The sequence below is a fragment of the Aotus nancymaae genome, unplaced genomic scaffold, assembly GCF_030222135.1.
Source record: "Aotus nancymaae isolate 86718 unplaced genomic scaffold, 86718_ANA_hifiasm-v0.15.2.pri h1tg000007l, whole genome shotgun sequence".
Classification (NCBI taxonomy): Eukaryota; Metazoa; Chordata; class Mammalia; order Primates; family Aotidae; genus Aotus; species Aotus nancymaae.
The window spans coordinates 31,455,757-31,527,845 of NW_026988418.1; the positions used below are offsets into that span (position 1 = coordinate 31,455,757).

The following is a 72,089-nucleotide window of genomic DNA, read 5'->3' on the forward strand; positions in this document are numbered from 1 at the left end:
ATGGAGTTTCGCTCTTGTTACTCAGCCTGGAGGGCAATGGCGCGATGTCGGCTCCCCGCAACCTCTGCCTCCTGGGTTGAAGCAATTCTCCTGCCTCAGCCTCCCGAGTAGTTGGGACTACAGGCACACGCCACCATGCCCAGCTAATTTTTATATTTTTAGTAGAGACGGGGTTTCACCATGTTGACCAGGATGGTCTCGATCTCTTGATCTCGTGATCCACCTGCCTTGGCCTCCCAAAGTGCTGGGATTATAGGCGTGAGCCACCGTGCCCAACCTGCTATATCACACTCTTTGTGAACCATCTATCTGGGCAAGTGCAGTCCAAGATTGTTTTGATTTTCTCTGTTCCATCTTGTTTTCCTCTTTTACCTATAACTGTATTTAATGTCTGCTTTTGCCAAGATAGTTTTTGTGTGTGATTTCTTTTTTCTTTCTTTCAGGGTACCAGTCTTCCTTTCCTTTGGGTCAAATGAGATTACAAAACAATAATATCTGAGCACAGCTCTGTTCTCAGTAAAGGAATCCAGTTTAGACAAATTGTGTTCGTCAAAAACAGTATGAGTTTGATTCCTATCCACTTAGTAATTGGGTGGTGTTAATCTGAACTCCGGTTCTTTTCTTTCCTCTGAATTAGAGATCATAATGATACCTGCCTGTGAAGATTAGATGCGATAATACGTGGAAGACATGTAGCACAGGCCACAGTGCTTAGTCAGTATAATTTCCTTATCTTAATGGCTCTCTCCTTTTCTGGATATCACTGTGTATCTGCTGGCGCTGCTGCTGACGGCCTTGGGTTAGGCCTAAAGAATGGATGAGTTGGAATTGACAGCCAACCAGCAAGCAAGAGTTATGGGCTAACTTTCTGAAGTGGCGGAAAGATGCATGTTAACTCTCTTCTTCATAAGATGTTTAAACATATCTTTCTTCTCATACACCTGTATTTCAGGAATATCTCAGTAACTCCATTTTATCATGACATGAGTTTTCCTAACCCTGTACAGCACAATTGAAGAATCGAGCTGGTCATGCTTGGAATCAGGTGAGACTGTTACTTGATCTCATGGGAGTTTCTTCTGAGACCATAAAGGCAACTGCTTCTCAAGTCAGTTCTTTCAGGGGAGGAAGGGACGAGAATTTATCCACTAGCTCCAATTTCTCATTGGTCAAATGTTTGCTTTCTAGTACATTAGTTCTTCTACATGTCTGGGTTGTGCCTACGTGGGACCTAGCAAGCCTCATGTCATTTCATCTCTCAGCATTGACTGGACAAAAAGCAAAAGTGCCTAGTGTGGGCATGTGAAAATATTGTTAGGTTGTGCCTACATGAAATTAGTCAGAGTCTGACCAACGTTTGTCAGTGCAGTGACTACTGGTACTGGAACAAGTGCAGCAATGACAGAAATAGATGCAGCCAAAATATTGACATAAGCCATAGGCTGCACATGATACAATCCACCCCTTGCACTATTCACATCAATTCATGTGCTCTCATTATATCCAGCTGCCATAATAAACCGTGTGTGTGTGTGTGTGTGTGTGTCTGTATACAGCATGCTGTCACTTTTTTTTCCCAAAGGAAGAAGTTCACTCAACCAAAGAGTCCTCTTCGAGGTGGTGACTAGCTATAATCTTGAAAAGACTTCAATCAAGAGCTGAGTGAAGCTATAATTCCTGTTGCTGCAACTGATCCCAAGGCTGTAATAGGTATCTATCACCTCCTTTCTTCACCATCTATTCTGAATTCCCTCATATTCAGTTGGCTGCCTGCTGGGATGACATGCATTCTCATCTCTGAGGGTTTGTATTCATAGTTGCCTTGCCCTTGTCAGGCTCTGGTTTTTACAACTGAGCATTTTCTATGCATAATACTACCAAAAGAAGGCCAGGCTCGGTGGCTCACCCCTGTAATCCCAGCACTTTGGGAGGCCAAGCCTGGTGGATCACCTGAGATCAGGAGTTCGGGACCAGACTGATCAACATGGTGAAACCCCATCTCCACTAAAAATACAAAATTAACTGGGCGTGATGGCACAGGTTTGTAATCCCAGCTACTTGGGAGGCTGAGGCAGGAGAATTGCTTGAACCTGAGAGGTGGAGGTTGCAGTGAGCCAAAGATTGTGCCATTGCACTCCAGCCTGGGTGACAAGAGCAAAACTCTGTGACAAAAAACCAACCAACCAACCAACAAATGAACTACTACCCAGAGATACCTCAGTGCATTCCTGGGTTCCTGACATGTTCCTTTTTATCCCTGTTGTATACTAACAGTTCTGGGTTATTTCTCATGATAATCAGGATCAATGATTCCTGAGAAGACATTCATACCTTTTTTGTGTGTTAGTTCCTGGTATAAGGAACTTTAAGCAAAAAGGTAGGTAGGTTATAGCTTTAAGTTCAGTAGGAACCTTTCTGTGTCATCTGACAGAGCATTCGGCCATCCATCTGATCCCCCCAGAACTGGAATCTCTAACCTTGTAGAACCTATGATTAGACAGTACAAGTTCTGTGAGTTTCAGAAATAATGATAAGAGAACTCAATTCTGTTTTGACCTTGTGGTTCCCAGATCCATGAATTCTTGCTATTTAGGATACAGCACCACCATATTATTTGCCTTTTGTCAGCATGTAGTCTACAACCTAGGGGAAAGCAGAACTCTTTTTTATTTTTTTGAGAAAAAAATTGATGTATTTTTTTTTCTGTTTTGAGTTCCAACCCCAAAAATATTCCAAAAAAAGATAGTGGGAGGCTGGGCTTGTTCTTCTTCAATAGGCTTTTGCTGCCAAGGAAGACAGTGCACTTGCCCCACATCCAGGCTACCCCTATCCTGCTTCTTCCCTGCTTAGCCCAGGGGGGAGTCTGTAGGGGTGGCAGGGGCAGCTGGAACGGAGGGGCTAGGGCAGTGATGCTTTCGGGTGAGAAGTTGGGCTGAGGCTGGGGGACGGGGAAGGAACTGCCCATGTGCAGTTACCATTGCTCAGTGACAGAGCCTCAAAGCTTGGCCAGGGCTGAAGGTACCACATGGGTATGGGAGAGGCAGGTGAAGCGGGATGGCTGCAGCCAAGGAGTTGGGGGATGGCAGGGCTCAGGGCTGGCTCTCTCCCCTCTAACTGATGATCTGCTGAGGTCATCTGCAGCCTGTCATGCTGGCCTGGGAGGCCCCTCTGTTGCTGCCCATCTGAAGGCCAATGACATGCTTTCCCTCCTGCAACTGGCTCTCTGTGAATTCCTTCTTATGCTCCTGCACTTTCCTCATAAACCAGTTGGGATCTCCATGGTAGTGCCTGTCATTCTTGATCACTGCCAAGCTGCCCAAAGCCACAGGGTCCTCTGCACTGCTGCCATGTCTTTGCCTTCGAAGAGGTCAACAGTCTGGAACATGTCAGTCTTGGCGACCCCACAGTCCTCAGCTCCCTTCAGGAACTGAGCCATCTGCTCTATCTGCTTGAAGACCATGAAGGGTGGGTTCATGGGCACCTTCACAGGCTTGGAGCCATCAAGGTACAGGCTATTCACCAGCTTGCTCAGAATCACGCCATTCTTCAGCCAGACCTGGAAGTCCAGGCACCCATGGTCTGGGTGGCCCACATCAGGGCCACACTGCACTATGGTCCACTCCACCGGCCACTCCTCCAGCTCCTCATTGTACTTCTTGATTTTGGACTGCACGTCACAGGTCATGCCATAGGAAGGATCCTAGTTGGTCCTGTATGGGGAGAGAGGGCTTCCTTGGGGCTCGCAGGAGGGAGTGAAGACTTGTGTCTGGGCTTGGACAGAGAGGACCGGGAAAGCAGAACTCTTGAGCTGTTGCCTTTGCTGAAGTTTTAACAGGGCTTTCCACTGTTCTACTAGACAGAGTTTCTTGATGAAGGTGTGCACAGAAGACCAGTGGGTCCTTTAGTCTTGCATCCATGTAGCCATTCCTTTGGCACAAATTGAGATTTTGTTCTGAAGTGCTTAATGAAATACAATACACACAGATCAGATAGTCTGTAAGCCAGTAGATAGTGGTGCTGAGGGAGGTACAAGGGAAGGCAAACTAACAGCATAAGTAGATTTCTATTTCAGTGACACCAAATCACAGTCCCTTTCATGGTGGAAGTGGTCCATTGTAGTAAACCTACTGCTAAACTTGAGGTTGCCTCCAGGGATGGTGCCAGTTTGATGGCTCAGAATTAGTCTCTTCTACTAGGATACTGGACATTCACCATGAGAGTAGCTGTATCAGTCTTTGTGAGAGGAAGTCCATGCTATCAGGCCAACTCAATGTCTTCACTTCTGCCACATGGCTCATTTCATCGACAGTGGTTGCTAAAGGGGGCAATCCATAGAAAGATTCCTTCTGTCCCTTTAATTGTTGATCACTTTTCTGCATAGAATATTCTTTGAGTATTTATGTGAGACACAAAGACACAGATACTTTGTGCTCAGTCCTATCCATTCATTTATATACCTCTTCCTTAGAATTCCTTGTTCTTGACCTTCTAGCATCATTCCTTCCAGGCCCTTCAACAATTAGCCAAGTCATTGACCACTTACTGGGAATCTACGTAGGTCTGTACCTGAAGCCACATCTCATTCCATTACAATTAAATGACCAAGTGTACTGCTAGCAGCTCTGGCCACTGAGAGAATTTCCCTTCACCACTGTCCTCTAAAGGTACCCCTTAGTGGGATTATAATAACAATTGTCCATTTTTAGTCAGCACTAACATATTATGACACCGTCTGTGAACCAAGCCCAGGTTCTTTCCTCTGCTGACAACTGGTTATAGAGAACCTTCTGTAAATTAGAAGTTGAATTTTAGAAGAGGCATTAGTGTGATAAGGGTAAGTGATGTGGGATCTGAGCTACTTGTTTATGAAATACACTTGTGCCTTCTTGAACTACTTGGACCTGATCCCTAAGGTAGCATTTCCATGGAATAATGGGTTGTCTTGCACCTGCTCCAACTATGACACAGTGGATCAAATAAGATTCAGCATATGATGGGCAGCTTTGGATACATAGTTACTGATGCCAGTACCCAGTCATTGCTTTTTTTTTTTTTTTTTTGAGATGGAGTCTCACCCTGTCTCCCAGGCTGGAGTGTAATGGTGTGATTTTGGCTCACTGCAACTTCCACCTCCTGGGTTCTAGTGATAATCCTGCATCAGCCTCTTGAGTAGCTGGGATTGTGGCACCTGCCACTATGTCTGGCTAATGTTGGTCAGGCTGGTCTTGAACTCCTGACCTCGTGATCCACCTGCCTCGGCCTCCTGAAGTGCTGGGATTACAGGCATGAGCCACCACACCCAGCCAGGCATTGCTTTTCAAACAGAAAAATGCTCTCTGCTACAAAAGCCATGACCTTACTCTCAAACTCCAGGGGACACTGTAACAACTCTTCTATTGGGGCTTGCCTGGTCCTCCACCCAGCATTCTCATCTACTACTGTCACTTTTAGTATATAGCCTGAGTAGGAGGACAGGTGGGTCCGCAGTCTCAACTTGTTGCAACCCCTGTTCTTACTCTGGATTTCATGTAAAACCTTCTGAGTCACCTGATAAATGGATTGGAGCAGTGATCCTAAGTGCAGTCTGTACTACCTCCAAAACCCAAAGAAGCCAACTTAGTGATTGGAGGTGCAACTTTTTCTTAGTGGTAGGAGGTGCAACAACTCATTCTTGTCTTAGAGATATGCTGTTCAATAAAGTAGCCACTAGCTCCATGTGGCTATATACATGAATTTATAAATATATATATATTCAGCCCAGTATGGTGGCTCATGCCTCTAATCCTAGCACTTTGGGAGGCTGAGGTGGGCGTATCACCTGAGGTCAGGAGTCTGAGATTAGTTGGCCAACATGGTGAAAGCCCATCTCTACTAAAAATACAAAAATTAGCTGGGTTTAGTAATTTATGCCTGCAATCCCAGCTGCCTGAGAGGCTGAGGCAGGAGAATTACTGGAACCTGGGAGACAGAGGTTGCAGTTAGCCGAGACTGTACCACTGCACTCCAGCCTGGGTGACAGAGTGAGACTCTGTCTCAAAAAAAAAAAAAAAAAAGAAAAAAATGTATATATATATACTATATATATATATATAGTATATATATATTCAACTCCACAGTTTCTGTAGTCAAATTTCGAATGTTCAATAGCTACATGTAGCTAGTGGCTCCTTGCTACACTGCATAGGCATAGAACATTTCTATCATGGCAGAAAGTTCTATGGGATAGCACTACCTTAGAGGCTCTATCCTCACATGATAGTTTAAGATTCAAACCCAGGTCTGTCTGACGCTAAAGCCCATGCTTTTTTCTACTTTAGCAAGTCGCAGACGGACTGGGTCGAAACAAACGCTTTTCTGTTGTTGTGTCCAAGGGCAAAATGAGCTCTCCAATCAGATTTTTGTGCAATTCAGTTTTGGTTCATGCAGTGTGGCTACAAATTCTCTTTGCATTTCAACAACAAAAAAAGGCATTTTATTTAAAGGCCAAGTCTGTAACAGTGACTCTCCATATCTGACTTCTCTTTCTTGGCATCAGTGGACTCAGAAAGCAGTTTTCTTTTTAAAGAAAGTTTTTATATAGCTCAGAAATATTATGCATTTCCAAAGAAACAGAGCAGACTAGCATTCTGTGGCAGACAGCAGAATCTCTCTGAATGCTGTGGTTCTGTATTTCCATCTGTACTCCATAAAAGGCAAGGATCATTGTCCCCACAGAATGCAGCTGAATGGCAGCTGGAGCATGAATGGACAGGAAAAAACCCTCTCCTCCCTCTAATAACACCACTTATGGCAGACAGGCGAGGTTCTCTTCTGAATGTGGTAAAGAGATGCTGTTATGATAAGAGTAATTATTATACATTAGTTAAAATCCCATTTAGGGAGAGTTATATTGCAGCTATTTTAAAAGAGGTTTGCTAACCCTCCAAGTTTGAGGGAGAGATTAATTAGTGTCAATGAAGGATCTCCAAGATAAAAACAAATTAAGCCTCCTCATCTAGCTTTGCCTGGGTGTCCTTGAGTTGCTCCTTCCTTTGTGACAGGGACGTGTTTGGTCTGATCTATTCTGCTTGGAAAGAAGGAAAGGGAACTCAAATTTGCTAGGGTTTCTGATGTGCCAGACACCATGATATGTACTTTAGAAGAAGGAGGCACCTTTGAACTAAGATTTCCCATTGTTTCCACTCAGCCCACTGCAGAACATTTGCTAAACTGAGGCATTTATGCCCTAAGACTATCTTTGTGACACAGATTGAATCATTTTTTGGGTGGCCTCTCCCAAGCCACTCGGGATTATTTACTTCCATTTCATTCAAACGGGCAAAAGAAAATAGAAGGTTAAAAAAACATAGTTCTGTTGTTTGTTTCTTTTAAACCCTCCCATGAATACTAAAAATATTTGCTTCAGGATTGCTGGCTTTAAGGATATTTTAAAACTATGGCAATAGGTCGAATTCCTACCAGAAATAAATATTGTTAGCTTTTATCCTTTGTTCAGTCTCCCTGGCTATAAGATTTCATCATTTCTCCCATCAAGTACTTTGAATTTTTAGCCTAGATTTTCTGAGACAGACTTCATTTTATGTACTGCACTATTATCCGTTAAAGCAAATCATTACATACAAACTTAAATGCATTTTGGTCTTTTTATCATTGTGAAATTTATTACATTAAGTAAATTTACAAATTATTAAAAGATCTTACACCATGAGTCTTATTTTAGTTTCAGGAAATCGTTGTGTCTATCACACAAATCATTATCTGATCCATTTATTTCAACTGATTTTGCTAGTTGTGTAAATGTAGACCAATTATTCACACTGAGACTTCACTTTTTTCTTCACTAAAAAGAATAATACTTACCTTATAGGATTCCAGTGAGGATCAAATGAGACGATGCACTTAGTGACTTCACCTTCATGTCAAGCTGACATAATAGGTGCCAGATTTATTCTCCTGACTGAAACAACCAAAAACTGCCAAAAGTATATGAAATAATATTTTAAAGACACTTAGGCAACAAACAACAGAAGACAATTATTCCTGAGAGATAAGGGACAAATGAGGTAAGCCCTGTAATTTTCCTAGCTTATTGTCTTTAAAGAGTTTCTAAGTAGTGGAGCATCCAGGCAAATAAATTTCAGAACAAAGAATATTACCAGGAATAACAAATGTCATTTCGTAAAATAAAGGGTTCATTTCATCAAGAGGGCATAACAATCTTAAACACATATGCACCTAGTAAACAGAGCTTGAAAATACCTGAAGCTGGCCGGGTGCAGTGGCTCATACCTGCAATCCCAGTACTTTGAGAGGCCCAGGTGTGTGGATCACTTGAGGTCAGGAGTTTGAGACCAACCTGGCCAACACAGTGACCCCATCTCTACTAAAAAATACAAAAATTAGCTGAGCATGGTGGAATGTGCCTGTACTCCCAGGTACTCGGGAAGCTGAGGTGGGAGAATTGCTTGAACTCAGGAAGTGGAGGTTACAGTGAGCTAAGATTGCATGACTGCCCTCCAGCCTGGGCAACAGAGTGAGACTTGCCTAAGCGCGCGCGCGCGCGCACACACACACACACACACACACACACACACACAGTGAAGCTGCCAGGTGTGATGGTTCATGCCTATAATTCCAGCACTTTGGGAGGCCAAGGTGAGAGGATAGATTGAGGTCAGCTGGGCAACATAGTGAGATCTCATTTCAACAAAAACTTAAAAAAAAATAGCTGGGCATGATGGTGTGCACCTGTGGTCCCAAGTACTTGGGAAACTAAGGGGGAAGAATTGCTTGAGCCCAGGAGGTCAAGCCTGCAGTGAGCCATGAATCTGCTACTACACTCCAGCCTGAGTGACAGAGTGAGACCATGTCTCTTAAAAAAAGAAAAAAAAAAAAGGGAAGAAATCATTCAAAATGATTTAAAAGTAATGTTGTAAAGGATAGCAAATAAAAAAAAATGAATGAAGAACAGCTAAGCTGCATTTACTGGAGAGGAAATTTGGATAATAAAGTATTAGGGAAACTGAGAAAGAACTTAGGTAGGAAGAGGAGAAAGTGAAGTGCTATAGAGAGGTGCTGGAAGTGCAGCAAGTGCATTGCAAAACTAGGCTGATCTGGCCAGGCACAGTGGCTCATTCTTGTAATCTCAGCACTTTGGGAGGCTGAGGTGGGTGGATTAGTTGAGGTCAAGGGTTTGAGAACAGCTTTGCCAACATGGTGAAACCCCTTCTCTATTAACAAAAATTAGCCTGTCATGGTGGTGGGTGCCTGTAATCTCAGCTACTCGGGAGGCTGAGGCAGGAGAATTGCTTGAACCCAGGAGGCAGAGGTTGCAGTGAGCTGAGATTGCACCACTGTACTCCAGCCTGGGTGGCAGAGTGAGACTCCATCTCAAAAACAACAACAACAACAAAAAAAAACAAAAAAACTAGGGTGATCTATGCATAATGACAGACAGAATAGGGTATTAGACCATAGTGTCACAGGATTAACAGGGCTGAGAGCTCCAAGATGCCCACCACAAATGTGGCACTTCTCAGACTAGCCATTTTGTGAGATTGCCTTCCTTCAAGATTGAACCAAATGCTCATTGTAACCCAGTTTCACCTGGACAAAAATCTAAAAGGTCAGAATAGGCTAGTGACTCAAATTCAGTACTTTAACACAATAAACATAGGCAGGTGCCTCAAATTCAAACATTCAACACAATCTCATCCTTTTCTCTCACATGGCAATCCAGTAAAGGCCTGCAGAAGGATTCTGCTCCATGGGGTCATTCAGAAGCCCAGGCTCCTTTTGTCTTGTGCTTCTGTTCTTCTCTCCATTTTTGATTCTGTCCACTCAGCTAGTGGGTAGGAAAGGAGAACAAGGACTGCATGAAGGACATTTTTGACATTTCAGGCATAAATGTGGCACATGCCATGTAGGTTCATATTCCATTGGCTGAAATTCAGACACATGGTCTCAACTAATTGCAAGATGTGGTCCAACCGTGTGCCCAGAAGTAAAGCAGAACACTGGTATTTGCAAACATCAGCAATTTCTACAGCAGATGTCCCCATCCTGTGTGTTGATGCTCTGGGAACCAGACTCCTTTGTTGAACACTGAGCCTAACTCCAAATTTATTTTCTAAGTGAATTCAATGGTTTTTATTACAGTAAATGCCCATGGAAAGAATTTAAATTGGAGTCAAACATGAATATTTTTAACATTATTGAATGGAAATAAAGCATCATACAAAGATATAAACAGACAAAATTTTCAAATTTCAAAATGGTAGGGGAGGAAAAGAGTCTTACAAATCATTTAATTCAGTCTTCCAATTTTGCAGTTAACTAAACTGGACCAACAGTCCACATCTATGTAGATAATTAGTAAGAGAGCCAGGGTTGAAACCTAATTGGTGTGATGTCGTGCTTTAAACTACAAACAAGAATTTAACACATCAAGACAAAAAGTCTTCATGTTATGCTTTTAAAAGGCACAGAACAATTAAACAGCTTAGACATCTAATATGTCTTTAAACTACACAGATGCATAAAGAAGCCTCATTTTAAAAATATTATTATTATTATTATTGGAGCCAGAGTCTTGCTCTGTTGCCCAGGCTGGAGTGCAGTGGCACAATCTCAGATCACTGCAACCTCTGCCTCACAGGTTCAAGTGATTCTCTTGCTTCAGCCTCTCGAGTAACTGGGATTACAGGTGCCCACCACCACGCCCGGCTAATTTATGTGTATTTAGTAGAGACAGCATTTCACCATGTTGGCCAGGTTGGTCTCAAACTCCCGACCTCAAGTGATTCACCTGCCTCGGCTTCCCAAAGTGCTGGGATTACAGGCATGAACCATCACGTCCAGCCAATCTCATTTTTATTTTTCATAGACATTTTGTTTTATTTAATTGATGAGATAACAGGAGTCTACCAGAGAAGTGCCTGCTGCTCACTGGTTAATGAATTGGATGGTTATAGCAGTGGAGGTGGGTCTCTTTCTTTAGGAAATAGTTGATTAATTTTTTTGGCTTTCATAATTATAAATTTAGATCAAGTCAGAGAAATGACAATATATAGCCCTTTGCTTTTAAGATAACAATATTTTATAGTACACATAGGCTGATTTGCAGCAAATGTTCTTTTTCTTTTCTGATCTAAGTGCCACCATTTATCTCCTGTTCTTTTTCATATTTTGTATACACAAAGCCTAACTTGGATTTGATAGTAAGGATTAAGGAATTCTATATGAATGATTTTCCAGACAAAGGAAACTTACCTATATTATTGAAATTTAATAATTTTAGAAGGAAATATTTCTAGACTGTATCACCTACTTATCCATCACCTTTAAAAGAGTCTTGTTATCTTCCCTTTAATACAGAATTTAGCAAATGAGAGTAGAGATTTGAAGCCAGACTGCTCAGGGTTAAGTCCTGGTGGACACCTACCAGGTGTGTGACCTCAGGCACGTTATTGTCTCAGTCTCCTCATTTGTAAAATAAGAATATTAGTATATTCTTCTTAAAGTAGTTGTGAAGATTGAAAGTTAATATATGTAAGGCACTTAAGACAGTGTCTGGTATATAATAATTACTAAGTATATATTAGCTCAAGGAGTCACAGTCTACACTGTGAGGGGGGGTTGGCAGAAGGAAGACATTAATTAATGGAATATACAAGTGCATTTACCAACTTGGGTTAAGTGATAGAAAAGGAAAGTACTAAGTGCTATTAGAGTGTTAACAGGGGAACCAGATTTAGCCTGGCATTGTGTTATAGAATTCTTTACATTTTAGTTTCTCCTACTGATGTGTGAATTTTTTGAAAGCAAGAAGCATGTCTTAATCTTCCTTATGTAACTGTCAGTAAGCACAGTCTCTGGCGCATAGCAGGGGCTTGAGACTACTTTGGAAGGAGAGATTAAAGGAAAGAAAGAAAAAATTCTACAGGCATCACCCAGAGAATATAATGATATACCAGGCAAGTGTTCTGCAGGGGGTAGAGAATTATGCTCCTTGGTGACCCTGCCACCTGCAGAGGTGCGGTACCTCCCACACAGGGGTCAGCATCCCAGTGATTCCTGGCATCTGCGGCTTAATGAGGATGTATCCATTTATGCATTAAGGTTCATTTCCCTTGTTCAAAGCAGTCCCTCAGGTCTTCCCCGAGGACTGGTTTGCTTATTTTATACAGGATTCTTAGAATACTGCTGACATGTTTGATAATCAGAGAGTCTTGGGAAGGGGGTTGATTATCTTGGGGAAAGACAGCGAGCTATGTTTGAAGGCAGGTTTTCTTCCTCTCTCTCGAGAGCTGAGCAGTTTGAAAACAGGCTGCCTTCAGCCTTGCTTGGAATCAGGAGTGGAAGAGAGACACAGGGCTGCAGCACGGAAGGAGCCTTGCTGTTCTCCTGGCCTGAGGGCTGAATCGATTCCACAGGTAACCTGGCTTGAGCCTTCCACTTCATATGGGAGAAAAGGGAGGAGCAGATGGCCAGGTGCCTTGCCCCAGGTCACACAGTGGCAGAGCCTGAAGCCCTCAGACCTGCATGCTCCCAGCTGCCACCCTATACCACAACACATGGGGAATGGAACCTTGGGAATCGACTTTTAAAAAATCTATGAATCAATAGCCTGGTTTGGTGGTGCATACCTATAGTCCTAGCTATTCAGATGGAGGATTGCTTGAGCCCAGGAGTTCAAGGCTAGCCTGGGCAACATAATGAGACCCTGTCTCAATAATAATTAATAATAGTATCTGTGAATAAATTAGGAAAGACAAGGAAGAGACTGAATTGTGTCAACCTCCAATTTTTAATTGTGTTAACTTAGATGAAAGCCTATTTTAAAAAAATGTAATCAAAATAGCTGATGATAACAACAGTGATACCAGCAAACACTTATATGTTATTTGTTATTTGCTTGGCATCGTTCTGAGAGTTTTATATGTATAAATTCATGTAACTCCCATAACAACTTCCTGGCCTAGATTTTATTAATTTTACACGTGAGGAAAACTGAGACATGGGAGCTTAAGCAACTTGCCCAAGGTCACACATTTAGTTGGTTGGAGAGTTAGAACGAATATTTAGTTAAATATTTGCTGGAGCTGCGGAGAGCGCTGGCTGTCTGTCTTACTGCTGCCACAGCTCTGCACTCTGGCCGCTCACCCTGGCCCATGGATGGGGGTGTCTGGCTGAGCCCCGGGATTAATGGCCCTCTCCCGCTTTACAAAAGAAACGTGGAGTTGGGGCTCCTTGACATAAAACTAGTTTGTGTCCATAGGTTTATGACATTACTTTTTTATGTAGTCAATGGGGCAGTGTCCTGGTAATTGCTGTTTTTTTTTTTAAGACAAAGTCTCACTCTGTCACCCAGGCTGGAGTGCAGTGGTGCGATCTCAGTTGACTGCAGCCTCCCTGTCCTGAGTTTGAGGATTCTTCTGCCTCAGCCTCCTGAGTAACTGGGACTATAGGCGCACACCACCATGCCCGGCTAATTTTTGTATTTTCAGTAGAGATGGGGTTTTGCCATATTGGCCAGGCTGGTCTCAAACTTCTGACCTCATGATCTGCCTACCTCAGCCTCCCAAAGTGCCGGGATTACTTGAGCCACCACGCTCAGCCATTGTTCTATATTTGTCCCTGTATAGTCACTGGCTGGGAGCTTTCTTAAACTGAAACTCTAGAGCACTGAAAGATTTTAGTTTTTCCTAGATACAAAATAGAATTTCAGGGGCATGTTAATTTTAGGATCTGTCTTCAGCTTTCTCTTTATCAGTGAAAATCCACCCCAGATATTAGAAATAAGGACCAGAAAAAAAATTAATTAACTGTGATGGAGGAATCTGGTCATTGGACTAATTTGCTTCAAGAAACACCAGAATTATGAAAATACTAGAATTGATTTTCTTTCTTTCTTTCTTTTGAGACAGGGTTTTACTTTATCACCTGGGCTGGAATGCATTGGTGTAATCATAGCTCACTGAAGCCTCAACCTCCCCAGCTCAGATAATCCTCCCACCTCAGCCTCCCGAGTATCTGGGACCCAGGCACGCACCACCACACCCGCCTAATTTTTTAAAAATATTTTTTTTTATGGGCACGATGGCTCATACCTATAATCCCAGCACTTTGGGAGGCCAAGGTGGGTGGACCACCTGAGGTTAGGAGTTCGAGACCAGCCTGACCAACATGGAGAAACCCCGTCTCTACTAAAAATATAAAATTAGCAGGGAGTGGTGGTGCATGCTTGTAATCTCAGCTACTCGGGAGGCTGAGGCAGGAGAATCACTTGAACCTGGGAGGCAGAGGTTGTAGTGAGCTGGCACCATTGCACTCCAGCCTGGGCAACAAGAGTGAAACTCTGTCTCAACAAAAGACATTTTTTTTTTGTAGAGATTATAGGTGTGAGCCACCACAACTGACTCAGAATTGTTTACAAGCCCTCGAGTTTGGAAAACCATCTACAGATGTTAAGATATGCCCAAATAAGAAAACATCCAAATTGAACTGAGAGCACAAGAAACTACCCTGGACAGAATAAAAGTGAAAACTATATGAAAAAATATTAAAGAAAGGCAAGGATGTGGGAAGTAAAAAGAGTTCCTCTTCAAACTTTCCTTTCTTAAGAAAAATTCATAAGTGTTGGAAATAACAGTTTGTTTTAAACACTTTCTTCAAAAGCCTTCTTGCCTTTTTGCTAAAAGCCCTATCCTATGTAGCTGTTAGACATGCTCACCGGCACATAGTACATTCTATGTCCTTGTACTTTAACCAAGATATCTGCGCTGGACGTGCTCACAGGCATGTCAGCTTGCAGCCTATGTACCTTCCTTATTTGGACTTCCTTTTTTTGCTCTCCATTGCTTTTACCTGTTTAGAAAAGTTTCAAGTTATTAGCCAATCAGGTTTTAGTTTAGATTGTGAGGTCTGGCTGCAGCCAATGGAGGTAAGACACAGCAGTAAGGACAACCCCAAATGCGTAAGAAATAAATATGTCTGCTTTCCTTTGTTCATTGTATTCTTTTGGCAAGATTGCCTATGGGAGTACCCTTTCTGCAGGAATTAAAAAAAACTGCTTTGCTGAGAGATCCTTTGTCCCAGTACTAATTTTTCTTTTTGACACCAAAGAGAAAAACTTTATACATAACAAAGGGCATTATTGAATACTTACTATGTGCTAGTCTTTGCCAGGGTATACTTCTCTGTCCCTTTAATGTGGTCCCATTCTCACTCGTGATTTTTTAACATTATTCACCTCAAAGCTATGCTAAGAGAAGCAGTTAGGATCAACAAGAGAGTCTTGTTTCTTTTCAGAAGCTCCACTCAGAAGGCTCCTGGAATCAAACTTGTCTGGGGCTCAGAGGAAAAGGACAGACCCTATCCTTAACTGGGACCCAAGGGAGATGAAAGAAAAGAAAAAGAAAGTATGGAGGAAACAGAGAAGGCAAATTTTGTGTGGACTCAAAGGCAGCCTGTTGGGAACAGTGGCTGAAGAACTTTTAGTGTTCTTTGGATTCCAAGTGTGTCTGTGACCCAGCTACAAGAAAACTGAGCTCTTTCTGGTAATGGTCAATATCTGTATGCTCTTCCAGATGCTCAGCTGTATAAAGGCAAAACTTCATCTAGTCCAACTGTCACAGTAGCCCTCTGAGCTAAATACTATATTTACACAAATAAGCAGGCTGACATCGATAGCTTACCAAAACTCAGGCAGCTAGTAAATGGCAGAATGAGGTCTAAAACCCAGGTCTGGAGTTTTGAAACTGATACACCTTTCATTACTCCAGATGCTGGTTAAATATCCAGCCCAGCTCACAAATGCCCTCCTAAGTTAGCAAACTTGTGTGTGTGTCCGAATCTTCCATCCCTTTTCTGCCCCTCGATTCCTCCTCCCAGGGGCTCAGGGCCCTGATGTTGCCCTAGGGGAGGACTTTGCAACATCAAGAAGTCTAAGGAGAGTGAGGTGACTGCTGTGCCAGGTTGAGTCAGTGGAGGAATGCAGGTGTGTCAGTGGGTTCCCAGGGGCCCTTTCCATCATCGGGGCACTCAGTAACAGGCTATCAGTACTATTCTGAAATAGAAAGCATCAAACAGCCCAGGCTGTGACTTTGAGTCACCACCGAGGTGGCCAGCACAGGAAGTATTAGCACATCTTGCTTTTCTAGGAATAAAAGAACCGCAACTGCGTCCTTGAGTGTGTTAAACAATGTTAACTAGAGGGAGGGGTCAGGAGAGAGGTATGTGTGGTGGTTTATGGGCAGGAGATGAGAGAAACCACATGGCTCATTTGCCCGGCACTAATGGATCTGAAGTGAGGAGCCTGAGGCCAAGGGCACTGTGGTCTTGACATGAGAAGAACTGAGAACAAGGGAAGTCCATTAGTGTCATGTTTGTGTTCTCCTCCTCTGAAGCTGGATTCCAAGCTCACAGGGGGAAACGACCAACAGTCTCCATCCTCAAGAGCTTTTTCCCGTTAGTGTCAAATTATCCCAGTAGGGAAAAGGCAAAAGAATAAAAAATAAATAAATAAATAAACCAAGCAGTATAAGTGGAGGCATTCAGAAGCATACTGCTAAACCTCTCTCCTCTGCCCAGGCCATAGCTCTGATGCCTTAGGAAGATGATTAACTTGATAACTGGGGCAGGGGCTTGCTCCTTCACCCCCAATCCATGCAGATTTTCAGCAAGAGATCACCTTAACTACACAGGGTCTGAATCAAGTCCTGCTAACTAAAAAGTCATCCAAAGGCATCCAATTTACAATGTGACCTATTAATCAGGATCATCATGTACCTTAGCTCTGAGCCATCACTAATTTCACCAAAGCAGAATTGTTTTGATCTACAGAAATCAAAACTAACATCATTAAAATAATAATATCTAATATGTACAAGCACTTACTTGGGGCTGGGCATTGTTTTAAGTGCTTTACAAGTTCCAACCTGTTTAACTCTTACAGTGGTGCCAAGAGGTAAAAAAATTATCATATCTCCACTTTTAAACAAGAATACAGAGACACAGTGGAGTGTTTCATCATCTGTTGCCACTTAACAAACTACTACAATACTTCGTGGCCTAAAACAACAATTTATTGTCATTATCTCATGTTTCTGGGAAAGCAGGAATTTGAAGGGCACAGAGGAAGCAGTGCTACTCTTCCCCATGGGGTCTAGGACTACAGCTGGGATGATTTGAATGGTGGCGGGGAGGCTGGCCAGGTATCTCTCTCTGCATGGGCAGAGCTTGAGTTTTCTCACAGAGCCTGGCCAGGTATCTCTCTCACAGGGCTAGCTTGAGTTTTCTCATAGCATAGTGGCCTCACCTTAGCTGGACTTCTTCCATGGAGCCCCAAGGCAAGTGGCCCAAGAGATCTGAGTGGAAGCTACAAGGCTTCTTATCAAATAGCCTAAGAACCCACAGGAGGTGACTTCTGCCACAGGCAAGTCATTAAGACTAGCCAACATTCAAGGGAAAGGGAATTAGATTCTACCTCTAAATATGAAGAAAATCAACAAATCTAGACGCACTTTCAGTTTGCCACAGTTAGTAATCAAGTCATGTAACTAGTAAGCTGAAAAATAGCATTTAACCTAGACACTCTTTTGTAATTTTTAGAATTTAATTTTTAATTTTGTAAGAATATAGTACTGTATATACTTATGAGGTACATGAGATGTTTTGATACAGGCATGAAATGCATCATCATGGAGAATGAATAGAGTTGTCCATTCTCTCAAGTATTTATCCTTTGTATTACGAACAATCAAATTTTACCCTTTTAGTTATTTTTACTGTGCACTGGGTACTGCCATGCTGGGGCACAGGCAAAACAGCCGTGCTGGCGACCCGTGGGGCTCCTCCGCCTGGGAATCTCCTGGTCTGTGGGCAATAAAAATCCGTCTGGAAATGCAGCGTCCACTCACTCTCTGTGCTTTCACTGGGAGCTGCAATCCTGAGCTGCTCCTAACCGGCCATCTTGGATCCTCCAGCCCCTTTAGTTATTTTTAAATGTACAATTAAGTTATTATTGACTACAGTCACTCTGTTGTGCTATCAAATAGTAGGTCTTATTTATTCTTTGAATTTCACTGCTGTCTAATACCCTATTATACACAGATCACCCTAGTTTTTCTTTTTCTTTCTTTTTTTTTTTTTTGACCTAGTCTCACTTTGTTGCCTAGGCTGGGGTGCAGTGGCATGATCTTGGCTCACTGCAACCTCTGCCTCCCAGGTTCAAGCAATTCTCTGCCTCAGCCTCCCAAGTAGATGGGATTACAGGCACCTGCCACCACGCCTGGCTAATTTTTGTATTTTTAGTAGAGATGAGGTTTCACCATCTTTGCCTGTTCTTGAACTCCTGACTTCATGATACACCCACCTTGGCCTCCCAAAGTGCTGGGATTACAGGCATGAGCCACCGTGCCCGGCCCCCATTCTTTATTTTATTTTTCTGTATCCATTAACCATCCCCATCTCTCCTCTCCCTCTTCCCCCCGGTTTATTTTAGATTCAGGAGGTACATGTGCAGGTTTATTATAAGGGTATGTTGCATGATGCTGAAGTTTGGGTTTCTATTGATCTCATCACCCAAATAATGAACATACTACCCAATAGGTAGTTTTTCAAACTTTGCCCCCCTCCCTCCCCTTTTTTTGGAGTCCCTAGTGTCTGTTATTCTCGTCTTTATGTTCATGTGTACCCAATGTTTAGCCCCCACTTATCAGTGAGAACACGTGGTATTTGGTTTTCTGTATATGTGTTAATACGCATAGGATAACAGCCTCTAACTGCATTCATGTTGCTTCATAGAGCATGGGTTCATTCTTTTTATGGCTGCATTGTGTTCCATTAATCCAGATACTCTTAACCATTACATCTGAAGTTGAATTTATATATTGTCGAAGCAAATTCAGTGGGTGATGGATATTCTGGCATTCATTTGTAGTTCATTTGTTTGGAAAATTTACACTTTCTTCTAGAGGTATAATGTTTCTTTTCTTCTTACCTTAAGCATTTGTTAAACACCAACTTTGTGCCAGGCACTGTCCTAGTCATTGGGGATATCAAGCAAACAAACTATTGTCCTTGCTTTTCAATGTTAATATGGTTTGGCTGTGTCCTCACCCAAATCTCATCTTGAATTATAGCTTCCATAATTCCCACGTGTTGTGAGAGGGACCTGGTGGGAGATAATTGAATCATGGGGTGGTTTCCTCCATACTGTTCTCATAGTAGTAAGTCTCATGAGATCTGATGGTTTTACAAGGGGAAGGTTCTCATTCTCACTTGTGCCTGCTGCCATGTAAAAACATGCCTTTCATCTTCCAGTAACGTGAAACAGAGTTCACTATACCTCTTTTTTCTTTATAAATTATCCAGTCTCAGGTATTGCTCTATTAGCAGCATGAAAACAGACTAATGCAAATGTCTTGTAATCTGATGAGGGGAACAAACATGTACTTAATTATTGTTCAATATAATCAATGTAATTAATACTGCATGATAGGAACTACTGTGAAAATAGAGGAGAAAACACCTAATTCTAGTTTAGGGGCTAGGGAGGCTTTCCAAAGGAAACAAGGTTTGAGTTACATCTTAGAGGGTTAAGAGGCGTTTGCCAGGTGTTATGGACTGAGTGTTTATGTCCCACCAAAACTCTTATGTTGAAGCCCCTATCACCAGTGTGGCAGAATTTATTGATAGGGCATTTAAGGAAGTAATTAAGGCTAAATGAGGTCTTAAGGGTGGGTCCTTGATCTGATAAAATTAGTGTCTTTATAAGAAGAGACATTAGACAGCTTACACTTTCTCTGCCACGTAAGGACACAGAGGGAAGGCAGCCTTCTGAAAGCCAGGAAGAGAGCCCTCCCAGAAACCGAATTGGCCAGAACCTTGATCCTGGACTTTTAGACTCCAGATCTATGAAAAATAAATTTGTGTTTAAGCCACTCACTTTATGGTATTTCGTTATGGCAGCCCCAGCTGACTAAGACAGCAAATAAAAAAGGAAGGAAGAGTATTCCAAAGAGAATCAATAGCATACGTAATTGAAATGAGACTTAACAGAGCAAGATATGTGTAGGGACCAGCAGTAGTTCATCAGGGCTGAAGCACACGGTATTTCTGGGGAAGCAATGGGAAATAGATCAGAAAGATGCCAAAAGCTAGGTGCTTTGATCTCCTGGAACTGCTGAGTTAACAAGTCCTGGGGCTGCCTGACCTCTGCACTTCTCCTTATGTGAGATAAGTTTTCATATTGTTTGAACCATCTTGGCATAGTTTTCTGGCCTTTGTATTCTGAGGTACTTGAATAATTTTGATAAATTTTAGCTGCATGTTACAAAAGTGCCAGAATAATTATGATTTAAATAATATAGACTTTTAATTGTTTCTTAATAAAAAATTACCTGACGTTGGCAGGCCAGGCATACATTTCATGATGGCAAAGCCTAATATCCCTTTATCAAATTGTTATGCCCTTCTCAAGAGATAGCTTCAGGATCGTGTTACAGGGTCCAGCTATCACGTTTTCATTCTTATCAGGCAGATGGAAGGGGACAAGGGATGCCTCACACATCTTCCTTTCTTTTACAGACATAAAACCCCCGCCCCCCACACACACACACACTCAACACTTCCACTTTATGCCATTGGGGCATGTCTGTCGCAGCTTCAACAGTTGTTTCTTTGAATAGCTATGCTTCCAGGTAAAAATTCTGCAGGTTTTTACTAAAGAAGAAGAGGTGTAGGAATATTGAGGGATACTTGCTATTCTCTACCATCTAGAAAATCTCCCTACATCCATCTAGGTGATGGTGCAGTGCATGGGCAACTGAGGAGAGTGGAAATTCCCAGAGAAGATTTTGTAAAGTACTGTGAGAATAATTCTAGTGTGACTGGAATTTTGCCATAGTTTCTGACTTGGAGTCAGTTTCCTGCTGGAACAATGTGTGTTCTTTCTTAGTGCTCCTCAAACCACTTTCCTGAAGTGTTATAAAACCTTTCATCCTTGTTGAGAAGAGAGAGAAACATAAAATAGAATATTTTGTCCACGGCACATATATTCTTGTTATTGCATAGTATTTTATGGTCTATAATGTGCTTTCATATCATATAGCCCACGTGGATAGCAAAAGGAAGCCGTATTAAAGAATCATTCTGGTTTTGACTGTTGCAGCCACTAGAATCTTGATGGCAATATTCAGGTGCAGTATGCCATGTTCAAATATTTACAATAGGTCTGAAAGGGCTTCCTAACTCATGGCTAAAGGAGATGGTTCAATAACTGAATCTATACTGGAGATCGATAAACTATACACTTTAGCAAAGCAGTAAAAGATCATTTATAAGCAGAAACAATGTGTGCTTATCAATGGGGTGTAGACCATCACTTTCTCCTCTCCTTCTCACCAAAGAACTGGTGAGCATCCTTAGTTGGTGAATAGTTTTCCGGGGCTTCCATAACAAAGTACTGTAAGCTGTGTGGCGTAATCACGGAATTTAGGCTACATGTTCAAAACCAAAGTGTCAGTGGAGTGGGTTCCTTCTGAGGGAAAACATTGTGAAGGGAATGTTTTCATCTATCTCCTAGCTACTGGTGGTTTGCTTCTGATCTTTGACTTATAAATAGCTTTCTCATCAAGCCTTCGCATCATTTTTCTTCTAGGAGTGTCTGCTTCTGTGTCCAAATCTCCCCTTTTTGTAAGGACACCAGTCATATTGGATTAGGGCCCTCCCATGTGACATTTTAAGAAAATGGATTACCTCTGTAAATACCTTTTTGCAAATAAGGTCACATTCTGGGGTACTGGGGACTAGCCATCCAGTATATCTATTTTTGGGGTGATACAAGTCAACTCATAGTAGATGGGTATTACAATTTAGATTTGTCTTCTTCTGAGTTCTGGGGAATTTCCTCTGATGTCCTACATTCCTCCCAAGTGATATGGTGCATATTTGTTATGGCACTGCTATCGTCAGAATGTTTATGTCCTCCCCAGATTCATATGTTGAAATCCTAACCCCCACGGTGATGGTATTAGGAAGTGGGGCCTTAGGGATGCAATTAGGTCATGAGGGCAGAGCTCTCATGAGTCAGATTAGTGCCCTGATAAAAGAAGACCCCAAAGACCTAGCTCACTCCTTCTACCACATGAGAACAGAAAATGTTACCTATGAGGAAGCAGACAATCACCAGATACAGAATCCGCTGGCACCTTGATATGTTTGGCTGTGTCCCTACCAAAATCTCACCTTGAATTGTAATCCCCATAATCCCTATGTGTCAACAATGGGACCATATGTAAGTAACTGGATCATGGGGTATTTCTGCCACACTGTTCTCGTGATAGTGAGTGAGTCTCACAAGGTGTAATGGTTTTATAAGCATCTGACAGTCTTGCACTCTTTCCATTCTGCTGCTCTATGAAGAAGGTGCCTGCTTCTTCTTTGCACTCTGCTATGATTGTAAGTTTCCTGAGGCCTCCCCAGCCATGTGGAACTGAGTCAATTAAACCTCTTTCCTTTATAAATTACCCAGTCTCGGGTATTTTTTCATAGCAGCGTGAGAACAGACTAATACGTATCTTGATCTTGAACTTTCCAGTCTCATGTCTGTTTTTTAAAAGCCACACAGATTATGGTATTTTGTTATAGTATCTCAAACAGATTAAGAGAGACACTTATTAGTAATTTCTCCTTATTATTTTTCAGAATTCACATTAAATATTCACATTGTATCAATATCGCTGAGGAGACTGGATTCCCCCCCTCCAAACTCCTTGCAAAATGCTAGCCACTTGCTTTGCTTTTTACTATGGGAACAGTTTTAGGGTGTTTCATCTGTGTTTGATGCCCTCATTTCCTCTTAACACTCTGGATGCTGAAGTTATATACCGTATTTGGTCTCCTCTACTCTCCTTTATCCCCCTCAATACTTGTTAACTTTCTTTCTTTCTCTGCTTGCTGCATTGAAAAAAAACCTTTTAGTAACAATAGTTATCTGAGTGGATTCTAATCTCTTCTTCCCACTAAGCTGTGGCATCTTGTGCGTAACACCATTAAACGTGCCCTCTGAGAGCTCAGGGGCAGTTTCCCTTTACCAATATAGTGTTCTTATGTGCTCTTATCTTATTTTGGACTAGTCAGTAATGTTTCCTGATATTTACAGCATCTCTCTAACACCTATAGCCCCCTAATCAGAAGAATTGTGCTGATGGGGCCAGGGTGGGCTGAGGGTAGCCCATTCTTGGCTTGTCTGGAGGTATCTTGTGTGGAAGATGGTTTAACAGAGAACATGATGTCTTTCTCTATCATTCAGAGTGATCCATTTCAGGATTCTGTCTAAATTATTCAGTGAGCACTAACCAGGCAGGTGGAGAGAAACAGAGATTCAATGAGAAAGAGTTCAACAGACCTGTCTGGACTTCATGGGGGACTTGGGCTCTGATGGCTTCTTTTGCTTCAGGTAAATCCTGAGAATCAGTTTTCCTCTCCCCACACTTTTTAAGTGGTTCTCACAACCACAAACACCCTAACTTATTTCTAATCATTTTTTTCTTTTTTCTTTTTCTTTAAACATAATTTGCTCATCATAACAATCTCTTGGGGCTCAGAAGCCTTTGAAATATATTCCAAACTTGAGATTCCACATTAAATGGTGGAACTGAGACTGAAACGTGATTCTTCTGATAACAAATGTCACATGCTTGACTTTAAAGTGTTGCATAGCTATTAGTGAAAATATGCTCAGAAACAAAGCCAAGGGTGGTATTATCTGCTAAAGAGCTGTGATGGTACTGGGCAAGGAATATTTCAGAGGTTTCCTTCCTTTATCTTTCTAATTTCATTGGATGCTCAAAGCAAACTTGTGGGACAGAGACACAAGAAACATCTTTATATCAGTTTTTTTTTGTTATTTGTTTATTTAGGAGACAGGGGCTCACTTCACTTGCCTGGGTCTGGAGTGCACTGGTGTGATCTCATCTCACTGCAGCCTCAACATCCCAGGCTCAGGTGATCCTCCCACCTCAGCCTCCTGACTAGCTAGGAGTGTATCTTCAATTTTAAATGTAGAAACTGAACTTCTAGGCTTGGCCAAGGCCATAGAACCAGGAAATGCCTATGACAGTGATTAGATTATTTCTTTTTGAAGACCCTGCCCCATTGGCAACACATATTTCACTTCGATAAATGTTTTTAGGCAGGAAGACAGAAGACAGTGAAGGAAACATGGAAGGAAGAGAAAGGAAGAATGTCTTTTCACAGTCTCAAGCCATGGCCAACACTCGGTGAGCAATGACTCAGTGCTGGTCACTACCCCTTCAACCGAGGGCTCTACCCACTCCATGCTCAGCAGTCCCCATGCTTATTTCTTAGAAGTTTTATGTTGGGGATACCTAGGGCTTGATTATTCTGGTACTCGGTGAATCATCCTCTCCTCCATCTGTTTATATAACAAGTCTAACCACAGCCATTGTTGCTGATTACATGCTGGAAATGACCTAACAATGTTTTACTTAATGATCTCCAATCATTTCCATCTGGTCTGTGGGTGGCTGCACAGTCATTATTCATCAATGGAACTTTGCAAACACAAACACATATGTATGTATGTAATGAAACCTCAATAATTTACACTAATTGGAGGGAAGGCCTATTTGAGTTAACAAAAAGTAAGAAATGCTGTTTTATTACTTTCAAGCTCATGATGTAATTAACCACCTAATAAGCATGTGGCTTGGTGGAAAGCGTTGGAATAGGAGTCTTCTGAGCTGGACCTTGATGAAGAGAGAAATGAGATAAACATGAATATGCAGCCTGGGTCACACAGGATGCAATACTGGAGCATGGTGGCCACATCTGAGGGTCTGACTTATAGGTCCAGAAATGTAAAATTGTTGGTATTGCAGGAAGTAATCTACTCTGTGAGGTTAAAAGTCATGTCCAAGTGCATATAACAAATATATGAATCATGCAAAACAAAATTATATGTGACTGAAACAAAATTTAATGCTAATTTGTTAGTTTTATCTGAAGTCATTTTTCATGTGGACGAATATATATGTTGGCTAATTAGTACATTATCATCTTTCTTTTAGGAAAGTTCTCAGCATAAATCAATATTGATCAATTAAGTTGCATTCTGTTGCAAGTTACAACAACTACAATTCAAAATAGGTGACACAAATGGGGGTTTCTAGAACTGGAAATCCAGAGACCTGGAGTTGTATTGATTAGGCATTTAACAACATTATCAAAGTCTGATTTTGTTCGTTAGTGTGTTTTTTGTGTGTTGTATGTGCATATGTGCACACACACATGCCTTGTCTCTGCCTTCTGCAAGGTCATGTTTACTCTAAGGCTGGTTTCTCTTATGGTGGCAAAACAGCTGCATTGCTTTACATCTGTGTACCATGTGGCCCAGAATGGAGTGAGACTCAGAGGGAGGGAGGGAGAAAGAGCAAGATGGGAAGGAAAGGAAAGGAGAGTGGGGGAAAAAGGAACTGGGGTCCTAACATACATTACTCTTAGAAAAGTGCATGGGAAGCATAGAATCAGAGAGAAAAGAATTTCCTGGATGAAACCAGCCACTGTTATCGAGCTCATGGCTTCCCCTCTCTTAGACAGGGATGAAGGCAACATAGCCAATTCATGTTCTTTCATTGCCCTTTCCCAGTCCCAGCGCAAGCTACACCTCCTTTTCCATTGCCATTTTTGGAAGATTGCAGTGAAATTCATTAGGCCACAGCTCTTCCCTCCACCATAAATTGTATTCTAGTTACACATTCCTGAAAATGTATCTCAATTACTTGTACTAGACTTGGAAATATCCATGTTTATTGGTGCTTAGGGTGATAGATCTTTTCCCATTTTGTATAGATTCCTACTGGTTATCTTCTCAGAGAGACAGTCCTAGTCAACAGGTTCTGAGGAACATTAAATTAACTTAGTAAGACTTTTCTGTATGGAAGCCACTGAAATAAACTTAAGGTAATATTCATACATTATTTTGTCTATTCTACAGAAGGTGTTATTCTTATTTAGAAAGGTTAAGGATTCAACCCGAATTCGCATAGCCTCTGAAAGGTAGATCCATGGCTTCCCACATGTGTTACAGTCTTCTGAGAAGTAAAGTACAGACGTTAGTTCCAGCCCTGCCATTTTCCATGTGTGTGGTCCTGCTTTCTTCATCTGTAAAATGACAGGGGTGGATTAGATAATTTTTGAGATTGTGTCTGATTCTAAGATGCTACGCATTTATGTATGCATGAGTGGATGCTTTGCATTTATGTAACATTTTACTTAGTCTGTTTTTCCTAAGTAGATAAACTCAGGTATAATTAGTAACGTGTAATAGGCAAAAAAAATTGGCAGAAACTTGAAAACTCTTTATTTCTTTTTTAGCTGTTTAAATATTGCTCTTGAAAATGTCTTGAAAAGCCCAAAGAGAGACTTCAGCTCTACTGTGGTGAAATGTGGGTGCCAAAATCAGGGACTGACTTACTTTGGGGATATCCAGGATCTTTTCCCATTAAAAATAGTGTCCTCATCTTCTCTGATGCCTCTTATGGCTTTGATGGATCAAAGAAGAGCTTCTTCATGGGATCTGAATAGTGACTGAGCTGAACTTTTATCACATGGATTTATCTTTTAAAAAATGAGCTCTGAATATTCTCAACAGGGAAGAAAACTAAATCAATCCCCCCAGGCATGGTTAAAGTTACACTTGTGTAGTAATCTTTTTTTTTCCCTAGTACCCTCTACTTTGTCAGAGACAATGCAGGGCAGTGGCTACTGAGCCTCAATACCTACTGTGCGGTGTAAGGAGGAAGTTTGAACTATCCAGGGAATTTAAAAAAATAATATGGATTTTTTTATTTTTATTTTTTGAGACAGGGCCTCACTCTGTTGTCCAGGCTGGAGTGCAGTGGCATAATCTCAGCTCACTGCAGCCTTGACCTCCTGGGCTCAAGTGATCCTCCTATCTCAGCCTCCAGAGTAACTGGGACCACAAGGGTGCACCACCAAGCCTGGTCAATTTCTTTTCTTTTTTGTATTTTTTATAGAGATGGCGTTTTACCATGTTGCCCAGGCTGGTCTTGAACTCCTGGACTCAAGCAATCCATCCTCTTTGGCCTCTCAAATGCTAGGATTATAGGCCTGAGCCACTGTACCCAGCCTAGGACTTTATGTTTTTAGAGCAGTTTTAGGTTCATAGCAAAATATAGAGAAAGGAAGATTCCTCATATATGCCCACGACCATACGTGCATATCTTTCCCCATCATCAACATTCCCCAGTAAAGGAGTACATTGGTTACAGTTGGTGAGCCTACATTAGCACATCATTGTTACCCAGAGTCCATGTCACCCAGGTAGTAAGCATAGTACCCAATAGGTAGTTTTTCAACCCCTGCCTCTCGACTTCATGACTTTTTCTTTCCCATGTAGTAGTCCCCAGTGTCTCTTGTTCCCATCCTTATGTCCATGTGTACCCAATGTTTGTCCCCCACTTACAAATGAGAACATGTGGTGTTTGCTTTTCTATTCCTGTGTTAATTTGCTTAGGATAATGGCTTCCAACTGTCTATATTGCTGCAAAGGACATGATTTTTTAAAGGGCTGTGGAGTATTCCATGGTGCTTATGTATCATATTTTCTTTCTTTTTCCTTTCTTATTTTTTTAGACAGGGTCTCACTCTGTCACTCAGGTTGGAGTTCAGTGGCATGATCAGAGATCACTGCAAACTCAAACTCCTGGGCAGTCTTCCTGCTTGAACCTCCCAAATAGCTGGGACTACAGGCATGTACCACCACACACAGCTAATTTTTTAATTTATTGTTGCTCAGTTTGAGCCCAGGTCTCAAATCCTAGGCTCAAGCAATCCTCCCACCTCAGCCTTTCAAAGTGCTAGGATTACAGGTGTGAGCCACTGTGTCAGGCTAACCACATTTTCTTTATCCAGTCCACTGTTGATGGGCATCTAGGTTGATTCCATGTCTTTGCTGTTGTGAATAGTGCTGCAATAAACATACAAACACATGTGTCTTTTTTTCTAGAATGATCTATTTTCCTTTGGGTATATACCCAGTAATGGGATTGCTGGGTCAAATGGTAATTCTGTTTTTAAGTTCTTTGAAAAATCTCCAGACTGCTGTCTATAGTGGCTGGACTAATTTACATTCCCACTAACAATGTGTAAGTGTTCTCTTTTCTCTGCAGCCTTACCAACATCTGTTATTTTTGGTCTTTTTCATAGCCATTCTGACTGGTGTAAGATGATATCTCATTGCGGTTTTAATTTGCATTTCTTTGATGATTAGTGCTGTTGAGCATTTTTTCATATGTTTGTTGGCTGCTTTTATGTCTTCTTTTGAGAAGTGTCTCTTTCCGTCTTTTTTCCTACTCTTTAATGTGCTTATTTGTTTTTTGCTTATTGAATTGTTTACGTTCCTTATAGATTCTGGATATTAAAACTGTGTCAGAGGCATAGCTTGTGAATATTTTCTCCTATTCTATAGATTGTCTAATTACTCTGTTGATAGTTTTTCTTGGTATGCAGAAACTCTTTAGTTTAATTAGGTCCCACTTGTCAATTTTTGTTTTGTTGTAATTGCTTTTAAGGACTTAGCCATAAATTTTTTGCCAAAGTTGATGTTGAGAAGGGTATTTACTGTTTTTTTCTTCTAGGATTTTTATAGTTTGAGGTCTTCCATTTTAATCTTTAATCCACCTTGAGTTAATTTTTGCATATGGTAAAAGATAGGGGTCCGGTTTCCTCCTTCTGCATATGGCTAGCCAGCCTTCCCAGCACCACTTTTTGAATAGGGAGTCCTTTTCTGCTTGTTTGTTTTTGTCAACTTTGTTGATGGTCAGATGGTTGTAGATGTGAGGCTTAATTTTGGGTTCTCTATTCTGTTCCACTGGTCTACATATCTGCTCTTGTATCAGTACCATGCTATTTTGGTTACTGTAACCTTATAGTAGTTTGAAGTCAGGTAATGTGATACCTCTGACTTTGTTCTTTTTGCTTTGAAGTTCTTTGGCTTTTTGGGCTCTCTTTTGATTCCATAGCAATGTTTTTTTCTAAATCTGGGAAAAAAGATGTTGGTAGTTTGATAAGAATAGCATTGAATGTATAGACTGCTTTAAGCAGTATGGCTAGTTTAACAATATTGATTCTTTCAATCCATGGGCATGGAATGTTTTTCCATTTATTTATGTAATCTGTAATTTCTTTCAGCAATGTTTTGTAGCTCTCCTTATAGAGATCTTTTACTTCCTTGGTTAGATGTATTCCTCACTATTTTATTTTTGTGTGTGGCTATTGCAAATGGAATTGTGTTCTTGGTTTGGCTCTCAACTTGAATACTATTGGTGTATAAAAATGTTACTGATCTGTCTTCATTGATTGTATCCTGAAATTTTACTGAAGTTATTTATCAGTTCTAGGAGCCTTTTGACAGAATTTCTTGGGTGTTGTAGGTATAGAATCATATCAACAGCAAAGAGAGATAATTTGACTTCATTTTTTTATTTGGATGATTTATTTTTTTTGTCTTGCCTGATTGCTCTTGCTCAGACTTCCAGTACTATGTTGAATAGGAATGGTGAAAGTGGGCATCCTTGTCTTGTTCCTGTTCTTATGGGGAATGCTTCCAGCTTTTGCTTATCAGGGAAATTTAAAAAAGGTTACTTACATGTGTGGGCCAATTGGCTTAATTAAGAAAATATGAGTTTCAAGTCAAGGCTAAGTGGAAAAAAAAAAGAAAGAAAGAGAGAAAATGATGCCTAATTTGCCTTTCTCTCAGTCTTTTCTGCCACAGAACTAGTTTAGTAGTGCAATGAGCACCAAACCTGGAGTCTGTCCAGAGTTGAAACTTCAAGTTCTGCCACTTCCTAGTCGTGTAACCTTTCAGCTCAGACATTATACTGTTGCTTGTTTTCCATCACCATAAATTTGATATGGGTCTTTTTCCTGCTTCTTTTCATGCCTACAATTTTTTGATTGAATAGCAGACATTGTTAATGTTATGTTTTGAGGTGTAGATTTTTTCCCAATCCTTCAAATATTTATTAGGCTTTATTCTGGGATGTGACTAAGTTACTTGGAAACAAATTGATCCTTTTGACTTGCTTTTAATCTTTGTTAGGGAAGACCAGATCGGTTTTTAGTATAGGATTAATTTAGCCTCATTGCTAAGGTGGTAACTTTTGAGTACTCTATTTTGTACCCCATGTATTATGAGGTATTTTACTCTTGCTAGTAGAAGCAGAATATTCCCTGACCCTGAGTGAGTTCTGGAGATTTCTCTTTTCTGATGCTTCTCTCCCTGTTTGGTAGTTTCCAAACTAACATGTGTGCCGATTAGTGTAGACTACAGATGCAAGGGGTCCCTCTGCATCTCTTTGTAGCTTTCCTTCTGTGTGGCTGTCTCCTTTACAGTATTCTGCCAGAAAATTTAGCTGCTTGGCCTCCCAGAGCTCCAAACATCGTGTCCTTTAATTGCTAGGCTCTGTTTGGTTCCTCCCTCCTTTAATGTAGCCTGGAAACACCCCAGACAGTGAGCTAGGGCATCATAGGACTCATCTTTTTGTTTCCCCTCTCCCCCTTTTTTTTTTGAGATGGAATCTTGCTCTGTTGCCAGGCTGGAGTGCAGTGGTGCAATCTCGGCTCACTGCAACCTCCACCTCCTGGGTTCAAGTGATTCTCCTGTCTTAGCCTCCTGAGTAGCTGGGACTACAGACACACACCACCATGCCCAGCTAATTTTTGTATTTTCAGTAGAGACAGGGTTTCATCATATTGGCCAGGCTGTTCTCAAATGGGGTTTTACTATGTTGGTCAGGATGGTCTCAATCTCTTGACCTTGTGATCCATCTGCCTCAGCCTCTGGAAGTGCTGGGATTACAGGCGTGAGCCACCGTGCTTGGCCTGTTTCCCTTCTCTTAAGAATCACTGTCCTGCTTTGCCTATGTCTCAATGTCTGACAATCAATGTTTCATATGTTTTATTTAGAGTTTTAGATTTAAAGGTGGGAGTGTGAATCTAGTCCCTGTTAGTCTATCATGGCAAGAAGCAGAAGTTCACATCTAGCTTTAGGAACCACAGCCCCACTTCTCACCAGCTGTGTGGCCTAGGCAAGTTACATAACCTCCCAACCCTCATTTCCTTCAGTGGTAAAGTGTAAAATTACAGTAATACCTATTTATAGTAGGGTTGTGAGAATTGAGTAAAATAATCCATGTGATGTACTTAGTCTGTTGCTTGGCACACAGCAAGTAGTTATAAAATTCTAGCAATGATGATGATATTGGTGCTTAGAAAACATCTGTTCATACTGAACTCAAAGCCACAAGTTTCTCAATGCCATAAGTTTTATGTCTATAAAGTGTCCAGAACTGGATTTGGAGCTGTGTGCCTGTTATCCTGGTACTTTGGGAGTCTGAGGTGGGAGGATTACTTGAGGCCAGGAGGTTGAGGCTACAGTGAGCCATGATCACACCACGTACTGCAGGCTGGGTGATAGAGTGAGAACCTATCTCAAAAAAAAAAAAAAGAGAGAGAAAGATACTGAGGCCAGCTCAGTCATAGAGACCCTCACCCAGGCGGCACTGAAGAAATTAAGAAGCAGACACCCAGGTAGAACAGCAAAGTGGGACTGTCGGGGGGCCAGCAGTCTTTGGAGCTGAGAGCCTCAGGGGCTGACAGCATTCTGGGCTGAGGGCCTTGAACAGACTCTGACCCATGTATTTATTCTTTCTGAACAGGTGATTATTATTAACAAACAGGTGCTCTGTGTATACTCATAGACCCAAGATAAACTAGGTAGGCAGCTGGTGCATGCTTACCACTGATCAAGGACTAGAAAGTATTCTCCACGAGGGAGCCACGGGGGCAGGGTCACATATCCCATGCTTAAAGAATTGTTTTAACCGGTGTATGATATACATATATTGTTTTACTACTTTAGAATGTCCCAAAAAGTTTTCCTCTTGGCGGGGCTGGCCAGGTTTTTCTTGCCACTGTTCTTAGCAGGCAATATAGTCCATCATACACTCAGAAGAAAGAAATATTTTGTATTTTATAAAAGGAGATTTCAATTCCCAGTGACAGTTCCCACATGGAGTAAATTTAACCTCATGAAAAACTCACGAGACTGTCCTTATTTTCACCTTTTCTCTGCCAACTAGTTACCACGTTGCACACAGACTCACGTTTGGGAATCACCACTCCATGTGCTCCTTTTAGCGGCTGGCCCATCTGCCCCTGGAGTTCCTGCCACTCCAGTGTCTGGCTCAGGGCTTGCCGTACTCCTTAGTTTGAATCCTCCTGTTGTACCCTCCCAGGGGCCTCTGCTGCTATGCTGGCAATACTCATTGGAACAGTAACAATTGCTCAATGCCTGTTTTACTCACTACTGCGTGAGGAGTAACTCAATCACTGTCACATACAGAGTAGCTTCCAGCACCTTTAAGTATTTATCAAATCGCTTTCATTTGAATTCTGGGTTGACTTTTCTTTGGAAGTGTTCTCTTATTAAATGCTAGCTGGGTCAGATGACTGTGGCCTTCTTAGCCTATTACATCATTTCTCCCTCCTCTGAATTCAGGGACCAGAGGCTTCTCAAATTGTTTCCTGCTGCATCCCCATGGCGAAGGAAAATGACAGAGGACCTCTGGAGGCCCAGGAATATAGATCTATGTTGCCCACACATACAGGAAATTTATTTGAAGTCTCACGATTTAGCTGAAAACTGGTACGATTGTTTTATTCTACTCTAATTATCCACTTAGAAAACCTCTTTTTTAGTTACTCACCATAGAGTAAAATGAAGGGTCTAAATGTCCTGCTTGAATGTGTTGATGTCTAATTCTCCTTGACACCAGTGCTCTATGCCACAAGAGTCAAGTTTCAGAAAGTCTATGTTCTGCTCATTTGGTCTTATGACCCTTGAGAGGGAAGATAAATAGGGCTGGAAAGTTTTGTTGCAAAGATAAAGATGGGTGACCAGGTGCAAATAAGTATAATATTCAAGCCTGGCTGGGTCCCTCTGGTCACCTAGAGACTTGCTAATCAAAGCGTAACCTGAAGATCACTTGGAAGACTGTTAGGTAAGCAGAATCTACTGCCCATCCCAACCTGCTGAATCGGAATCTGCATTTTAATAAGATCTGTAGGATATTAAGAAGCACAGTAAAGTTTGAGAAGCACTGTCCTAGAGAAATAGATCTTTACAAAATAGAAGCTTTTAAAAAAATAACAACAATATGACAGGATGCTCAACATCACTGATCATTAGGGAAATGCAAGTCAACACATTAGGAAAATGCAACAACTACAACGATCAGTTACACGTCACTCCATTAGGATGGCTATTAGAAACAAAACAGCGGAAAATAACAAGTATTGACTAGGAAGTGAGGAAACCGGAAGCTCTGTGAGCATTGCTGGTAGGAATGTAAAATGGCAGAGCCACTGTGGAAAACAGTACAGCTCCTCAAAAAATTAAACATAGAATTATGATATGATCAAGCAATTCCACTTCTGGGTATAGAACCAAAAGAATTGAAAGCAGAGATTCAAATAGATGTTTGCATTCCTACGTCACAATAGATAAAAAATGGGAACAACCAAAATATTCATAGATAGATGAATGGATAAACAGAATGTGGTATATACACGTGGACTATTATTCAGCCTTAGAAAGGAATGAACTTCTGATATATGCCACTACATGGATGAACATTTAAGAAATTATGCGCCGGGCGCGGTGGCTCACGCCTGTAATCCCAGCACTTTGGGAGGCCGAGGCGGGTGGATCACGAGGTCAAGAGATCGAGACCATCCTGGTCAACATGGTGAAACCCTGTCTCTACTAAAAATACAAAAATTAGCTGGGCATGGTGGCGCGTGCCTGTAATCCCAGCTACTCAGGAGGCTGAGGCAGGAGAATTGCCTGAACCCAGGAGGCAGAGGTTGCAGTGAGCCGAGATCGTGCCATTGCACTCCAGCCTGGGTAACAAGAGCGAAATTCCGTCTCCAAAAAAAAAAAAAAAAGAAATTATGCTAAGTAAAATGAGAAATAATCCAAACAGAAAAGGCCCAGTGTTTTGATTCTATGTATATGAAGTACCCAGAATAGTCAAATTCATAGAGACAGAAAGGAGAATAGTAGTTACTAGGGGCAGAAGGGAGGAGAGAGTAGGGATTTATGATTTAATGGGTACAGAGTACCTGTCTGTGATAAGAAGGTTCTAGAGGTGAATGGTGATGATGGCTGCACAAGGGGATGAATGTGCTTAATGCCACTGAAATGTACACTTAAAAATGTTTTAAATGGCTAGTTTTATGTTGTGTATAATTTACTGCAAGAAAAAGTAATAACAGTCATAAAGGTTTATTTTAGAAAATTTGGAAACTACTGGGGCAGGGGGCATAGTGAAGAAAACACTTAAATGTTAATCTCTAGAAATAAAAACTTTAAGAGTTTAATATATATTTATCTTGTCCTTTTTATGCATGTGTACAAGTTTCTAATGACTGTGGAATATGTCGTTTTGTATTTTTGTAATCAAGGATAGGAATGAACACCATCACTGAGCACTCTATGTGTCTCTTTCACTAACTCAGTTTTTTTCATCCTCGGAAAAACGTGAAATTAATTTTGTAGCTTCATTTTCCTGAAGAAAATCTTAGAAAACATAATCAGGTTTGTAGGGGAGAAGAAATATTTTCTCACACATCCAGAGTTTATAGCTGAGGTATCTATAATAAAAGGTTAATCAATGAAAAGCATACAAATTTATTTAATACAAGTTTTATGTGACACAGGAACTTTCAGAAATGAAAACCCAAAGACACAAGGAAACAGATTTTTATGCTAAGTTTGATGAAGAAACGGACAGTTGTGAAGTATTGCACAAAGGGGTTACGATGTGATGGTAACAAACTGGGGGAACGCAATGAGGTCTGTTTGCCGTGATTACTCTCTATGTCTTCAGAGACAGGGTTGCTCCTCTTTTCTGGGCATTAGGAAGATACTTCTGGAATGAAGGTCTTATCACCTGCTTTAGAGAAAGATGAGGGGAAAATGTGAGACTTTCCTCTTCTGCTGTTTCCTCAAATACAAAGCTGCCATACTTCGTTTGGGGTACTGTGTCGTGAACCCATCAGGATCATATAAATGGCAAAGAAAGGATTTAAAGCACATCTGTGTGTTCAAAAACACCATATTCTCCCCAGGATCCTACACTGCCTATAGCATTGGGAGGCAGAGTTCAGAAACCTAGTTTACACTCATTTTACAAAGCAATAAATTGAGGATCAGAGAAATTAACGTGACTTGCCACATATTACAAGCCTTGTAGCGCACATTTCTGTTAGTATCTGATGAGGCGTTAGGTGTGGTTTCTGAGGCAGCGTTGGATCCTCCGGAGGGTGGCTTGGTGTTGACCTGAGTCACCTGAAGGTCTCCACTGGAGCTTCGTACATGGGGTGGAGTCAGCTGTCCCTTGGACTCCTAGTTTATTCTCTGGGCTTGAGGCAAATCAGAGTCTCCTTGGCACAATAGTGCTGGGGACCTGGCTGCTGCCAGGTGGAATGTTCTGTTTGTTTTGGTCCAGAATCAGCCTGAGGGCGAATCCTTCCTGGAGAAGATGAAGGTGCAGGTGGGGAGTGGCCAAGCACACCATGTGGCAATCCTGCCAGCTAGTGGCCACATAAGGAATGGGCCTAAACCCATCCAGGATGCTGCAGGCTGGGGACAAAAATACTCAGGTTGACTTGGAGTCAGAGGGCATGGGCTTCCTCACTCTGCTCTAGGTCCCTCTGGTCACCTAGGGGAGGGGCTCGGGAGACCTGAAGAGATGAAATGATGTGTTCTAGGTATTTTCAAAGTCATAATTAGAATCTGGTCTCTTAACATCCCAACTCTTTTTAGTCATTTATTAAGAATGTTAAGGAGGCCAGGTGCAGTGGCTCACGCCTGTAATCCCAGCACTTTGGGAGGCTGAGGCATCAGATCACCTGAGGTCAGGAGTTCAAGACCAGCCTGGCCAACAGGGTAAAACCCCCTCTTTACTAAAAATACAAAAATTAGCCGGGTGTGGTGGTGGGTGCCTGTAATCCCAACTACTTGGGAGGCTGAGGCAGGAGAATCACTTGAATCTGGGAGGTGGAGGTTGCAATGAGCCGGGATCGCACCCCTGTACTCCAGCCTGAGTGACAGAGCAAGACTCCATCAAAAAAATAAATAAATAAATAAGGAACAATCACAAATAGGCTATCATGCACCAAGTTATTTCTATTTCTCACAGCAATTCTCCAGTGAAGATACTTTCTTATGACTATTTTAGATTACTTTTTACAGGTTGCACACCTCTTTGGTAATGACGTTGGAATCCACCAACAATAAGTAGGGTTCCCTGAAGCTGAAGTATCAAGTCCTCAGAATATACTGGTAGATATAAACTATTTTAGTCCCTGTCAAAGGGTCTTCCAAACTAGATAGACAATACGTGCTTTTTGATATATACACAGGAGAAACAAGATCATTTTGACCATAGCTAAAATCAGCTTAAGTTAAAAAATTAAGGCCATGCTCGGTGGCTCACGCCTGTAATCCCAGCACTTTGGGAGGCTGAAGCAGGCAGATCACCTGAGATCAGGAGTTCGAGACCAGCCTGGCCAACATGGTGAAACCCCGTCTCTACTAAAAATACAAAAATTAGCCAGGCATGGTGGCGGGTGCCTATAATCCCAGCTACTAGGGACACTGAGACAGGAGAATCACTTGAACCCAGGAGGCAGAGGTTGCAGTGAGCTGAGAATGCGCCACTGCACTCCAGCCTGGCTGTCAGAGCAAGATTTCATCTAAAAAATAAAAATTAAAAAATTAAAAGCCATCATGGAAGAAGTAGCATTGACAGACATTGAAGGACTATTAGGATTTCAAAAGGTGGTGATCTTACAATAAAAAGCACCCAGGAAGGGTAAACTGCATGAGAAAAAGTGTGAGAGCAATTGGGGAAACGGAATAATCCATTTTGGCCACATATTGTAATACTGGGAGCAAGGCAAAGAGAATAAGACCTCTAGAAAGTCTAGTCCATTTAGCAGTAAGGAATGACTGGTAGTCCAAAAAGCCCTGATTCAAATGAGTGACGAGTAATGTTCCCAGGAGTACTTCCCCATTCCATGGGATGTTAACAGGTATTTGGCAGAAAAATGATTACGTGATTAAATATGCTGGGAAAAATATTTAATTAAATTAATGTAGTTTATTATTTTACTTCTCTGGACTTTTAGTTTGCAGATGTGCATTGCACTGTGGAAAAAATTTTTGAACAGCAGTTGATGTTTTAAGGAACCAGTGTTTTATAAAATGGAATTTTGAAAATATTCCACTAAAGGTTTTGCTCTTACTTGGGTTTTACGTTTTCCTAATGAAGGAGATCTGAATATACTTCAAGGTAGAAAAGAAGGATTCAGAAAAAAGGGAGTGTGAAGATCAAGAAGAAAGGAAATACAGTAATTCTTATAAGGATCAAATCTCATTATGTAAAGGGTTGTTTTTCTAAAAGATAAAATGTATGGGAATATGCTTATTAGGAATATTCTAAAAGCTGCATTTAGAGTATGCTACTTTCCATGTAAGGCAGAAGGGAAAATGAAATATACATATATTTGCCTATATTTACAAGAAGAAACAAAACGTATAAATCAGAAAACAATAAACTTGGTTATGTACAAGGGATTGTTGGGGGTGGAGATGAATGGGGTATAGGGAATATAGGGGGATGTGATACTTTTTTGCGTATACTTTTTTGTATAGTTTTGACTTTTGAAAGCGTTTAATTTAATTAATTTATTTGGAATTTATTTGTTTATTTATTTTTGAGACAGAGTCAGTAGTGCCATCTTGGCTCACTGCAACCTCTGCCTTCCAGGTTCAAGCAATTCTGCCTCAGTTTCCTGAGTAGCTGGGATTACAGGCACCCACCACCACACCTGGCTAATTTTTGTATTTTGAATAGAGATGGGATTTTACCATATTGTCCAGGCTGGTCTTGAACTCCTGACCTCAAGTGATCCACCCGCCTTGGCTTCCCAAAGTGTTGGGATTACAGGCGTGAATCACCATGCTTGGCCCTGTTTCTAATATTCCAGGAAAAGTTATAAGTATTTCAAAATGAATCAGCTTGAAAAACAATTAAAAATCCCAATTCTTTAAAACTAACAACACTGTTTTATTCAGCCAATTACAATATGTCATTGATTTGGCAAAGGTAAACAAGATTAACTTAGAGATAAATATGAAATCTAATTTTTAAGGCGACTAGCAGGTCTGAAGGAATGTATTTTCAACTAAGAAATACGTAAGAAACCTACAACTAGTTGTCTTGTTAAATGAGAAGTGATAATTAATATTTAGAGTCAAAGCACAAACATCCTCAACTGCTGTTTCCAAGGCATGATATTTTTGGCAAGGCGTTTGTTTCCCTCTTAATTGTGTATTATATATTCGGAGCATTCCTTATTTTATTAAGCACCTTTTGTGTGCTTCTCACGTATCTTTGAGGTCTTTGGCCTCTTGTTCCAGCGCCAGCTGTGGAGTAACCCGATGTGGATGAACTGGGACCAGTTCCACAGGAGTACAACCTGACATCTCTTTGCTTTATGTCCTCTCTGCATACCTTTCACCTTCTGTTCTGTAGAGACTGAGGCGTGAGACCCCAAGGACGTGCTTAGTGTCAACATATATGCAACTTAATCAAACGAGAGCAATTTATACCTCACTGGGTGAAGATTGGGCCAGTCTGGATGGACTGTTCTATGAAGCAGTTTTTTCTTTTCTTTTCTTTTCTTTTTTTTGAGACAAAGTCTCACTCTGTTGCCCAGGCTGGAGTGCAGTGGCACGATCTTGGCTCACTGCAACCTCCACCTTCCAGACTCAAGCAATTCTCATGCCTCAGCCTCCCATGTAGCTAGGATTACAGGCATCTGCCACCATGCCCAGCTAATTTGTGTAGTTTTAGTAGAGACGGAGTTTCACTATATTGGTCAGGCTGGTCTCAAACTCCTGACCTCAGGTGATCCTACTGCCTCAGCCTCCCAAAGTGCTGGGATTACAGACGTGAGTCACCGTGCCCGGCCTATGAAGCAGTTTTCTACATGGCCTCTTGGTGAAAGGCACTATAAGATCAAGGACTCAGTAGTTTTTAATACCAAGAGATGACCAGTTCAGTAATACATATTCTTGTATGGGCTCTCATTTTTACCCTGCCTCACTCTCCTTTTCCCTCACTCTCACTTCCTGGGATTGCATCCTATAATAAAGTAGTAGCACATAAGCTTTGTCTAAGGCTTTGCTTTCTGGAGAATCCAGCTTAAGACAGTTAGTTGTTCAATGATTGTTGAAAAGTATGGGAAAATCAAAGATACTTGATTTGTATTTTTATTTTGAGGCTTAGCACCCCCTAGTGGAATGTACTTTTCACTTTCATTTATCCCGAGAGCCCCCAAAAGGTTTCTTGTGTACTTAACATTAAGCATTCTCAGGCAGAAATAGGTCTGGCTAAAACACCAGGAAATAAGAAGGCTGCACATCTGCTTCTGTTTACTCTACATGCCAGAGTCTTTACATATCCCTATTAATACCTGGAGGAGTCCATAAAAAAATAGAAAAACTAAGACTAACTCGGTCCACATCATGTAATGTGAATGAAATATAAATTTAAAAAATCAACTCTGATTGTTTTACAGCAATTCATCTGTTTGACTTTCCAGAGAACCTTCATGAGAAAACAGATTTTCCTGAATGTGTCTGATGTTGCTTTTTCCCCATGCTGTCTGTGTTTCTGTATCAAGCCAGTTGTTACTGATAAGCCCATAGTCTTGACCTTGCCAATGCTTGGAGCTGATTTCAAGTACCCCATCTTTATCAATGAGGATTTCATTTCCTTAAATGTCCGCCACATTGAACCTGTTGTCAATCTCAGAAATCATGTTCACTTGTAGGAGATAATTATATTTTGTTTTTGCTGCCCAATGTCCATTTATCCTTTTTGTGGCAGTGGTATCTGATTCTATGTTGGGATATGTAATCCTCCTTCACTTTCATCCATAAACTTCTTTTTGAAAATGCTTTAAGTTCAGGGTCCAGGGTCTAATTAGCACATTTCATCACCACAGTGAATAGTTCAGGGTTGAGCCTATACCCAAATTGAGGCCATAAATGCTGAGGAGACTTGATTTTGCAGTTTGTGTTTGGCATTTTGAGAAGAGACTTTCCTCTTTCACTGAACTAGTTCTTGTGATGATGTGAGCCTGGTGCCACCAGGAGCCACCTTGCAAAATCTGAGAATGTAACCAACACAGAAGAAGTAAAACTAAGGAATGGTTCCTGGAGACATCATTTTATTCTGGAATGAGGCCACTGCTGAGGTCAGCCTTTCTTGTATATTTTACAATTACATTAGCCAGTAACTTCCTGTCTTTGTTTAAGCTAGATTGAGTTGGGCTTTTTAATCACTTGCAACTAAAAGATTTCTAACCGGTTAACTGTTTCATTCTGAACTTATATCCTTGTTCCAACTTGATTCTCTCTTGGTATTTATTATTTTAGTGATTGCGATCATCATCCTTCCAGTTGTGCCAACTAGAAACTTAGGAGTTATCTTGACACCTTAACTTTTCAGTTTCCATATCTAATTCACCACTGAATTTTGGATATTTTGGATATTTTGCCATCTAATCATGTTTTGAATTGATCTACTTTTTATTCCATATCCACATAGTACAAGGTAGCCACATCTCTCACCTGAGCTGCTCCTACTACTAAAAATGATATTACACCTAACCTTCTCTGACCTTACCCTCATCCATTCTCCCATCTGTTCTCCATTCTTCATCCAGAGAGATTTTTTTCAAAGTACAAATCTGATCATATCATCTCTTTATCCCAGTCCTCCTATTAAAATCCCAAAGTTTCTCTTAGAATAATGAAAACTCATGAGAAAGTTTGATTTTCATTCATCTCCTTCATCTTGGTGACACTGAAGTCTACATTTCTGGCCCAGTCACGGAGAGCCACTGCATAAGTTGATTCTTCTGCCTGAAATGGTCTTCCGTCCCCTTTTCAGATCTCAACTCTGGGTTTTTTTTTTCATATAAACCTCCTCTGGCCTCCATAATTAAGTCAAATAATAGTATTTGAGACTTCATATCACTGTGTGCTTGGTTTTAGGATCTATCGCAAATAAGGGATGATATCTCTTTCTTGACTACATGTTTATTCTTTAAACATGAATGAGATGGTAAGACAGAAACCAGTCAAAAGCATTCACAAACCCTTTTTTTCAATTATTAAAAGCAATGTCCAAATGATAACTTATTTGCATTGCTGTCTGTCTAAAGGAGGTCTTGATTCCCAGCAGGTGTTGATGGGACAAACGTGTTGAATGAGATGGGAGGAAGTGAATGTGAAAATCTATTGATGTAGAACAGAGGAACTGGGTATCGTATTGCTTTCTATAACTTGCTAAATGGGAATAGGTTGTAACTAATCTTATTATTAATTCCAGCTTGGAGAAAAATCTTCATGATTTCACTCTTTTTTTTTTTTTTTTTTTTTGAGACGGAGTTTCGCTCTTGATACCCAGGCTGGAGTGCAATGGCACGATCTCGGCTCACCGCAACCTCCGCCTCCTGGGTTCAGGCAATTCTCTTGCCTCAGCCTCCTGAGTAGCTGGGATTACAGACACGCGCCACCGTGCCCAGCTAATTTTTTGTATTAGTAGAGACGGGGTTTCACCATGTTGACCAGGATGGTCTTGATCTCTTGACCTCGTGATCCACCCGCCTCGGCCTCCCAAAGTGCTGGGATTACAGGCTTGAGCCACCGCGCCCGGCCTCATGATTTCACTCTTACATCAAAGTTTGAAGCCTGTGTCACCATCCCTGGATAAACTGAACAGATCTTGTGGCAGCTATTGGTGCATGCTGCTCTTATTTTCCTTGAAGTGGGAACATACTGCAAAGAGAACAGTCAGCTGACCAGATGCTGCACCTTTGGGATCCACTGAAGTGAGTGTGATGAGGCTACATGGTCACTGGGCTGCTCTCAGACAGTAACTGAGCATGGCAAGGGTACTGGAGCTTAGCTATTCCAGTCCAACATGGGATTCTTCTAATGGGCAAACTGCTCTGGGGCACCTTGTTGACCTGGCCAAGACTCTCAGATCTGCACTGCAGTCTGGAGCTCTGCCTTATCACTTTTCTTCCCTTCCTCTTCCCTTTCACGGGTGTCAGATGAGCATCATGGTCTGAAGCCTCTTCCCTCCTACTCCTGTTCCTTCTCCTTTATTACTCATAGTCATTTTCCCCAACTAATCATTTGCATGTCTAATTCTGCCTTGGCATCTGCTTCCAGGAGGATCTGAATTGACACACACATTCACTTGGGAGCTACTTATGGAAGAAAGGGGTGTGGAATGTTATCCTCTCTCCTTTCACCGTATCTGAAGGGAGAAAAGTAGATGTAGTGTTAGGGAAGCAGGCTTCTTTTGGCTACCTGTATATTGGTGATGGCTAGTTTGTTGCACACTCCAAAGTTGATCATCACCATTGATCAATTTCACCCATATCTCCTGATGAGGGGGACCTATAGATTTGGATGGTGATGGACATGGCCCTAAGCCACTGTCTAAGCATCTGTGGTTTCTGCGAAGTTTTTCGATGCATCTTTCATTTGAAGCCATCTTACTTACAACTCCCATGCATGTGCCTCTGATGCATGTGGTCGATTTGGCACAAGCCTTCCCTTCCATCCCTACTCATCTTTTGATGTCCCTATTGTGATCCAATTGTTCATACCTCTCAGGAGACATGGTGTGTATGTGGTGAGAATAACTTTGGGGCTAAGTCTTGCTCCCTCCTGCCAAAACCCATCCCTTCCTTCCAAAATGCCTTTCCCCAAGTTTTGTTAGCAAACCTCAAGGCTAAGCAGACTAGAACTTGGTAAGCAAGATGCCAGTCTTCTGTTCTTGGGGTACCACTGTACCACTGTAGTATGGCTGTCTAATAGAGCCTCCAAAACCAGGAGTCAAGGTTCATGCAACAAACTCTTAACATCCAGGAACTTGAATCTGACCCCCAAAGATCTCTTCCTATTCTTCAGCTCATCTTAATTTTACCTTTCTCCTAGCAAAAGAACAGAGGTTGGGAAGACAAATTGTTCTTAGTTTACTCTGATTTTTTTTGAGATGGAGTCTCGCTCTGTTGTCCAGGCTGGAGTGCAGTGGCATGATCTTGGCTGACTGCAACCTCCACCTCCCGGATTCAAGCAATTCTCCTGCCTCAGCCTCCTGAGTAGCTGGGATTACAGACATGCACCACCATGCCCAGCTAATTTTTTTTTTTTTTTTTTTTTTTTTTTGCATTTTAGTAGAGACAGGGTTTCACCATATTGGCCAGGCTGGTCTCAAACACCTAACCTTGTGATTCGCCTGCCTTGGCCTCCCAAAGTGCTGGGATTACAGGCGAGAGCTACCTCGCTTGGCCAGTTTACTCTGATTTTTTTCTTTGGACCCACTCTAGTAAGTTCTTCACTGAACTTGATCTAGGACATTTTGGAGTGAGTGTGGGGGTAGTGAGGAAAGCAAATCGACATTTTCGGTGTCTGTCACTGGTCAAATGTATACCGTGCAAATATGTCTAGTACCTACCTTGTTAAGTTACAAGGCTTTAGTAAACACATGTAGAGTGTTTAGAAGAGTGCCTGGACACAGTAAACAATTAGTAATATTAGGTATTCTTTTACACTGATGAAAAATTTAGCCAAAGCCAGAAACAAATTTTATTATGTAAAAATCTTATAATGTATATTTCCTGATTCTTCCAGCAAAAGTGAGAATTTATAAAGTACTTATTTTGTTCCAAATGGCAAAAGAAAGTAGTATATTGTATTTATAATTTTAAAAAATGATGAAATTCTGACTTGCCGGGGAATCCACAGGCACAGAATTTAAAGGAAAGGGTCCTTTGGTAAACTTCCTTGAATGTCATCTGCTTTCTAATGCTACGCTTCCTTCTTGAATTTTTCCTCAGCCTGTGCTTTGGGGCGTGTCTAGTTCAGGAGTAAGTGAGTTTTACTATGTGAAAATAATGACGTCTTCATCACATGTAGTGACCCCAGACAGTCATTTCACTCTGTCTGTTATGATCTGCCTCCTCGTGTGGATGTCATATGAATTGGGCAGCTGTGGCTTCAGTGGGTCAGATTTCCCAGACCTTTACATTACCACTATGTCCGAATACTACATCACATTTTCTCTCAATTATTATTATAGTGTGTGTTTAACAATGAGCGATTATTAAAATATTATTTTAGAACAGGTCCTTTTCTCGAATGCTGCCAGCATTTGTACTCCTGGATAATATTGCACAGCAGGGGTTAGGAAACTGCAGCCTACCACCTATTTTCCTAAGTAAAGTTTTGTTGGGACATAGCTATGCTTATTTATTTTTTCTTTGTAGATGGCTGCTTTTTCACTACAATGGCAGAGTTCAGTAGCTGGAATACAGATCCTAGGGTCCTAGGGTCCACAAGTCTAAAATGTTTACTATCTGATCCTTCGTGGAAAAAGCTTGCTGACTTGTTCTATAGCATGATTATTTCTGCAGAAGAATGTCCACACCCAGAAGACACAGGGTGGGGTTCTCTGACCTTTTCTTAGAGGCAAATATTTGGCAACTTCTGAAGGGGAGGGAAGGGGATGTATTAGTTTTCTAGATAACTCCAGCTGGGTTATATGAGCAGGGAGAATGAACACAAATCGGTGCTGCTGAAGACAAATGACCTACCATTCACTGTCCATGGCCCTATTTCAAGTTCATCCTTAGGCTTGTGGCCTTTAGGACCCAGCTCCCTTTTTTTTTGGAGTTATATTAACATGGCACTATCAGTTTGAATGGGAAAGAGAGAAGGATGGTCAGATTTTCCCTTTCATCTGTATTTTGCCTGAAGTTGAGCCTTTCCTCTCAGCTTTGGGACTCAACAGTTATCCATGCTCTTTTAATATTAATATTCTGCCTAGCAGGGGGCAGCTTTTGAAGTCTACCTAAATTTTGCAGTTGATATAGTTCATGTTTGCTTCAGATTTTTTTTAAAACCAATTGATTGAGAATGGCAGACTTTTTCACTGTCTCCTTCATGTGTCTTAACTTCTATTTTCATATTTTCCTTTTGTCTATCTGGCAGTGCTTTGTAATTTTTTTAAAAATCTCCATTTTCCAGTTCACTAAATCTCTCCACTGCTGAGTCTAATTTGTTTTTTAATTGTGATTTTTTCCATTTCTAGAACCTCTCTTTGGCTCAGTGTTATGTCTAGCTGGCCAATTCTAACAGTCTTTTATGCTAGTGTCTTATTTTTCAATATTCTTCAATTTAAAAAATATACTAGACACACCCATCCATTATTTTGGGTCTGATTATTACCAAATCTAGTCTCTACAGTCTTACTCTGATGTTTATTCTGCCTGCTAACTCTTACTTATTGTAGTTTATTTCCATCTCTGATAATTTGTTTTATTGTGATCTTAGAACATTGTGTCTGAGAATTCTTTAAGTCTGTGCTTAAAGTGACTTTTTCTAGAGCATATTTGATTTTTTTCTGTCCTATTTCTTGGAATACTACCAACTAGGAATCAATCAAATTACATTTGAGTTGGGGTTTTCAATTAAAATGGCAGTTAGGATTTTGGCTCTCAAACTCTAAGAATGTAGGTTTGTGGGAAGAATTTTCAGGGGAACCATTTATTCTTATTTTTTCTTTACTTTTTATTTTATTTTATTTTATTTTTTTCACACAAAGATGAAAGGCGAGTATCTCCATGACTCTTTCTATAGAGAGGTTGTTTCCAGTTTACTCCTGGGGCTATTACTTTGGTGGTCCTGACTTTGAGTGGACTTCCCACTCTGCTTGGGCTTTGGCTTTTGTCTCCTGTTTGTTGTCAGTGACCCCCACAACCCTTTTTTTTGAGAAGGGGTCTTACTCTGTTGCTCAGGCTGGAGTGCAATGGTGCGATCTCGGCTCACTGTAACCTCTGCTTCCCGGGTTAAAGCGATTCTCCTGCCTCAGCCTCCCGAATAGCTGGGATTACTTGGGCGTGCCACCACACCCAGCTAATTTTTCTATTTTTGATAGAGTTGGGGTTTTTAACCATGTTGGCCAGGCTGGTCTTGAACTTCTGACCTCATGATCCACCTGCCTCAGCTTCCCAAAGTGCTGGAATTACAGGCATGAGCCACTGTGCCAGGCCAGTGTTGCCTTAATACCCATAATTTTAGGCCACGAGGAACCAGCAATCAACAAGTGCCTCCAAAAAAAGGTGGGCTTGGGAATAACTTATTTTTGTGTATCATTGGACTCCCCTGAATAATAATTATCTCCTTTTCCAACAACTCAGTCATACATAAAAAATTTTGTTGCTTTAAAAAAATTTTCATAACCATTTCTTAGTGTGTTATACTAGAAGAGGTTTCACCTAATGTTTATGTAGACATATCAAGAAAGAAAAAAAGAAATTTAAAAAAGGAAAAAAAATCATTGTTTTTTCAGTTCCAAGGGGAACAAAAAAGAAATACGTAGTCATATTATCAGAAAAGTCCATTCATCTAAAACTCATTTTGTCTACTCTTCCATAAATGTCTCTCGCCCTTCTTTCTCCACATCTCTTGCATCTTTCCTTTATTCCTCTCTTTTCCATTCTCATCCTCATTCAAGTCCTCTACATCTTAGATGTGTACTATTGCAAAAGCGTCCAGTGCAAATCCTTCCCTCCACTGTGGCCCATCGTCTAGTTCATCCTGCGCCTGATAGCCACATCTAGCTTCCTGTAAATCTGCTTAGACGAATGAAATGCAAACAGTCAGCAATGGCATATTTGTATTGGTATTTTGAAAAAGATCTCAAAAAACTGATTAGCAATACAGGGAAGAGAAATTGTATCATTAGAGAAATTAAATGAATATATATATATTTTTAATATGTTATATATATATATATATAAATATATATATGGAGAGAGAGAGAGAGAGAGAGAGAGACGGAGCCTTGCTCTGTCACCTAGGCTGGAGTGCAGTAGCTTGATCTCAGCTCACTGCACCTCTGCCTCCTGGGTTGAAGCGATTCTCCTGACTCAGCCTCCCCAGTAGCTGGGATTACAGGCAGGCACCACCACGCCTGGCTAGTTTTGTATTTTTAGTAGACACTGAGTTTTGCCATGTTGGCTAGGCTGGTCACAAACTCCTGACCTCAGGTGATCTACCCACCTTGGCCTCCCAAAGTGCTGGGATTACAGGCATGAGCCACCATGCCCGGCCAGTCATACATATTTTATACATATGACAATTAGATACATATATCAGACATATATATTTATATGCCATGTATATGCTATATATATATAACAATTAGATACATACTGTTCCAAAGTAGGTCCATGATGCTGTCTCTGGGGTCGGAGAGAAAGGAGAGATCAAAGCTGCTTAGATATAGAATGGGATTCTGCATGACTTTACAGAGAAGATTGTCCCTTAGTCTTGAAATAGCAGTTATCCACTTGAAAATAGGTCAAGAGAAGGTATTCAGAGAGTAGAAACACTGTAAAAAGACACCATTGGTTATGATTTGTTTGGTGACAAGAAAGTACTTGAGTAAGGCTACATCTAAAAATTTAGAATGGTAGAAGATGTACTTGCAATCTGGATATCTATTCTGCAGAAATTTATAAAAATAGCACATTGACAATGCTTTTCTATATTTTATTATACTTCCTTAATCCGACAGATTGAACGAGAGGTAGTCTTACGTTCATGACATTGGCAGTTGCATTGTTACATTAATCACCTAGCCTAAGGTTTAAATCTTCTCCACTACATCCAAATAGTTGAGTCTCTTCTTGAATGCTTTCACGGGTAGATAGTGTAGGGCAGTTGTTAAGACCAGGATCTGGATTGCCTAGGTTCAAATTCTAGCTTTCCCTGAGTGCTGTGGCATGTCCTGTAGTTCCAGCTACTTGAGAGGCTGAGGTGAGAGTATCGCTTGAGGCTAGAAGTTCAAGGCCGTTGTGTGCTATGATTGCACCTGTGAAGAGCCACTGTACTCTAGCTTAGGCAACATAGTGAGATCCCATCATCTCTATAAATAAATGGGAGAAAAATATCTCAGCTCTGCCTACTGTGGTAGACCATGCCAGACCTGCTGCATTGAAGTCTCAAATAGGCAAACTAGCTAACCAAGAACCAAAATATACAAATTAGATTAGGTAGCAATGGCTCAACTGGAAATTATGAATCTGGAGCCTTGATGTTAGGGTATAAATGATGTGGTTCCCTCCTAGCCTTAAAAGAAATAAAAGATAAGTCCAGTGTTATAAATTCTTCCACCCAGAAGATAAATATATCCCGTGAGCTGCTGAAACTGACCACTTTAGATATGTTTCCTTGAGAAGAAAAGTTGTCACTAGAGAAACTTCTTCCCATCTTGTTCTCATGCATATTTTTTTCATTGTTTACTAGTTGAAACAATTGTAAGACAACAGAAAAGTTAACCTTGGAATTATTAGCCTTGCCATCTGAACCTTGATCAGGCTTTAAATAGTTTAATCACTTACATTTGTAAAATACGATTGGTTTGAGGATTAAATGAGATGATTACAAAGCCTTAGACAATGGCCAGTTCATAGAAAGTCTGAACTGAGGTTGGTATTATTATTTACTGCCTCATAGAGTGACCCATTCCCATTCCATTTGTGCCACTTGTTTCTTATACAGAATAAGACCATCACACTCACTAAAACCTCTACTTTTTGGTTTTGATTCTTTGTAGAATAAGCCAAATTTCTTCTTCGTGGATATTCTTCTCTTTTCATGTTTCCTTCTTATCCTTCAACTTACCTGTCCAAAATCCTTTTCCTTCATCTTTCCTTCTTCATTTGTGGCTTTCTGTCTTTCCATTTGATTAGATTAAAAGTCTTAGAGTCAGAATTTCTTGTTTTTTTCTCATATCCCAAATTCTATCCATCCATCTATCTATCTATCTATCTCTCTATCTCTCTCTCTATCTATCTATCTAGTCTATCATCTATCTTTCCTTTCTACACCTTGACCCAAGCCACCGTAATGTTTCTCTTGGCTTTATTACAATAGTCTCCTAATTGGTCTCCCTATTCATGTCCTTACCCCAGTTTAGTTTATGCTTAACACAGCAGTCAAAACAATCTGGTGAAATAAAAATTTCATTTAATCTTTCACTCCTTTGTTCAACCCATCAAATGACTTTCCATCTCACTCAGAGTAAATGACAAATTTCTTTTAATAGGAGTTGTGAGGCTGGGAGCAGTCAGTCATACCTGTAATCCCAGCACTTGGGAGGTCGAGGCGGGTGGATCACTTGAGGTCAGGAGTTTGAGACCAGCCTAGTCAACATGGCGAAATCCTGTCTCTACTAAAAATACAAAAAGTAGCTGGCCATGGTGGCACATGCCTGTAATCCCAGCTACTTGGGAGGCTAAGGAACGAGAATTGCTTGAACCTGGGAAACTGAGGTTGCAGTGAACTGAGGTGACACCACTGCACCCCAGCCTGGGTGACAGAATGAGATTGTGTCTGAAAAAAAAAAAAAAAAAAAGAGTTGCGAAGCCCTGTATGACGGTTTGGGTTTGAACTCTTAACAGTTCTGATTTTATTTTCTACGACTCTTTACTTTGCTCACTTTGATACACATTGATCTCCTTACTATTCCTGGAAGGCATCAGGCAAGCTCTTAATTTGTGTCCTTGCACTTGGTATTATGCCTTTTGTTTTGTTTGCTTACTCACTGTCTTCCTTCAGGTCTTTGTTTAAAAGCTATCTTCTACTGGAGTCTTTTTTAAAAAATTTACAAATACTTTTAATAAACATTTTCTTATTTATTTTAAAATTCAAATTACTGTATAATATGCTATCTATTTTACTAGCAATTCTTGACTATTGTCTGTCTCCTCCCACAGAACATAAGCTCCACGAGGGCAAAGATTTTTGCCTGATTATATTACTGTTACATTTGCAGAGATTAAAATGGGGCCTGTTTCATAGTAGGCATTCAGTAAATATTTGTTGAAGCAATGAAGAGATTCTATGAGGTATACAACCTACTATCACTGTTCTCTGGATGCCTTCTGATGAATTATGTGTCCCCCTTAGAGAATTATTATTCAAACTGGATACTGTATTCCTGTTTTGGTTTTGAAAAACACAGCATAGATAGGGAACATTATTTTCATTATTTTAGGCACATTTCTTCTTTTATATAAGTTTAGCAATTAAGACTAAGGATCTTAATTGATTTATAAAGATTCTTGATATACTTAGATTTTTTCATTTTTTACCAAAGTCTCTCTATGTTTCCTGGGCGGATCTTTCCTTTTTCTTTTCTTTTTTTTTTTTTTAAATTTAAAAGTACAGACTTTTCTTGAAATCAGCCTCAAGCAATTCTCCCACCTCAATCTCCCAAAGTGCTGGGATTACAGGCATAAGCCATAATACTTAGCCCAATAGAGACCTTTAAATGAGACCATTTATTTATTTATTTATTTATTTAGAGACAGAGTCTCTCTCTTGTTGCCCAGGCTGTAGTGTAGTGGTGCAATCTCAGCTCACTGCAACCTTCCAGGTTCAAGCGATTCTCCTGCCTCAGCCTCCTGAGTAGCTGGAATTACAGACACCCGCCACCACAACTGGCTAATTTTTGTACTTTTAGTAGAGATGGGGTTTCACCTTGTTGGCCAGGCTGGTCTCAAACTCCTGAACTTAGATGATCTGCCCGCCTTGGCCTCCCAAAGTGCTGGGATTACAGGCATGAGCTACCTCTCCCGGCCTAAATGAAACTATTAATACTACCCATCCCATTGGAAACACATGTATCTGTTCATCTTAATTTATCAAACTTGTTCCTAAATCACATGAGGGAACTCACAACAGGTGAATGAGTTGCCCAAGGCTGCATGGTTAGTAAACAGCAGGTGTGAATCTTGAGACTGGTCCAAGATCCCACTACTGCATAATACTTTTAGCATTTTTATATTTTCTGTAACACCAAGTACAATGTTTTGCAAGTCCTGGGTAAACACATGTTTACTGTTGATTAACATGCCTTGCCTTGAGCTTCCTCTAATGTAAGGCTCTCATTTAGACTTGTAGTCCTCAACTGGGGGGCAACTTTGCCTCCAGAGGACATTTGCCAATGTTTGGAAACATTTTTGATTGTCAGGAATGGGAAATGATACTGGCACGTAGTGGGCAGAAGTCAGGGACACTGCTAAATATCCTGCAATGCACAGGACTGCCCTCCGACAACAAAGAATTATCTGGCCCAAATGTGCTAAGACTGAGAAACCCTGATTTAGATCTTAGCTTATTGATTTACAAGCAGTATAGAGAAAGTCTAAAAGTGTACCAAAGAGCGGATTATTTCTTCTCTCTGGTTTTCTTGTTAATGGACTCAGCTTTTAAGTAAAATAAAAGAGCACTTGAGCTATAAAAACAGATACACGAATAAAACCCTGTCAGCCTGGCTCCTTTTAGTACCTGAGGTCCTTGTGCTTGTGCTGAGAGGTGAGAGCCAAGTAAAAGCCATACTCCTCAGCTGTGATAAAGGAAGTTGTACTCATTACATATTCATGTTTGCAATGGCATTCTTCACTTAAAAGATTCAGGGCACATCATTAATTAAAGCAATGAATTTCTGAGAAACAACACTAATTAAACCTCAAAATCAAAACAGCATAAAAAGGCAGACCTCATTTTTCTATTCCTTCTGAGCAGTTGAGAAAAATCATACAGCTTTATCAGGCCAAGTGGGGAAGGGTAGAATTTATTAAGCAGGCAGACCAGCCACCTTCACTCAGGCTTTCTTCCTTCTTGCTGTTGGTTCTAAAAATGAGCCATGGCAGAGCTGCCAAAAAGCAAATCGCTGTTTGGTAGTGGCAGTGCCCTCATTTGCATGGCATGTGCTTTATCTTTCATAAACAAGCAGCTAAATTCTGGAACAGCAGGAGGATTCGAGCTTAAGGGGTCAGAGATCTACTCTGTTAAGCTAGACAACCGTGGCCTGCTGTATTACTCCATATTTGATGCCTGGGCAACCTCGTAGCTTAACTCCCATATATTTATTGATTACTTCCATGTCTCTATTTTTCATTCCAAGAACTATGCTAAATGCTTTGCATGCCCGATCTTTTAAAAAATCCTTCAAAAACCTTGCGCACAATTACTCACATTTCCTAGATTATGAAATTAAGGTTTAGAGAAGTAATTTGTCCAAGATCACATGTGTAGTAAATATAAAAGCTAGGACTCAAAGCCAAGTCTTTTATCCCCGTTTCATTCTCAATTCTATTGTTTGGTTCAGGTTCCCATCATTTCTTATCTAGATTATTGTCCAGTTTCCTAACTAGACTCCCAAATTGTGCTTCTAGAGGGCTTGTCCCAGGTCTTTCCTACTATTGTGTAATACCTTTAGCATTTTTATTTCCTCTAACATCAAGCACAGTGTTTTGCAAGTCTTCAAGAAATCTACGTTTACTGTTGGTTAATGTGCCTTGCGTGACCTTCCTGTAAAGTAAGGCTTTTATTTAGATTTGTGGCTCTCAACTAGGGGTGATTTTGCCTCCAGGGAACGTTTTCAAATGTTTGGAAACATGTTTGATTGTCAGCAGTGGTGCTGCTGGCATCTAGTGGGTAGAAGTCAGGGATACTGGTAAACATCCTACAATGCACAGAACAGCCCTTCCACCACCCCATCTTCCACTCTGCAACCAGAATAACCTTTCTAAAATGCAAACCTAAATCCGGCTTAGCCCAACTAAAATACCAGCTTGAATTTCAGTCCCTGTCCTCACACATGTTGTTTTTTAATTGACATTTGTTTATCTTTAAAAATTCAGTTGAAGGGTTAGCAATATTGAGTGGAAAGGTGGCCATACTTTGCTTAAAATGTAGACTGCATTACTTGCCTTCACATCTGCTAAAAGAAAGTAAATTTTTGAGTGATCTTAACATGTTTGCGAAAGGATTTCATATCTATCATACTGAAATACTCTATTTTTGTTAATTATGTTATTTAAATGGATATCATTAGGCTTGACCATCTTACCATGGAACTATGATGTTCTCCATTTTTTCCTTTCCTTAGTCTGTAAAACATCAAAATTTTTATTTTTTAGTGTTTTAAAGGCATCTCAAATGATATTTCATTCATCTCCTTTTCCCTGAAGATTACACACATACTCAGTGTGGACATATTTGTGAGTGTACCAATGAGTCTCTCTCTCTATTTTCCTATTTGTTGTTCTAATTCCACTGACAATTTGACCTATTTGGTTCAATCCTAGGAGGTTCTCATTCAGGGAAAATCAGTCCTTCTGAATCTCCCTGTTTTATTTGCCCATGAAAGATATAGATGAAACTAGAGGTTACTCCCCATGGCAACTTATTAAAATCTCTGGTTAACATCATAGCGTCCGATAATGTTTTCCTTAATTTATGTCATGTCATCCCCATCCTCTCTCACACACTCTTTTCTCTCAACTCTGCTTCTTGCTCCCTCTCTTCTAATCCACCCACCTGCCCTGTCAGCCAGTAGCTCTCTTTGCTCTCCTTTAGATAATCACTCAGTCAGCTTTTGTTCTTTCTGTACCTTCTACATTCTGGGGACTCTATTACATGAATTCGAAGTATTATTCAGGCCATGTTGCAGGCACTGGGAGAGAAAGAAAACAAAGCAGGCAAAGCAAAGGCATTATATTTTAATAGTTTAGTCCCATCACAATTATACTGCTTTGTAGGGTAGGGGTCAGCCTTCTCCTTGTAATTGTGATTTTGGTCATTATAAGGAAAATTAGGGGGATGCTTAGAGATCAGGTAGTTCACCTCTCTAATTAAATAGATGTCCAAATAGGTGTGACTTGCCCATGGTCACACTGTGGGTCAATGTTATGGTTAGGCTGGACCTTCTGACCCAGAGGTCAGGATATCTTCTAGTACTCTACACAGTTTAAATGCATCAGTGGAGTGCCTCCTACAACATATGTATCATGTAAATATGGAGCTAAAAAACAAAGATGTGGCTTGATGATTTAAATTAAAGTACGGAATCCTTCTCCCCACCACGTTATGACAAAGGGAACAGATGGAGCAGTAAATAAGATTGGTCTTCAGCTCTGCTTACGCTATATAGTTAGAATGTTTGGTCATGAATTACCTAGGAGTCTAAAGTAGTATTCTATTTTAAAGATATAATAAGTCTTTAAAATGAAGATGTGTCTTTTAGTTTTTACTGGCTGTGCTTTAATAGCAATAAAAGTAGTAATAGTAATACTGATAGCTACCATTACTGATTGCACTCTGTTTGACAGACCTCCCACTAAACACTTTATTCTCTTATTCAATCTAATTTTCAAATTAACTATGAAATATGAGTTTATGCAGCTACTTTACAGATTAGGAAACTGAGGTTCAGAGCAATGAGATAATTTATTGTTACTCGGTAAGTAGCAGCCAAAATTCAAACCCAAGTGTGTCTATCTTCAAGAGGCTATGCTTTTACTGTCATACAAAGCAGAAGGTAACAGTGCCTACTTCATTCTGCCTTGTCATATATGTAGGTATACCTCAAAGATATTAGGAGTTTGATTTCAGACCACTGGAATAAAGTAGATATCACAATAAAACTCATCTGTAAGAAGCAACTTCTCATCCATTCAAGTTTTATCAAGATATTGCAGCAATTCAGTCACATCGTCAAGTTCCACGTCTAATTCCAGTTCTCCTGCAACTTCCACCAAAGCTTCAGTGACTTCCTCCGCTGAAGTCTTAAACCCCTCAAAGTCATCAGCGAGGGTTGGAATCAACTTCTTCCAAACTCCTGTTAATGTTGCTATTTTAACCTCCCATGAATCACGAGTGTTCTTAATAGCATCTAGAATACTGAATTCTTTCCAGAAGCCTTTGATTTACTTTGCCTAGACTCATCAAATGAATCGCTGTCAATAATGGCCACAGCCTTAAGAAACTTGTTTCTGAAATAGTAAGACTTGAAGCTCAAAATTACTCTTCAATCTTCTGGTTGCAAAATGGATGTTGTGTTAGCAGGCATGAAGACAACATTCATCTTCTTGTACATCTCCATCAGAGCTCTTAGGTGATTAAGTATATTGCCAATGAACACTAATATTGGGATCTTGCTCTGGATTAGGCTTGGCTTAAGGGAATGTTGTGTCTGATTTGATCTTCCATTCAGATCACTCAAACTTTCTTCATATCAGCAATAAGACTACTTTACTTTCTTATCATTTGTGCTTTCACTGAGTAGCACTTTTAATTTTTCTTCAAGAGCTTTTTCTTGCCTTCACAACTGGCTGTTTATCAGAAGAAGTCTAGTTTTGGCCTGTCTCGGGTTTCTGCATGCCTCTCTCACTAAGTTTAATCATTTTTAGCTTTTGAGTTAAACTAAGAGAGGTGTGACTTTTCCTTTCACTTGACGCTTAGAGACCACTGTAGGGTTATTAATTGGCGTAACTTTAATGTTGTTGTGTTTCAGGAGACAGGTAGGCATAAGGGGCGGGGGGAACCACCAGTTAGTGGGATAGTCAGACTACACACAATATTGATTAAGTTTGCTATCTTAAATGAGTGTGATTTGTGGTGCCCAAAACAATTACAATAAGAACATCAAAGATCACTTATCTCAGATTAACACAATGGATACAATGATTAGAAAGTTTGAAAGATGTGAAAATTACCAAAATGTGACACAGAGATACAAAGTAAGCACATGCTATTGGAAAAAATGGAACCAATAAACTTGCTTGGGTGCAGGGTTACCACAAACCGTCAATTTGTAAAAAGTGCCATTGCTACAAAGGAGAATAAAGCGAAGCACAATAAAACTATACAGATATACCTGTATGGTTTATTCTTCCACTCAAGGAGCTTTTATTGCTATGCACTGGGACAGGTGATAGGAACACAAAGTAGTGGGGAAAACATAAGCAAATGTATAACTGTAGTTTAATGTAAGAAAGTTTTCATAGAAGGGGACATCAAAACCAGCCTGTGTGGGAATGGTCAGGGAATGCTTGCAGGACATGCAGGCCTTTGAGTTGCATGTTTAAGGAGGAGTAGATATCCATTAGAGAAATAGCATGTGTGAACATGGAGCATAATGAACTCAAGAAATCATGAGTAATGGTTTGGAATCAGTAATGGACTGGAAACAGGAGGCCATGTGGGACATGTCAGAGGAAGCTGGAAAGAGTCTTATCCCAGATCCTGCATGACTCTTTGAACCATGTTGAATGGCCTAGAATTTATCCTAAGTGGAATGAAAAGCTACAGTGGATTTTTATTAGAGAAATGACACAGCCAGATATGGTTTAGGAAGTGTGCTTATTGGTGGAGGTGGTAGAGGATAGAAAGGCAGGGTGGGGCACTGGGAAGGGACATGGGAGACTACAGGCAGGGGCCCCAGGGGAGAATTTCTATAATCTAGATAAAGAGAGAAGAGAGCTGAAACTGAGGCCCGTGAAAGGGAAAAGAGAAAACAGGAGGAGAGAAATGGTTTTATAAGGTTTGAAACAGGTTCCCTTGCCTGCCATATTGTTTGCTCCATTGACATTTGGCTCAGCCCCTTGCTCAGGGAGATGTTATAGCATGTGCAGCCTATTGAAAAAGAAAAAGAAAAAAAAGCCCAAACATGGAATGAATCACATACAATGAGCAAGAAAGAATCAACCAAGGGATCTGAGTAAAGCCAAGAAGGAAGAGACAGTCTTATCTTTTTCTTTTTACCTTAAGCTTTGTGTCCTGTTCTTCTTTTCAATCTCTCACTCTACCTTCTCACTTATTCTTTTCTTTGCCTCTGTGACTTTAACAGTTCACCATGACTAAAGGTCTCAGGAGAACAGAGTAGGGAGCTAAACCTGAAATTACAGTGCTGCTCAACTTTAGGATGTGCTCATTGCTAAGCTGGGCCTTTAGCAAAAGAATGGCTTCCTGACACACTGCATGCAAGGGAAGGGTGGCTCAGAGAAGCTCAGCATTGGCTTCCACAATATTCCTTGAAAAAGTCTAAAAACTGCCTTAGAATATTAAGGAGAAAAAAATAACCCATCATTTTTTTCTCCTATTATTTTCTTACAACATGGAACACTTCAGTGACAAACGTGTAGGAGTTTTGACTCACACACTAATCAAGAAATCAGTTCTGCAGTGTACACCAATGGGGTGTCCTCTCAATTCGATTCTGAAATGACCTACCTGAAGGTAGACTCAGATCCCAGAAATTGAGTAATCAGTCCCATGACTGCCTCCTACTTCAGATGCCTGTTGCACGTTCAGGCCTTTGGAATTTCTGACTGGCCAGCTATAAATTGGGATTCCTACAACCCCTTTAACTTTTGAGTTTGATTAATTTGCTAAAGCTGCTCACAGAACTCAGGTAAACACCTTACTTTTGTTTACCCATTTATTATAAGGGACACATGAAAGGATACAAATGAACAGCCAAAGAAGAAGGTCTGGAAGGGTCCCAAGCCCAGGAGCCTCTGTCCCTGTGGAGTTGGAGTGTGCCACCCTCCCAGCAGGTTAATGTATTCTTGTTCACCAATTTGGAAGCTCCCTGAACTCAGTTCTTTTGGTACTTTATGGAGGCTTCATTATGTAGGCATAATTGATTAAATTGTTGGCCATTGGTATTCAACTTAACCTTCAGCCCCTCTCCCTCTCAGGATGCAAGGTGGGGTGTGGGGCCAGGAGTTTCAACCCTCTAAGCCCATGGTTAGTTCCCCTGGCAACCAGCCCTTCATCCTGTAGTTATCTAGGGATTTTCCAAAAATCACCTCATTAACATAGTCTCAGGTGTGGTTGAAAGGGGCTTGTTATAAATAACAGAAAGCCTGGTTTCACCTTCATCACTCTGGAGCTGTTCTGGAGCTGTTTCTGGAATCGAGGACAAAAGGCCAAATAGTTTAACAAAAAATACCCTTATCATTCTAGTTACTTAGGAAATTATAAACACTATAGGAAGCATGGACAAAGCCAAAAATATATATTTTATAATATCACAAATATGGTCTATGTTTTTCCATTGATATGCCACTATTTGTTTGAACCCAGACCTGTTAAGTTGCTATGAAGCTAATGGCCTTCTGTTGATAATAGACCCAAAAGATTCTCAAATTATGCAACCCCCATTGCCAAAAGCTTTCGAGTGGCCTTTTGAGCAAAATGAAGAAAAACTGCATACAGGTTCACATTCATTTTCCAATGTAAACTGCCATTTTATAAAAAATGGAGTTTATAGCAGGGAAATCATAATTTAAATTAATGAATCCTCAAATGATACTTGTTATTGCCAATTATTTTCTAATATAATATAAAATATCTGAGTTCATAAATAGCATTCTTTTCTTATTCAGGAAAAGCCATGCTCAGCAATGTGTTATTCATGACTTAATTATTCTATAGATGCTTCATTCATATGCATGCAGATATATCTGGCAGCATTGCATTTTAATGAAGATGCTGAAAGGCAGCAGGCTATAATTTCTGACAGAGAATTCTGTCAGGACTGAACAATAGGAGCTCCTGAAGAGGACTAGGAAATAACACAGCCCAGAAAGAAAATTAAAAACCTATTTAAATATTTTAATTATAATCTTCATTAGGGACATTTTGAAATCCTTGTGCATATCAGAGCTTCTATGATTTAGAAGCTATTTACGCTGGAAGAGAATAATTTTTAGGAAGGGGAATATTTTCAAGATTTCATGAGTTGAGACACAACCTATCCCTAGGGGAGCACAGGACCTGGTTTCTGTGCCTGTTCCCTGCCCCTTTTTAGGCTGACTTGTCTTTATTGAAGTAGTAATGGGGTTAAAATGACCAGGCTGTTCAACCTTGCAAAAGACAAGAAAAGGTGGAAGGGGAGGAGAGTCTTTCACATTTGTGTGTGTGTGTCTGTGTGTGTGTGTGTGTGTGTGTGTGTGTGTGCAGGCGCACATGAGTGTATATCATACACACAGAATGTGAGGTTTAGGATGTTAGCACTGATTGGCTGTACCTCCAGCTTTCATCCTTGGACCCTCCAGAAAGCTCAGGTTAACTAGAAACAATGAAGACCTGTTTCAACAATAGGGAATGCCACAATTTTATTATGGTTTCTCTTTCTCATCTTCTCAGAGAGAGAGGAATGTCAAAAAAATGATAGAATTGTCAAAAGCAAGTGCAATCAGCTAAGTAAATAGAAAAGCAGGTAATAATTTCACTTTTTCTGTTACAGAATACAAGTGTTGGAAACAGATGCCTTGTGCCACAAAGAAAAATCAGCACTATGACAAAGGATCTCTCAGCAAGCGATTTTTACTTCCTGGACTGCAGGAAAGGTACTCTTGCTAGCCATCTTGCCACAGAGTACAACAAACAAAGGAAAGCAGACATATTTATTCCCTACGCATTTGGGGTTGTCCTTACAGCTGTGTCTGATCTCTGTTGGCTGGAGCCAGACCTCAAAACCTAAACTAAAACCTGATTGGCTAACAGCTTAAAACTTTTCTAAACAGGTAAAAGCATGTCCAGAACAGATATCGTGGTTAAAGTACGAGGACATAGAATGTACTATGTGCCTGTAAGCATGGTATGTCTAACAGCTACATAGGATAGGGCCTAACAAAGAGTTATTAGCCCACTTACGATTTATTCTTTAACAAGAAAGGAAACTTTAAAAATGAACTTTTCTACTTCCCACATAAGCAAAAAGAAACCTCCTGCTACATTCAAGTATTTTAGGGTAGCTATGAATATGCAAGTGACAGGGCATCCAGGGCACTGTGGGAGATGTGGCGTTTTCTGGAAAGATGAGGAGCAAGAGGAGCAGCTGTCCAGGCACTGCCCTGGGTTTCCTCCTACTCTGTTGAAGCTGCTGTTGTTACGCTTGCCCGTGTGCCTTGCATCTCCACATCCACTGCACACTTTGCTGTCTTCTTGTTCCACCACTCAGCCGCGTTCAACACAGATGGCAACCTCCTCTTTCTGCAAACATGCTGCTCTTGTAACACTTGCGATAGCATACAGTCCTGCTTCTCAGCCTTCTTGCCTTTTCTACTTCTTTTTAAAATGTTGACCATTGATAAGCAGAATTAAAATTTTTTTTTGCTTACATTTTTAATCCTTTAGTGTATTGTATACATCTTAGATGTATACAATTCTTCCTTAGGCTGGGCACGGTGGCTCATGCCTATAATCCCAGCACTTTAGGAGTCTGAGGACAGCAGATTACTTGAGGTCAGGAGCTCGAGACCAGCTTGGCCAACATGGCAAAACCCTGTCTCTACTAAAAACACAGAAATTAGCCAGGCATGGTGGCTCACGCCTGTAGTCCTAGCTACTCAGGTGGCTGAGGCAGGAGAATTGCTTGAACCCCTGGAGGCAGAGGTTGAAGAGAATGGAGATCATGCCACTGCACTCCAGGCTGGGCAACAGAGTCAGACTCTGTATCAAAAAAAAAAAAAAATAGAAAAACTCTTACTTCAAGCTCATGAAGTTCTTCTAAAACTTCTTGTAAGCATTTAAAATTCTTATTTTCTTATCATGTTTTAAGGTAGAGATCTGAAACTCATGTTGAAACTTAATCCTGAACATGGCAGTATGGTGCCTTTAAGAGGTGATTGGGACCCTGCGCCGTGGCTCACACCTGTAATCCCAGCACTTTAGCAGGAGGAAGCAGGTGGATCGCTTGAGCCCAAGAGTTCAAGACCAGCCTGGGCAATGTGGTGAAACCCATCTCTACAAAAAATAAAAAATTAGGCAGGCATGGTGGTCGCACCCTTGTAGTTCCAGCTACTTGGAGGCTGAGGTGGGAGGATCACTTGAGCTTGGGAGGTTGAAGCTGGAGTGATTGTGTCATAGCACTGCAGCCTGAGAGCTGTGGATGAAAGAATAAGACCCTGTCTCAAAAAATAAAATAAATAAAAATAAGTATATTAAAATAAAAGAAGTGATTGGGTCAGGAGGGTTCTGGTTTAATCCATTTATGGATTAATTAATGGATTAATGGGTTAATGGATTAATAAGTTATCATGAGAGTGGGACTGGTGGCTTTAAAAGAAGAAGAGAGACCTGATCTAACACACTCAGACCCTCTTGCCATATGATGCCCTGCACCACCTCTGGATTCTGCAGAGAATTCCCACCAGCAAAAAGATCCTCACACAATACAGCTCCTTGTCCTTGGACTTCTCATCCTCCATAAATGTAAGAAGCAAATTCCTTTTCTTTGGGAATTACCCACTTTCAGACATTCTGTTATAAGCAACAGAAAACAGACTAAGACAAGCTCCAAGCTTTTTATTCTATATACATAACTATTTGTCCCAAAATGATGGTGGAAAAATTGTGGAATAATACCTAGCAATTTAAGAAGGGCAATATTGCAGCTAACCTGAGGCCATGATGTTGCTCAGGAAACCAAGAAACCGGCAGACCAGCCAGAAAATTAAAAGGGAAATCCAGAGATGGAGGTAGTGATAGTGGGCTTCACAAGTGTTCACTTCTCCGTGGCAACTTGGAAGGCTGTACGCATGCTCAAGGACATGCGTAGACATGGGATGGATCAGATAGGGTCTGGCTGTCTACCTGTCCCTTATGTACCTGAAGCCAGGGCAGACTTGTAAATTGTCTCAAATTACATTGCTTTTTAATTTTTTGATTTTTGAGCTAGAGTCTCACTTTGTTACTAAGTCCGGAGTGCAGTGGCACAAACATGGCTGAGGGCCCCCTCTACCTCCTGGGCTCAAGCTATCCTCCCACCTCTGCGTCCTGAGTAGCTGTAACTACAGGTGCACATCATCATGCCTGGCTAATTTCCTATTGTATTTTTTTTGTAGAGACAAGGAATCACTGCTGGGCATGGTGGCTTAAGCCTGTTAATCCCAGCACTTAGGGAAGCAGAGGTGGGAGGATAGTCTGAGCCTAGGAGTTTGAGACCTAGAAAAATAAATAAATAAATAAAGAGACAGAGTCTCACTATGTTTCCCAGGCTGGTCTTAAACTGCTAGTCTCAAGTGATCCTCCTGCCTTGGCCTCCTAAAGTGCTGGGATTATAGGGTGTGAGCCACCACACCCAGCCTTGATTACATTCCTTAAATACACAGATTTATTTGCAAAGTGTAGAAAGCTTACTAGATCAATATGCTTATGTGCAACCTCTGATCAATTTTAGCTGACCCCCATTAAGCTATGCTAATCCAGGAGTGACTCATGAGAAGCCAGATTTAAACATTAAACAAAAATCTTTTTTTAAAAAGGAACTTGAACAGAAACAACAGGGGCTGCACACTGTTGTGAGATAGATTCATTCCACAGAATTAATCCAGGCAAGTCATTAAGCAAACCAAAAATTAGTAACAGCAACTAACCCTGGGGGGGAAATGAATCCAGAGTTATTATAATGTCCAATTAAAGAAATTACATGCAAAAAAATGGGAAAGTAAGACCACACACAGAAAGAAAAACAGTGGAAACTGTTTCTGAGGGGACAGGTGTTAGATTTGGTGGAGCAAGACTTCAAAATAACTAGTATAGACATGTTTAAACATATTAAGGAAACTATTTAAAAACTAAAGGAAAGTAAAATAATAATAAATAATCAAGTAGAGAATACAAATCAGGAGATGAAGATTATTTTAACAATGGAATAGAAATTCTGAAGTTGAAATACACAGTAATTAAAATTATAAATTCACTACTGGGTGTCAATAGCAGGGTTCAGCTGGCAGAATAAAACAAATGGGTGAAATCAATGATAGATCAAGAATTATAAGAAATTACAGAAAGAACAATGAAGAAAAATAAAGAGTCTCAGAGACCTGAGGAACATCATCAAGTGACCCAGCGTAAGTTCCCAGAAGTAAAGAAAAGAAAAAAAGTGAAGAAAAGCTACTTAAGAAATAATGGCTGAAAAGAGCTAAAATATATAGAGTAAAAGGTATCTATACCAGTCTGCGCAGGTGACCATAATAAGATATCATAAATGAGTGGACTAAACAATAGACATTGATTTCTCACAGTTCTGGAGGCTGGGAATTAGAAGATTAATGTGTTGGCAGACTTGATTTCTAAAGGGCCCTCTTTGTGGTTTATAGACAACCATGTATGGACGGAGTCCTTACATGGCAGAGAAAAAGCTCTGGTGTCTCTTTCTCTTTTTATAAGAACACTAATCACAGGGAGGGGAGCACTATACACTGGGGTCTGTTGGGGGGAAATACGGGAGGGACAATGGGGGGTGGGGAGTTGGGGAGAGATAGCATGGGGAGAAATGCCACATAGGTGAAGGGGAGGAAGGCAGCAAATCACACTGCCACGTGTGCACCTATGCAACAATCTTGCATGTTCTTCACATGTACCCCAAAACCTAAAATGCAATTAAAAAAAAAGAACACTAATCCCATTACGGGGGCTCCACCCTCATGATCTCATCCAAATCTAATTAACTTTCAAAGGTCCCACCTCCAAATGTTTATATATAAGCAAGGGAGAAGGTTAAAATGATCACATCCAGGGTTAGAACTTCAACGTATGAATTTGGGGGGGACACAAACATTCAGTAAATAGCAGCGTCCAACAAATGAATATAAATGGTACAGTAGAAAATATTTATGTACAAAGCCATATTTAACAACAAAGGCAGTGAAAGAGGAACACAGAAACAAAAAATGCACGCTATATAGAGACACGAATAGCAAAATAGCAGAAATCAAAACAAGTAAGATTACAAATAAGTTGAAAGTAAAAGCATGGAAAATATATACGTTAGGATGGCCAAAATCTGAAAAGCTGATGATACCAATTGCTGTTGAGAATGCAATAGGAATTCTCATTCATTGTTGGTGGGAATACAAAATGCTACAAACGCTTTGGCAGTTTCTTGCAAAACTAAGGATACCACAGAAGCCAGCAATTGTGCACCTAGGTATTTACCTAACTGATTTGAAAACTGCTGTTCACACAAAACACGTCACATAAATATTTATAATTGTTTTATTTGTAATCACCAAAACGGGGAGTAATCAAGATGTCCTTCGGTAGGTGAACGGATAAACAAACTCTGGTATATCCATAGAATGGAATGTTATTCAGTGATTAAAAATTAAAAACTATCAATCCATAAAAGGCATGATGAATCTTAAATGAGTATTTCTAACTGAAATAATCTAGTCTGAAAAGGCTGAATATTCTACAATCCTAATTGTATGACAATCTGGAAAAGATAAAACTACAGAGACAGTAAAAGAAAATCAATTGTTTCCAGGATTGGTCCAGGCAGTGTTGGGGGAAAAGTTTGAATAGGTGAACGACCAGGAATATTTTGGAATGTCGAAATGGTTCTATATGATAATGTAGTTGTGAATATGTGACAATATGCATTTGTGAAAACTTTAAGCCTTAACAGTGCCGATTTAAAAAAATCACTTAGGAGGTCAAGGGAGTTCCAGGATTGAATTCAGAATGTGACAAAACAATCTAACCGTGTATATTACAAATGTATGAAGCAACCTCAGCGAAGGGAGTAAGGTAAGAGGTGTTGACCTAAGTAACTCTGGAAATGAGTGGAGTCTCTAAAACCAACAACAAAAGAAATGTTGCATAAACACTGTCTCACGTTGACAAAGTTACTTCCCATGAGGCTACAGCTTAGCAATTCTGAGGCCACTATATATGTATTCTGGAATTGAATAACTAAGTAAACTCATGTCAGATGGTGGGAGCCATTTCCTTGCTGTTGGAGTGGGAGTTGGCCTCTCACTCGTTGGCCTGTGGGGATTGTGTGACCCTCGCCCCCGCCCCAGCCCCGGGACCGCGCACAGGGGACCCATGGCACCAGCAATAGCCACACGCTCGCCCCCTACTGCTAGCATCCCTGCAGCGCAGCACTTGCCCGCACCGCCTGCGGGAAGCTGGGGGTCTTGGAGCCTTGGTCCGTCTCCAGCCTTCTCCTGACTTCCGCTACGTGTCACCCGCCAGGCTCACCCCCAACCAGGACTCCTTCACTCCCCATTCCCAGTCCCTTCTCCCGGACATCCCTGGCCAGCTCCAGCAGCGCTGCCAACTTCAACCTCACGCCCTTAGTTTTCACTTCTTATTTAACAGCAGAAGCACGGAACAAAATTCCTTAATAAAATTCCTCACTGGCCTCTGGCACTAGACTACAAACATCAGGTGACTCAATATTGTGGGGGGAAATTGGGCCAACTTAGCTAAAATTAATTCAAGCGTTGCTATAATATGACCTAAGTCTCTTCATTTATAAAATGTAGATAAGAATTGGTATAAACACTTGGGGCATCATGCTCAATAATACTACTGTATAACTAGTCCATCTGAATAAATATTACACATTTTCATTTATCCAACAAATATTTATCCAGCTTCTCTTTTGTACCTCACTGAATTTAAATTTCTCATTCTGGAAAAGGAGACCCCTGGAATGCAGGAAATGTGGAAGGTTACACCTACAGGTCTGTGATTGGCACATTGGAAGGACCCATGGGAATATGCCAGTGGTGAAATCTACCTGACAGGGGTTAAGAAGACTTGATTAGAATACATTTCTATACATATATGGCATCTGTGCAATTTCTACCTCCCCCCTCTTTTTATCATTTCGATTATAGGTTCTAACATGCAACTTTAAAAATGGTCTCTAAAGCTCATGGCTTTCAAGCCTAGAATTTGGTTGCTAGCACACAGCATATGTCTTTGCTTGCTAGTAGTAAAAAATGTTTGAATGGGGAGGTCTTTCCATGGAAAAAGTTTTCATAACATTGTTACAAAGAGCAGTAATTCTAACAATGCAGGGGAATATCAAGTTTTTTCAAATGTTTTACAAGGATGTTGGGGAAGGGGATGGTCTTTCCGACTGTCTCCATGATTCTATGTATTAACTGACGAAGAGACCATATTGCATTATTTTTGATCAAGATAAGCAATTTAAAAACTCATTGGTGCATACCATGCCTTCCATATTTTCGAACTTAAATTCATTTCACACTTTCTTCTCTTTGAACAAAGAATTTACCAAGATAACCAGTATGCTGCAAGTCTTCCTACAATGAACCTCTTTCACAACCTTGGCTCCCGATTCTCCCGGCACACAGACTTTTTTCTTGAAGCATATTTGTTCCATTTGTGATTCTTCCCTGGCAAATAGTCCTGCCTCAAATTCAACCTACCTCCTGGGTATCTTTATGAAATTCTTGCTGTCTTATACCTGATTAGATTGGACTGGTAGTGTTTGTTAGTTTGATTTTTTGTTTCAGCATATCAAATTTTTTAAGAGGACAGAGTTAAAATTTGGCTTCCCTTAGTGCACCATCAAAATGAATCCACTCTTCCTCCATTTTATTGCATAAAAACATAATGTGATACTATCATAGACCCTTGTGCACATGAGTGTTTCCTCCATCTCTTGAGGGTAGAGACCAGTCTAGTTCCCCTCTTTATCCTCAGCAGCTGGCCGTAGGCCTGACACCTAGGAGACACTTGGTAAATGTCTTTTGAATAAATGAATGAACCAGTGATCAGTAAATCAATGGAAAGCCTGGCTTTTAACCAAGGGAAGCCCATGGAGGCTCAGCATGACTGTGTTTAGCATCTGTAGGGCTAGTGAAGGTAGAAGATCAGAAGCTGGAGATACTTGGGCAGCCTTTGAGAACTGGTGGTGCTACATAGGGAAGATCTCTCAGAAGGGAAAGAATATGGTGAAAGATGGTTAAACGAAGAAAGAGGTTAAAGACAAAGGGGAATAGAAAGGGGAATACAAAAAGAAACCCCATCTGCCAGACTGGGCTCTTTTCCTTTCCCTCTCCTCAGCTCCCACAGACTGCTTTGGGTCCCGCTATTTTAAAAAATTGAATTTATTTTATTTTACAATCTAGGAAGTTTGCAGCCACCAGCAGTTCTAGTGAAATTTCAGGTGTGACTGGGAATTTGGAAATCTCAGTGGAGCTGTTAGTGTAGTGAAACGTTGTATGTAAAATACATGCAGACTTTTGATAGCACATGTGAAGGTATCTCTCTAAAATTGACCTCATTGGTTTCATTCTCAGTAAATTGACCAGGGCTGCTCAACATGGCTTTTATCATGCCTGATGTTAATGCAGGTTCTCTTTTTAGAATAAATTCATGGCCATCAGATGATATCAATTTGACATACATGGCATCAGGGCCTTCATAGCCACCATAGGTTTTCTCCTCTCCATCCATTTTGTTCTTATGAAATCCAATTTTGCTTCCCCAGGAACTTTAGTAGTTTCTCGGAGCTCCGTTTCTGTCCCAGCCCAAGTCTCACTCCTCAAGCCTACAGCCACTGCAGCCCGGTCCCTTTGTACCGCCACAGTTCCTATTCCAGGGCAGTTGCCCTGCTTTGGGTTCCTTTTGTAGTCCTTCTCCACTTGCTCCAATTCTGATCAGTTGAGTTGCTGTGCAGAATCAAGAATTGTAAGCAGTTGGAAAACAGCAACTGAATATAAAGTTTAGGAATTCACTAAGCCAGTAAGTTTGAAGATAGGTTGAAACGCCAGGCTGCAGTATGTTTCACTCCTTGAGAGGTGGGCCTTCCAAGTGACTACTTGTCTTTCCCCTGTGAAACGTGATATACTCCGTGGAAACAGCCTATGAACAGCCCAGTTTCCATTTTTCCAAGGACTGCCAGCATTGCTGCTGGGCTGACTTGGAGGGTTGGCTGGGTTAGACTGAGGTTAAGCCAAGATCTTTTCAAAGTAATTGGCACTGCAGAGTAACTACTGTACATTGCCAAAGAAGAGACGATGATGACAAAGAGATGTGACCTTAAAGGAATGTGACCCTAGTCTTTCATTCTTTTTTGTCAAAATAGCCAAAAGAATGTCTGATCAAGGATCATGTTGAAAGGAAAATTATAATTTGCTTCATTCTTTTTTAAAACATCAATTTTTTAAGAAGCAGGGAATAAGCATTGATTGGAACACAGGTTTTCTTCTTGTTCAATTACAAAAATATTTTTAGGATCTCCAAATGTCCTCTGAAATCTGACAGTTAATATTTAAAGTATAATTTTGACTCATTTAAATGAATAAGAAACTTGTCTTCTGGGCAAAATAAGAAATGTTGAGCTTGTCACTTGGGTTCATGGTGGTGCCATCTGTGTATCTGTACCCAAGCGCTCTGTGTATAGTGGGAGCTCAGTAAACATTTGGTGCCTGGTGAAAAGACCGAAATTCAATTGCGTTACAGTCCTGATCTGCTGTTTCGGTTGGAAGGAGCTAATTCATTATATAGCTCATGGGCCCTCAGCATTCTGACTTATTTTGCTATAGAAGCAGATAGAGCAAGAAGCTAGGCATAGCTTCTTACTTTTATGTCACCTATTTTCAAACCTCGTCATTAACAATAAATTTATTTTATTAGAAACGTGTGTGTGCTTGTAGGAAAAGCTTGCAATGTAACAAAACCAGCTTTCTAAAAATAAATGATTCTATCTTTTGTAATCAGTACTTCATGCAGTTGTAGTCACTGCAAATGGGCTGGCAGATAGCTCCAAGATTCTGCAAAGTCACTATGATTTGAACTACATTCAAAATAATATAGTTCTGCATTTCTCCTCACTGCAAAGTTATATTTTTAAAAATTCTACAAAATAAAAATGCAGAAAGGAATGAAAACTCATAGTTGCCACTATTAGTATATTCCTACAGTATTTTTTGGTGTAAGAATGTGGGATAGTAATAATTCTAAATTGGTCCTCCATAATTTCCACCCTCTAGTTATTTCTGTGATTAGGCTGTTACTTGGGAAAAGGAATTTTACGGAGGCAATCAAGTTACTGATCAGTTGACCCTAAAATAAGGAGATTATCAGAGTAAGCCTAACCTAATCACATGAACAGAGAGTTTTCTGTATCTAGTTGAAGAAGCAGAGTCAGAGATTCAAAGCATGAGAAGCATTCAAAATGCATTGCTTTCTGGAAGATGAGAGGAGCCACAAATTAAGAAATGCCAGTGTAAAGTGTCTGTTCATATCCTTTGCCCACTTTTGAATAGGCTTGTTTGTTTTTTTCTTGTAAATCTGTTTTAGTTCTTTGTAGATTCTGGATATTAGCCCTTTGTCAGATGGGTAGATTGCAAAAATTTTTTCCCATTCTGTTGGTTGCTGGTTTGCTCTAATGATTATTTCCTTTGCTCTACAGAAGCTCTGGAGTTTAATTAGATCCCATTTGTCTATTTTGGCTTTTGTTGCTGTTGCTTTTGGTGTTTTAGCCATGAAGTCCTTGCCTATGCCTATGTCCTGGATGATTTTGTCTAGGTTTTCTTCTAGGGTTTTTATGGTGGTAGGTCTTATGTTTAGAACTTTAATCCATCTGGAGTTAATTTTAGTGTAAGGTGTCAGGAAGGGGTCCAGTTTCTGCTTTCTGCCAGTTTTCCCAACACCATTTATTAAACAGGGAATTCTTTCCCCATTGCTTGTTTTTCTCAGGTTTGTCAAAGATCAGATGATTGTAGATGTGTGGCATTGCCTCCAAAGCCTCTGTTCTGTTCCATTGGTCTGTGTCTCTGTTTTGGTACCAGTACCATGCTCTTTTGATTACTGTGGCCTTGTAGTATAGTTTGAAGTCAGGCAGCGTGATGCCTGCAGCTTTATTCTTTTTGCTTAGGATTGTTTTGGCTATGCAGGCTCTATTTTGGTTCCATATGAAGTTTAAAGTGTTTTTTTCCAGTTCTGTGAAAAAGGTCATTGGAAGCTTGATGGGGATAGCATTGAATCTATAAATTACTTTGGGCAGTATGGCCATTTTCACGATGTTGATTTTTCCCAACCATGAGCATGAATGTTTCTCCATCTGTTTGTGTCCTCTCTTATTTCATTGAGCAGTGGTTTGTAGTTCTCCTTGAAGAGGTCCTTTACATCCTTGTATTCCTAGGTATTTTATTCTCTTTGTAGCAATTGTGAATGGGAGTTCACTTTTGATTTGGCTCTCTGTTTGTCTGTTATTAGTATATAGGAATGCTTGTGATTTCTGCACATTGATTTTGTATTCTGAGATTTTGCTGAAGTTGCTTATCGGTTTCAGGAGATTTTGGTCTGAGACAATGGGATTTTCTAAATATACAATCACGTCATCTGCAAATAGGGACAATTTGGCTTCCTCTTTTCCTAATTGAATGCCCTTTATTTCTTTTCCTTGCTTGATTGCTCTGGCTAGAACTTCCAATACTATATTGAATAAGAGTGGTAAGAGAGGGCATCCTTGTCTAGTGCCAGATTTCAAAGGGAATGCTTCCAGTTTTTGCCCATTCAGTATGATATTGGCTGTGGGTCTGTCATAAATAGCTTTTATTATTTTGTGATATGTTCCATTGATACCTAGTTTATTGAGGGTTTTTAGCATAAAGGGCTGTTGAATTTTGTTGAAGGCATTCTCTGCATCTATTGAGATAATCATGTGGTTTTTGTCTTTGGTTCTGTTTATGTGGTGGATTATGTTTATAGACTTGTGTATGTTGAACCAGCCTTGCATCCCCGGGATGAAGCCTACTTGATCATGATGAATAAGCATTTTGATTTGCTGTTGCATTCTGTTTGCCAGTATTTTGCTGAGGATTTTGTGTCGATGTTCATCATGGATATTGGCCTGAAGTTTTCTTTTTTAGTTGTATCTCTGCCCAGTTTTGGTAGACATCTATGAAGCCAACAAACATATGAAAAAATGTTCATCATCACTGTTCATTAGAGAAATGCAAATCAAAACCACATTGAGATACTATCTTACACCAATTAGAATAGCATTCATTAAAAAATCTGGAGACAACAGATGCTGGAGAGGATGTGGAGAAATAGGAACACTTTTACACTGTTGGTGGGAGTGCAAATTAGTGCAACCATTGTGGAAGACAATGTGGCGATTCCTCAAGGATCTAGAAATAGAAATTCCATTTGACCTAGCAATCCCATTAGTGGGTACATATGCAAAGAATTATAAACTGTTCTATTATAAAGACACATGCACACATATGTTCATTGCAGCACTGTTTATAGTAGCAAATACCTGGAACTAACCCAAATGTCCATCAACAAAAGACTGGATAAAGAAAATATGGTACATATACACCACAGAATACTATGCAGCCATAAAAAATGATGAGTTTGTGTCCTTCATAGGGACATGGATGAATCTGGAAACCATCATTCTCAGCAAACTGACACAAGAACAGAAAATCAAACACTGCATGGTATCACTCATAGGCGGGTGTTGAACAATTAGAACACATGGATGCAGGGAGGTGAGCATCACACACTGCAGTCAGTTGGGGGGGACTAGGGGAGAGATGGGGGAGTGGGGAAGGTGGGGAGGGACAGGGGATGGGGAGGGTGGGGAGGGATAACGTGGGGAGAAATACCAGATATAGGTGATGGGGGGCTGAAGGTAGCAAACCATCTTGCCATATATGTACCTATGCAACAATCCTTCATGATCTGCACATGTACCCCAGAGCCTAAAGTACAATTAAAAAAAAGAAAGAAAAGAAATGCCAGTGACATCTAGGAGTGGAGAGTGAGTCCTAGCCAATGGTCAGCAAGCAGATGGAAACATCAGTCCTACAAACAAAAAGAACTGTATTCTGCCCAACAACCTGACTGAACTTGGAAGCAAATCCTATATGGTACTTCGGGCTTGGCCAACATCTGGATTTCAGCCTTTGTGACCCTAAGCAGAGGACCCAGTTAAAATGTACCAGACTCCTGACCCATGAAAAATGTAAGATAAGAAATATGTATTGTTTGCAGCTGTTAAACTTGTGACAGTTACACAGCAATAGAGACTAATGCAGATTTTGATACAGAAAGTTGATTCTGCTGTAATTGATACCTAAAAGGTGGAAATAGTTTTGGGATTAGGCAGTAACTGGAGGTTAGAAGAATTTTGAGGAACATGATAGAGAAAGGCTAAATT

General features: G+C 40.6%; 2 pseudogenes; both read right to left on the reverse strand.

Moving 5' to 3' along the window:
• Positions 1 to 3,110: 3,110 nt before the first annotated feature.
• LOC105710247 (transgelin-like) lies at positions 3,111 to 49,021 on the reverse strand (annotated as a pseudogene).
• Positions 49,022 to 67,017: 17,996 nt separating this feature from the next.
• LOC105710173 (elongin-C-like) lies at positions 67,018 to 67,366 on the reverse strand (annotated as a pseudogene).
• Positions 67,367 to 72,089: the final 4,723 nt, after the last annotated feature.